Below are 71,833 nucleotides of genomic sequence, written 5' to 3'. Positions count from 1 at the left end.
GAAAGGCACATCTACTGGTATGAGGGGAATCCCTAACTTATAACAGAAATTACGATCAATAAAATTCCCAGCTGCGCCTGAATCGACTAGCGCCTTATGCTGGGAATGAGATGAAACCTGAGGAAACTCAACTTGGATACACAAGTGGACAACAGAGAGCTCTGGGTGAGTTGGGCGCTTACTCACCTGGAATGACTCATCAGTGCGTGACCTGCTGCCTCGATCCCTAGGAGACCCTCCCCAGCACCGAACCGCAGTGTGTCCTCTACGGCCACAGTTGGTGCAGGGGACGGCCTCTCTCTGGGTCTCTCTCCTCCTCTCTCTAGCACCAGCACCCCCGAGCTCCATAGGGCTCGGCTCGGAGGTGCTGGGGGATGGAATGGACGGCCCCAGCTCCGGACGTCCGCGGGTAGCCAGCAGGGTATCCAGACGGATCGACATGTCCACCAACTGATCGAAGCTCAAGTTGGTGTCCCTGCAGGCCAACTCTCGGCGAACGTCCTCCCGTAGGAGGTGTGGGCAAACCTCCTCTTTCCCATCGGCTCAAAGTGTCCATTACATCCTGCATGGCGGTGCCGAGTCTTCGGATCATGGCGTCTTGGCTGCTGACGCGCTCCTCCAATGACTCCGTCGGTACCGCTGATCCTGCTGACTCCATGGTGGTGTGTTATTCTGTCAGGAGGTGATGTGTACGCGGCGAGTGAAGTCAGACGCAGGACACAGAGAATCAGGTTGACTACTTTACTGAATGTTACGCACAAAACAAACGTCTCCAACACTGGAGGGAAAAACACCATATGCGTAATCTGGAGAAGTAGCTAGGCCGGACATCAACTAGACATACAACAATAACACACAAAACCCAAACGTGAAACAAGGGAAATTATAGGCTAAACAATCAAAACTAATAGGCAACAGGTGTACAAATCTAGACAAAACAAGACAAACACCGAAAACATCGATTGGCAGTAGCTAGTACTCCGGGGACGACGAACGCCGAAGCCTGCCCGAGCAAGGAGGAGGAGCAGCCTCGGCAGAATCCGTGACATTCAGACTGTCCGCAATAGGCTGAGAGAGGCTGGACTGAGGGCTTGTAGGCCTGTTGTAAGGCAGGTCCTCACCAGACATCACCGGCAACAACTTCGCCTATGGGCACAAACCTACCGTAGCTGGACCAGACAGGACTGGCAAAAAGTGCTTTTCACTGACAAGTCGCGGTTTTGTCTCACCAGGGGTGATGGTCGGATTTGAGTTTATCGTCGAAGGAATGAGTGTTACACTGAGGCCTGTACTCTGGAGAGGAATCAATTTGGAGGTGGAGGGTCCGTCATGGTCTGGGGCGATGTGTCACAGCATCATCGGACTGAGCTTGTTGTCATTGCAGGCAATCTCAACGCAGTGCATTACAGGGAAGACATCCTCTTCCCTCATGCTGTACCCTTCCTGCAGGGTCATCCTGACATGACCCTCCAGCATGACAATGCCACCAGCCATACTGCTCGTTCTGTGCGTGATTTCCTGCAAGACAGGAATGTCAGTGTTCTGCCATGGCCAGCGAAGAGCCCGGATCTCAATCCCATTGAGCACGTCTGGGACCTGTTGCATCGGAGGGTGAGGGTGAGGGCTAGGGCCATTCCCCCCAGAAATGTCCGGGAACTTGCAGGTGCCTTGGTGGAAGAGTGGGGTAACATCTCACAGCAAGAACTGGCAAATCTGGTGCAGTCCATGAGGAGGAGATGCACTGCAGTACTTAATGCAGCTGGTGGCCACACCAGATACTGACTGTTACTTTTGATTTTGACCGCCCCTTTGTTCAGGGACACATGATTCAATTTCTGTTAGTCACATGTCTGTGGAACTTGTTCAGTTTATTTCTCAGTTGTTGAATCTTGTTATGTTCATACAAATATGTACACATGTTAAGTTTGCTGAAAATAAACACAGTTGACAGTGAGAGGATGTTTCTTTTTTTGCTGAGTTAATGTATATATTCTTAAATTCCATTCCTTACTTAGATTTGTATGTATTGGGTATATGTTGTGAAATTGTTAGATATTACTTGTTAGATATTACTGCACTGTCGGAGCTAGAAGCACAAGCATTTCGCTACACCCGCAATAACATCTGCTAAACACGTGTATGTGACAAATAGAATTTGACTTCATTTGATTTGATTTAATTTTTACCACAAATAGACAGGTATTTTACTTTCCATGGTGGCAAGATCTTATCTATTTTTGCTAACTTTCTATTAAAATGTATTGTAGTGAGATTATTTATTTATTTCTGGATTTGAATACAGAGTATGTCCACTTCACCATCAGACCATTTTATTGGTAAACTAAATGGTAATGTAAAAGTTGTATTTTTGTAGTGATCCAACATGTAATATAGTACACTTATCATAATTTGGTTGTAATCCAAAGGTTAGTAAAATTATCTAAATCCTCTATGAGGCTGTGCAGGGATCCAAATTGCAGATTTAAAAGGCAGGGGAGGACCATCCTCCTCAGTGAATTTAATAAAAAAATAAAAAATGTAATACATTTAAAAAAGTTATCATTTTTCAGATAAAACTATACTAAATATAATTACGTCACCAAATAATTGATTGAAACACACTATTTTGCAAAAAGGTCTACAGTAGCCTCCACAGCACTCTGTAGGGTAGCACCATGGTCAATCAATCAATCAATTTTATTTTATATAGCCCTTCTTACATCAGCTAATATCTCGAAGTGCTGTACAGAAACCCAGCCTAAAACCCCAAACAGCTAGTAATGCAGGTGTAGAAGCACGGTGGCTAGGAAAAACTCCCTAGAAAGGCGAAAACCTAGGAAGAAACCTAGAGAGGAACCAGGCTATGAGGGGTGGCCAGTCCTCTTCTGGCTGTGCCGGGTGGAGATTATAACAGAACCATGCCAAGATGTTCAAAAATGTTCATAAGTGACAAGCATGGTCAAATAATAATCAGGAATAAATCTCAGTTGGCTTTTCATAGCCGATCATTAAGAGTTTGAAAACAGCAGGTCTGGGACAGGTAGGGGTTCCATAACCGCAGGCAGAACAGTTTAAACTGGAATAGCAGCAAGGCCAGGCGGACTGGGGACAGCAAGGAGTCACCACGGCCGGTAGTCCCGACGTATGGTCCTAGGGCTCAGGTCTCTCAGTTGGCTTTTCATAGCCGATCATTAAGAGTTGAAAACAGCAGGTCTGGGACAGGTAGGGGTTTCGTAGCCGCAGGCAGAACAGTTGAAACTGGAATAGCAGCAAGGCCAGGCGGACTGGGGACAGCAAGGTGTCATCATGCCCGGTAGTCCTGACGTATGGTCCTAGGGCTCAGGTTCTCAGAGAGAAAGAGAGAACGAGAGAATTAGAGAGAGCATACTTAAATTCACACAGGACACTGGATAAGACAGGAGAAGTACTCCAGGTATAACCAACTAACCCCAGCCCCCCGACACATAAACTACTGCAGCATAAATACTGGAGGCTGAGACAGGAGCGGTCCGGAGACACTGTGGCCCCATCCGAAGAAACCCCCGGACAGGGCCAAACAGGAAGGATATAACCCCACCCACTCCGCCAAAGCACAGCCCCCGCACCACTAGAGGGATATCCCCAACCACCAACTTACAATCCTGAGACAAGGCCGAGTATAGCCCACAGAGGTCTCCACCACAGCACAAACCAAGGGGGGGGCGCCAACCCAGACAGGAAGATCACGTCAGTAACTCAACCCACTCAAGTGACGCACCCCTCCCAGGGACGGCATGAAAGAGCACCAGCAAGCCAGTGACTCAGCCCCTGCAACAGGGTTAGAGGCAGAGAACCCCAGTGGAGAGGGGAACCGGCCTGGCAGAGACAGCAAGGGCTGTTCGTTGCTCCAGCCTTTCCGTTCACCTTCACACTCCTGGGCCAGACTACACTCAATCATATGACCTACTGAAGAGATAAGTCTTCAGTAAAGACTTAAAGGTTGAGACTGAGTCTGCGTCTCTCACATGGGTAGGCAGACTGTTCCATAAAAATGGAGATCTATAGGAGAAAGCCCTGCCTCCCGCTGTTTGCTTAGAAATTCTAGGGACAATTAGGAGGCCTGCGTCTTGTGACCGTAGCGTACGTATTGGTATGTACGGCAGGACCAACTCGGAAAGATAGGTAGGAGCAAGCCCATGTAACGCTTTATAGGTTAACAGTAAAACCTTGAAATCAGCCCTTGCCTTAACAGGAAGCCAGTGTAGGGAAGCTAGCACTGGAGTAATATGATCAAATTTCTTGGTTCTAGTCAGGATTCTAGCAGCCGTATTTAGCACTAACTGAAGTTTATTTAGTGCTTTATCCGGGTAGCCGGAAAATAGAGCATTGCAGTAGTCTAACCTAGAAGTAACAAATGCATGGATTAATTTTTCTGCATCATTTTTGGACAGAAAATTTCTGATTTTTGCAATGTTACGTAGATGGAAAAAAGCTGTCCTTGAAACAGTCTTGATATGTTCGTCAAAAGAGAGATCAGGGTCAAGAGTAACGCCTAGGTCCTTCACAGTTTTATTTGAGACGACTTTACAACCATCAAGATGAATTGTCAGATTTAACAGAAGATCTCTTTGTTTCTTGGGACCTAGAACAAGCATCTCTGTTTTGTCCGAGTTTAAAAGTAAAAAGTTTTCAGCCATCCACTTCCTTATGTCTGAAACACAGGCTTCTAGCGAGGGCAATTTTGGGGCTTCACCATGCTTCATTGAAATGTACAGCTGTGTGTCATCCGCATAGCAGTGAAAGTTAACATTATGTTTTCGAATAACATCCCCAAGAGGTAAAATATATAGTGAAAACAATAGTGGTCCTAAAACGGAACCTTGAGGAACACCGAAATGTACAGTTGATTTGTCGGAGGACAGACCATTCACAGAGACAAACTGATATCTTTCCGACAGGTAGGATCTAAACCAGGCCAGAACTTGTCCGTGTAGACCAATTTGGGTTTCCAGTCTCTCCAAAAGAATGTGGTGATCGATGGTGTCAAAGGCAGCACTAAGGTCTAGTAGCACGAGGACAGATGCAGAGCCTCGGTCTGACGCCATTAAAAGGTCATTTACCACCTTCACAAGTGCAGTCTCAGTGCTATGATGGGGTCTAAAACCAGACTGAAGCATTTCGTATACATTGTTTGTCTTCAGAAAGGCAGTGAGTTGCTGCGCAACAGCTTTTTCTAAAATTTTTGAGAGGAATGGAAGATTCGATATAGGCCGATAGCTTTTTATATTTTCCGGGTCAAGGTTTGGCTTTTTCAAGAGAGGCTTTATCACTGCCACTTTTAGTGAGTTTGGTACACATCCGGTGGATAGAGAGCTGTTTATTATGTTCAACATAGGAGGGCCAAGCACAGGAAGCAGCTCCTTCAGCAGTTTAGTAGGAATAGGATCCAGTATGCAGCTTGAAGGTTTAGAGGCCATGATTATTTTCATCATTGTGTCAAGAGATATAGTACTAAAACACTTAAGTGTCTCTCCCGATCCCAGGCCCTCGCAGAGCTGTGCAGATCCAGGACAGCTAAGCCCTGGAGGAATACGCAGATTCAAAGAGGAGTCCGTAATTTGCTTTCTAATGGTCATGATCTTTTCCTCAAAGAAGTTCATGAATTTATCACTGCTGAAGTGAAAGCCATCCTCTCTTGGGGAATGCTGCTTTTTAGTTAGCTTTGCAACAGTATCAAAAATAAATTTTGGATTGTTCTTATTTTCCTCGATTAAGTTGGAAAAGTAGGATGATCGAGCAGCAGTGAGGGCTCTTCGGTACTGCACGGTACTGTCTTTCCAAGCTAGTCGGAAGACTTCCAGTTTGGTGTGGCGCCATTTCCGTTCCAATTTCCTGGAAGCTTGCTTCAAAGCTCGGGTATTTTCTGTATACCAGGGAGCTAGTTTCTTATGACAAATGTTTTTCGTTTTTAGGGGTGCAACTGCATCTAGGGTATTGCGCAAGGTTAAATTGAGTTCCTCAGTTAAGTGGTTAACTGATTTTTGTCCTCTGACGTCCTTGGGTAGGCAGAAGGAGTCTGGAAGGGCATCAATGAATTTTTGTGTTGTCTGAGAATTTATAGCACGACTTTTGATGCTCCTTGGTTGGGGTCTGAGCAGATTATTTGTTGCGATTGCAAACGTAATAAAATGGTGGTCCGATAGTCCAGGATTTTGTGGAAAAACATTAAGATCTACAACATTTATTCCATGGGACAAAACTAGGTCCAGAGTATGACTGTGGCAGTGAGTAGGTCCAGAGACATGTTGGACAAAACCCACTGAGTCGATAATGGCTCCGAAAGACTTTTGGAGTGGGTCTGTGGACTTCTCCATGTGAATATTAAAATCACCAAAAATTAGAATATGATCTGCTATGACTACAAGGTCTGATAGGAATTCAGGAAACTCAGAGAGGAACGCTGTATATGGCCCAGGAGGCCTGTAAACAGTAGCTATAAAAAGTGATTGAGTAGGCTGCATAGATTTCATGACTAGAAGCTCAAAAGATGAAAACGCCATTTTTTTTTTTGTAAATTGAAATTTGCTATCGTAAATGTTAGCAACACCTCCGCCTTTGCGGGATGCACGGGGAATATGGTCACTAGTGTAACCAGGAGGTGAGGCCTCATTTAACACAGCAAATTCATCAGGCTTAAGCCATGTTTCAGTCAGGCCAATCACATCAAGATTATGATCAGTGATTAGTTCATTGACTATGACTGCCTTTGAAGTGAGGGATCTAACATTAAGTAACCCTATTTTGAGATGTGAGGTATCACAATCTCTTTCAATAATGGCAGGAATGGAGGAGGTCTTTATCCTAATAAGATTGCTAGGGTGAACACCGCCATGTTTAGTTTTGCCCAACCTAGGTCGAGGCACAGACACAGTCTCAATGGGTATGGCTGAGCTGACTACACTGACTGTGCTATTGGCAGACTCCACTAAGCTGGCAGGTTGGCTAACAGCCTGCTGCCTGGCCTGCACCCTATTTCACTGTGGGGCTAGAGGAGTTAGAGCCCTATCTATGTTGGTAGATAAGAGGAGAGCACCCCTCCAGCTAGGATGGAGTCCGTCACTCCTCAGCAGGTCAGGCTTGATCCTGTTGTAACCGGTGTAACCGGAGGACAGCTAGCTTCCGTCCTCTTCTGGGTACATTGACTTCAATACAAAACCTAGGAGGCTCATGGTTCTCACCCCCTTCCATAGACTTACACAGTAATTATGACAACTTCCGGAGGACATCCTCCAACCTATCAGAGCACTTGCAGCATGAACTGACATGTTGTCCACCCAATCAAAGGATAAGAGACTGAATCTAGTACTGAAAGCATAAGTAGTTGACTCAAAGAGAGAGAAAGACAATAGTTGAACAGTTTTGAACAAATGAATTTCTTCCATAATGAAGGAGAAGCAAGAGCCTAATAGAGAGAGAGAGAGAGAGATTGTCATTTTTATCCACTTTCAGTTTCACTTAGCTAGCAAATGCAGCTAGCTAGTTCAGCCTACTGAAACACCCTGCTCAAATAGAGGGATGTTAGCTAGCTGGCTATGACTATACAACACAACATTGGAACTCTTCCAAGTCAAGGTAAGCTTTTGGTTTTACAAATGCATTGCCACCGGGGCCCGCCAATGTAACTGCTGAACACTGTAACGTTGCTGCATGATTGTAGCGGGTTTACTAACGCGTTAGTTCTATTAGCTATGCTGACTATGATGTTACTTTAGCAAATATGGTGACAACGATGTAGGCTGTGTGTAGCGGTTTGGCTTGGAAAGGTTTTTTCGCCTGGTCACATACAGCTAATGTATTGTGCATTGAAGTCCACAAGCAAAGGGAAGAGGTGAGAGGAGGAGAGCGCATAGATGCGAGAAGGAATACAACGTGGCTGCTATGAAAGTGAACTGTGTTTACTCGTGATTAGGGGTGCATTCATTCCGCTGATTCTGTTGAAAAATGTTTCTTAAACGGAAGCAAATGGAACAAAACAGGGATAAACATACCTGAATTTGTCCACTAGAAACTTTCGTTTGCAACTGTTGGACTAATGATTACTCCCTATATTAGCAAGATGTAGGCAAGAGTGTGCAAGGCGGTATTGAATGTCACCGTCAGTCCATGTGTCACTGTCTGTCACCTAAAATCTGTCTCTCGACCTGTGTGTACCTACATTTTCAACTTTTAATCATAGGCTAGGTTGTAGCAACCTCATGATGGGTATAGGGAAAATGTTAGTATCATGTAGTAGCCTAAACCTATCACTGTTACATTGAACTGGGTGAATGGAATATGAATGACAGTCATCCAATATGCTGAAATAGAAATAAGGCCATGCTCATGAAAAGGAAAAATCGCCCTCCCTCGTCTTAAACGGCACTGAGCGCCACTGGTGTCTAGGATATAGAGTTGGCACCGTTCCATCATGATAGGACAAAAATAAACAAACTATATATTTTAATTTTAAAATCTATATCATATATCTGTGCAAAAGTGAAGACTCTCGCTCTGTCACAACTCCTGCTCGCAGACACACATGGCCTCTGGCATTTGCAACCTTTTTCCTTACTCACTCACTTAACTCATCACACTTTTCCAATCACACAAAATACACAGGCACCCCATCTTCCTACACACCCGCACTCCCCTCACATAACCACATACTTTATGTCATAGCCTTTTATGTAATCTGTTTGTCGTGTTTTTATTTGTATGTTGTTGATTCCTGCCTAATTTCGGGCTTTGATTTTTTTTTGTGTTCCAGTTCCTAGTATTTAGGGATTGATCATTTCATTCTTTTATCTATATAAATACTATACATAAAAAATGGAATACAAATAATTTTACAACATTCCCTAACTTGAATAGTATAGTGTATTTAAAGTGTATTTATTGTTTTTTTCTTTTATTACAATCCCTACCATTAATAATGTTGGATGTTCCATTCTTTTTAGAATAGCCATGGAGTGGTCTTGGTGTCTCGGAACAGTTTGTTATCAATGTATAGCTTGTCGACTACGAGAGCTACACGTCTCCCTTTTAGTCTATTGTCTTTGAAGAGTGGATACAGTATTTGTATGTATTAGGGATCCCCTTTAGCTGCTGCCAAGGAAGCAGCTACTCTTCCTGGGGTCCAACACATTAAAGCTCTTTGATTAAAAATAAAACAAAAGATAAAACAGCATATAACATTATTACACCACTACATACAGTGAGGGAAAAAGGTATTTGATCCCCTGCTGATTTTGTATGTTTGCCCACTGACAAAGACATGATCAGTCTATAATTTTAATGATAGGTTTATTTGAACAGTGAGAGACAAAATAACAACAACAAAATCCAGAAAACGCATGTCAAAAATGTTATAAATTGATTTGCATTTTAATGAGGGAAATAAGTATTTGACCCCTCTGCAAAACATGACTTAGTACTTGGTGGCAAAACCCTTGTTGGCAATCACAGAGGTCAGACGTTTCTTGTAGTTGGCCACCAGGTTTGCACACATCTCTGGAGGGATTTTGTCCCACTCCTCTTTGCAGATCTTCTCCAAGTCATTAAGATTTTGAGCCTGACGTTTGGCAACTCAAACCTTCAGCTCCCTCCACAGATGTTCTATGGGATTAAGATCTGGAGACTGGCTAGGCCACTCCAGGAACTTAATGTGCTTCTTCTTGAGCCACTCCTTTGTTGCCTTGGCCGTGTGTTTTGGGTCATTGTCATGCTGGAATACCCATCCACGACCCATTTTCAATGCCCTGGATGAGGGAAGGAGGTTCTCACCCAAAATTTGACGGTACATGGCCCCGTCCATCGTCCCTTTGATGCGATGAAGTTGTCCTGTCCCCTTAGCAGAAAAACACCCCCAAAACATAATGTTTCCACCTCCATGTTTGACGGTGGGGATGGTGTTCTTGGGGTCATAGGCAGCATTCCTCCTCCTCCAAACACGGCGAGTTGACTTGATGCCAAAGAGCTTGATTTTGGTCTCATCTGACCACAACACTTTCACCCAGTTCTCCTCTGAATCATTCAGATGTTCATTGGCAAACTTCAGACGGGCCTGTATATGTGCTTTTTGAGCAGGGGGACCTTGCGGGCGCTGCAGGATTTCAGTTCTTCACGGCGTAGTGTATTACCAATTGTTTTCTTGGTGACTATGGTCCCACCTGCCTTGAGATCATTGACAAGATCCTCCCGTGTAGTTCTGGGCTGATTCCTCACCGTTCTCATGATCATTGCAACTCCACGAGGTGAGATCTTGCATGGAGCCCCAGGCCGAGGGAGGTTGACAGTTCTTTTGTGTTTCTTCCATTTGCGAATAATCGCCCCAACTGTTGTCACCTTCTCACCAAGCTTGGCGATGGTCTTGTAGCCCATTCCAGCCTTGTGTAGGTCTACAATCTTGTCCCTGACATCCTTGGAGAGCTCTTTGGTCTTGGCCATGGTGGGAGTTTGGAATCTGATTGATTGATTGCTTCTGTGGACAGGTGTCTTTTATACAGGTAACAAGATGAGATTAGGAGCACTCCCCTTAAGAGTGTGCTCCTAATCTCAGCTCGTTACCTGTATAAAAGACACCTGGGAGCCAGAAATCTTTCTGATTGAGAGGGGGTCAAATACTTATTTCCCTCATTAAAATGCAAATCAATTTATAACATTTTTGACATGCGTTTTTCTGGATTTTTGTTGTTGTTATTCTGTCTCTCACTGTTCAAATAAACCTACCATTAAAATGATAGACTGATCATTTCTTTGTCAGTGGGCAAACGTACAAAATCAGCAGGAGATCAAATACTTTTTTCCCTCACTGTAAGCTTTACAGGAATGTGGTTCTGAATATAGACCGCAACACAAGATGTTATAACACAATATGTTATAGACATGTATTGCTACCACTGTATTATCAAAGGTATTATCTAAGTGAGTTTCAAAGATAGTCAGAATATGAATGTCATCTGTTACAAGAAAGTTATTGACTTCATTCTTAGGCTACATATGTTAATATGTGCTATTTTTAGCACTTTTCTGGGTTGCTTTATTGTTTTTAATGCTTTATTGGAAAACTTATCAGAAGTATACTTGCTCATGTTATTTATATTGGAGCTGATAGTGCACGGTGAGCTGCACACAGTGGACTTCCTACTAGGGCACACCGCCTCAGTGTTAACAGTGTAACTCTGGTTCATAGGCACATGATTACTGCATACAATAGCTGTGGGATCAACAGAGGTATTCAGGGCAGTTAGGGGGACATAAATTAAGTTATTTACATTGTGTCTGCCAACGCCCCTGGGATAATGTACATTTGATGCAGCATTATGACAACTCATTGTCACAATGGTAGGGATTAACTGAGCTGGTCTTGGGTCATTGAGAAATAATTGTCTTATGCAGCCTTGAAATGTCCAGGAGTCCAGGAGCCAAGATGATTTAGATGGACACCGTCATTCCTGTAGAGTATCTTCTGTTTCCTGAAGGTGTCAAAGTTATCTATAAATGTGATTCCAACAGAGCTACAGTAATATTTTAGCCAGATGTGTAATGCCAGTAGCCTGCTGAATCTTTCACACCCGCAGCCCAACGATGGTACCGGACCTGAAATGATTGGCCTCTTTTTGGAATCTTTCAATGCTAGAATCAGTTCTTTAACATCCATTTTCAGAAGTTCCGAGCTAGCCCTCCTGATGTCGTTTGACCCCACACGTACTACGACAGCGTGAGCTCCCGGCATCTGTCGTAGAATGGTCGGAAGCAGCCTTGTAATGTCCTGTACTCGTGCTCCTGGGTAGAACAGGGTTTTTTTTGTTTTGTTTTTCTCACCATAGAGCTACCGATGATGACAGCTGGTGAAACAGCCTGGGAGGTCAAATCAAATTAAATCAAATTTTATTGGCCACATGCACCGAATACAACAGGTGTAGAAATTACAGTGAAATGCTTACTTACAGCCCTTCACCAACAATGCTTTTATTTTTTAATAAAATAAAGTAAAATAAAAAAATAAATAAAAAAAGTGTTGAGAAAAAAAGAGCAGAAGTAAAATAAAATGTCAGTAGGGAGGCTATATATACAGGGGGGTACCGGTGCAGAGTCAATGTGCGGGGGCACCGGCTAGTTGAGCTAGTTGAGGTAATATGTACATGTGGGTAGAGTTAAAGTAACTATGCATAAATAATTAACAGAGTAGCAGCAGCTTAAAAAGATGGGGTGGGGGTGTGGGGCCATGATTAGCTGTTCAGGAGTCTTATGGCTTGGGGGTAGAAACTGTTGTCTTTTGGACCTAGACTTGGCACTCCGGTACCGCTTGCCGTGCGGTAGCAGAGAGAACAGACTATGACTAGGGTGGCTGGAGTCTTTGACAATTTTGAGTCCCTTCCTCTGACACCGCCTGGTATAGAGGTCCTGGATGGCAGGAAGCTTGGCCCCAGTGATGTACTGGGCCTTACGCACTACCCTCTGTAGTGCCTTGCGGTCGGAGGCTGAGCAGTTGCCATACCAGGCGGCGATGCAACCAGTCAGGATGCTCTCAATGGTGCAGCTGTAGAGTTTTTTGAGGATCTGAGGACCCCATGCCAAATCTTTTCAGTCTCCTGAGGGGGAATAGGCTTTGTCGTGCCCTCTTCACGACTGTCTTGGTGTGTTTGGACCATGATAGTTTGTTGGTGATGTGGAAACCAAGGAACTTGAAGCTCTCAACCTGTTCCACTACAGCCCCGTTGATGAGAACGGGGGCATGCTCAGTTCTCTTTTTTTTTCCTGTAGTCCACAATCATCTCCTTTGTCTTGATCACGTTGAGGGAGAGGTTGTTATCCTGGCACCACACGGCCAGGTCTCTGACCTCCTCCCTATAGGCTGTCTCATCGTTGTCGGTGATCAGGCCTACCACTGTGTTATTATGGTGTTGGAATCGTGCCTGGCCATGCAGTCATGGGTGAACAGGGAGTACAGGAGGGGACTGAGCACGCACCCCTGAGGGGCCCCCGTGTTGAGGATCAGTGTGGCAGATGTGTTGTTGCCTACCCTTACCACCTGGGTGCGGCCCGTCAGGAAGTCCAGGATCCAGTTGCAGAGGGAGGTGTTTAGTCCCAGGATCCTTAGCTTAGTGATGAGCTTTGAGGGCACTATGGTGTTGAATGCTGAGCTGTAGTCAATGAATAGCATTCTCATGTAGGTGTTCCTCTTGTCCAGGTGGGAAAGGGCAGTGTGGAGTGCAATAGAGATTGCATCATCTGTGGATCTGTTGGGGCGGTATGCAAATTGGAGTGGGTCTAGGGTTTCTGGGATAATGGTGTTGATGTGAGCCATGACCAGCCTTTCAAAGCACTTCATGGCTACAGACGTCAGTGCTACAGGTCGGTAGTCATTTAGGCAGGTTTTCTTAGTGTCCTTGGGCACGGGGACTATGGGGGTCTGCTTGAGTGGTTTAAAAGACCACTCTTTGTGTTGTTCTGCGATTTCCTTTGGGAACTGATCTTTCATGCCTATTTGCCCAGGCTTTTAACCATTATTTTATCTTTAAAGGATGAAAATTTGGCAACGATTGGGCGCTCGTATCGCTGTCCTCTCTTATATGCTGTAACTTTTCTTTAACAATTTCAGTTTGGAGGAACTTTAGTTTATGAACAGTGATACACACGCCCCACACGCAATGCAATCACAAGGTCATTTTACATGCCTACACCTAATTAGACGTATGATTAACTTTACACTAAAGTTTTGACCCCTGACTCTTGTCTGGAGGTCTGGATATTCCTACATTCCATACAAAATGTTGCATAAGTTTGAGGACTTTTTTGCCACTCCCCTGAAATTGACAAAGGCTAATGCACACTGCAATGCCAAATAAAATGAATTCTCAAAATGCATTAATACAACGCAACCTCCAAAGCAAATGGAGACATTTGCCATAACTGCAGGTAACAGAAATTGCCCTTTTAATTATGGAGTGTGGTGCCGTCTGTAGATTATGTTGCCGTTTTAAAACCCTCAGTGGTGTCGGAAAGAACTGGATGCATCCGGTTTTCAGGGGAAATGGAAAGCGAGACTGTGACGCGACTTCTGCTTTTTGACATTGACAAGGCGACAATCCATCTTAACTCCTCCTCCACAATTACTGGATTGGTTCAATAGTGCAGAAGAGAGCCTACCCCGACAGTTTTTTTTTCTCATCAGGACTAGAAAGAAAGAAAGAAACGCCACTCAGGCAAAACTAAGCAATGCTTATTGCTTAGTTCCCGCAAAGACGCTCTCCCTTAATGCTGAGTAAACAAAATAGTGCCTTAACTTTGTCAAACCATGTCCCCATACATTTCCCAGGGAGCTCATTGATTGTACAGTGATTACTAACCCTTCCCAGGGGACAATGGCTTCTGTGTGGTGGTGATAGTCTTGAGTGCAAGATTAATAACTTTTTCCTAAATAAAGTGTACTATATCAAAAGAGACATCAAACAAAATGGAGTGATTGTAGTTCAACATCCTTTGTCGAAATATAGCTCGAGTGGATTGGAGAGAAATGTTTGCTGCTGATAAATGACTGTTTAGAGTTGTTGTCATTCCCACACTCTTGACAGAGCTTCCATGAAATCTAACGGTGCTTTCATGAAAGCTGAAGCTCCTTAATTAACTTCTTTGTTGTTAACAAGCCTCTGCTGTATATCAGTAAGACCAAGAAGCAAATTACTTTGTTAAATTAAGACTGCAAAAACTGAAAACTGCAATTAGTTTACAGGTTAGTGTCAATGCAGTATCAAGACATTTTTGTGCTGCCTTGATACGGAATACGCAATCAAAATGCTCATGTATACCCTTTCAGTGATAAAGCATTGTTGATGTATGACCAGCACTTCAACTTTGATATGGCTGTCTCTTGCATTTGTACATTTGGCTTCTTTCCATATCCCTTCTTCAGAATGATTATATTCCTCTCCTTTCCGGAGCACATCCACATCCACCTTCTATCGGATGACTTGATGTGCCAAAATAACCTAAACCCATTGTGCATTGAGTCATGCATAACAGTGTATCCCAGAAGAGCGATAATCACCTTAGAGACGCTGCTACGTGCACTAATATGGTTACACCAAGTCCTAAAAGTAGCATCCAAAAACAAAGCGGAAATATAATAATCCCTATTTTGTCATGCTCTAAAAATGTATATTTGTGTTGCCAAACAGAGGAAGAACTAGAACACTGTTCCAATTGCAGGAAAGGATCAATGCAACATTCTTTGAACATAGTGTAAGCATGCTCCCAGTATGTAAGATGAGACCCCCTGCCAAGAAGTCTGGACCTTTGCGGCACAAGTGGTAGTGTGCTTGCCCTGTCTCCAGGGTTGAGAGTTCAAGCACTAGTCTTAGCGGTGATACATTTTTGCTATGCAGGGGGAGGGGGTTACTTAAATGAAGTTTCTGTGGTGGTTGCTCCACTATGAGTCAATAAAGATGAAATTGCATCGATGCAAAATTATTCAGATGATCCAATGACTTTACAGAGTCATCATAGAAGGTGAGTGATGCCATACAGTATTATCACTGTCTAGATATGAAGTAGAGTTCAGTGTATATGAGTCCAGTGTCTCAATGGAGTGTATCTGACCTCCTCAGGCTGTGGATTAAATGAATGGGAAGAAGCTGAATGGGAGGTGGGTCTATGTGGGCCTAGCCCAGAAGGAGAGCACCAGACGATACACAAGTTTAAGCAGACGAAGCAGGACCACATGACCAGATACCAGGGCGTCGATCTATATGTGAAAAATCTGGATGATCACTGGGAAGATGACATCTTCGCAAGGAGTTTTCCCGTTTTGGAATAATCTCGAGTGCAATACTGATGATGACAGAGGTCGGCCGCAGCAAGGGCTTAGTCTTTGTCTCAACGGATGAATGGGTATATCTGATGATGCAGCCCCACATACATAAATGATCCCGTAACATTGACCTTATACTGTAGTTGGAAAAATGCGTTAGTGATGACGGGCTATAATCACGTCTTTAATCGTGAATATCTTCTCCTCAGCCTTGCAGTACAAGTACGCAGGCAGTGTACGCAACCCGCCGCATCATATGACTGCCCTGCCATAGGCCCCCATACAGCAGCCTGCTGTCCATGGCCAAGGCCAAGAGCCTCTGATGGCCTCCATGCTGGCAACTGCTTCTCCTCAGGAACAGAAGCAGATGACTGAAGAAAAAAGTAGAAGATAACTAAATATTGAAAAACATATAGAGACTGTTTTTTTGTGTTTTTTTGTTTAAAAACTGTCCTGTCTTCACTGGCATTAGTTAGGGCTGACCCCGGTCAAACCTATGTCTGTCAAACAGTTCTGCCAAATTACAATATTGTGAAGGACAACCAATTGATTGCCCACTATAAAGACTGAGTTATTACATTATGTACTAATTACTTATTGAAAGAATGGTAATTCTAATCAAGACTAATCACTCTTTCAATCGATTATTGAAGACGTCGATTAAATGCAAACCATACAACAGATGTTCTTACCATTTTTGGTTTTCGATTTATAACTCTTAATTTAGCCTGTAATAAAAGTTGACATTGTGCTCATAATGCCCCCAATTCCATATCAGTGATACTGATACCCTCATTATAAGGTTTGTTTTATTTTTTGAACAATATCAAAACGTGAAAGTTATCGTCTTGAAAATGATCCTATTAGCAGCATTTAGTAAGGCAGGCCAAAGTTAATCATGAAAATAAAAAATTAAGTAGGACTATCCATTCATTACCATAGCCTCCACTACACCCTGCTGGCTGCTTCAAAGCATCACATCACCATAGTCAGGTGCACCATTATATAATACCTCTGAGGTCTAGCCTTATAGGGGTCATCTCAACCCTAACCTTAACCACACTGCTAACCTTATGCCTAACCCTAACCTTGAATGAAGACGAAAAAGCAACAACAACAAAAATCATCAATTTTGTACGATATATTCAATTTTGACATCACAGCTTGGCCATCTAGTGGGAACCCCTCATAGGTCATGGATACGAGTGCATTGCAAACACTGGTGTTAAACAGTAATTTATTTGGTCTTGTTGCTTAAATAACAAACTTGAATACAATGCAATCAGATGACATCACTTCAGGGGTGCTTAATGGAAGTTTAAGATGAGGTTCAGCTTGTTTCTGTGATTTTCTTTGGGCATTTGTGGTACTGCCATGAGCTGCAGTGCAGACGCCCTCTTCAGTTAGTGACCAAAGAGCAGCAGTAATAACGCCTTGGTCAAACACAATTTAGAGTGGCAGTAGTGAAAGAGCATGCTTTATGCTAGTATGTAACCTAAAACAAAACTGGGGAGCCAGGCCCAGTCAATCAGAATTAGTTTTGACCTACAAAAGGGCTTTATTACAGACAGAAATACTCCTCAGTTTCATTAGCTATCCGGGTGGCTGGTGTTAGACGATCCCGCAGGTGAAGAAGCCGGATGTGGAGGTCCTGGGCTGGCGTGGTTACCATGGTCTGCTGTTGTGAGGTCGGTTGGACGCACTGCCAAATTCTCTAAAACGACATTGGAGGCGGCGTATGGTAGAGAAATTAACATTAAATTATTTGGCAACAGCTCTGGTGGACATTCCTGCAGTCAGCATGCCATGCCAATTGCACGCTCCCTCAAAATTTGAGACATCTGTGGTATTGTGTTGTGTGACAAAACTGCACATTTTAGAGTGGCCTTTTATTGTCCCCAGCACAACGTGCACCTGTGTAATGATCATGCTATTTAATCAGCTACTTGATATGCGACACCTGTCCGGTGGATGGATTATCTTGGAAAAGGAGAAATGCTCACTAACAGGGATGTAAACAAATTTGTGCACAACTTTTAGAGAAATAAGCTTTTTGGACATATGGAACATTTCTGGGATCTTTTACTTCAGCTCATGGAACGTGGGACCAACACTTTACATGTTGTCTTTATATTTTTGATCAGTATACATGGAACTCTTTTCATCCGAGGGGGTTCTTAGAACATTCTCTATGTAAAAAAAAATTACAACAAAAAATTATGGTAATTTGTGGGTGAAAGGGATAATTATTCTACCAAATCACATAACGTGTTCTTCTGCCTGAATAACTTTTTTTTCTAAGAGCAGTGTTGTTAATATTATGGTAGCAATTTTTTATTTAAATCATATGCATGCAAGCAGTCATTTCATAGGACATGATCAGTGCTTTACTTGGACAGGAGCTCACCTGAGCTGAGTACTAGCGTCACACATTTTCTACTGCTTGAGCTCCTGTTCCTTTTATAGAATATTAGCTCAAAAGTATTTTGGAGCTCCTGCAATTTAATATAAACAGTACCGCCTGACTATCCCGTCTCAACATCTGTGGACTATGATTTACACTTTACATCTGACTGTAAGCAATCGCTTGGCGACAGTAACTATGGTGACCACTTACGTCATCCTATAGCGTTAGCATAGTCTTTATGACGTCAACGACCCTGCAAAATGCTTTGAAAACCCCGGAGTGCTGTTACCATAGATACTGGCGGGGGGAGGGGTGGAGTTTAGAGGAAGCGGAAGTGTCAGCGCAGGCGGAAGTGGTACTGCCCTGAATATCCCGAGCAGCGAACGGAGGACAGCTTGGTACTCCCATCGTTTAGAGAAAAAAAGCAGGATTCAAAATACATTCTAAATGTGAGTTCACTTGCATAAGGTCGATTATATTATTATCTCCTGAGTAAGATAGATCATTTTGGGTTCATAATAACCCAACAATGTCTCCAATCGCTATCTATGGCGGAAGGTGCCTATTGTGGTTTGGGGCTGGGTACAAGGACTTAGGCCGAGACGTGTGATTGAATAGCGAGCTAGAGCTCACAAGCTAGCTAGGATTTAGATTATTGTAAACCACGTAGGGGAGATCTCAGATCTGCCATGGGAAATATGAATAAAATCCAACATTTTACCTTAATGCTGATGTATATATCCACAGAAGACTGTAAAAAAAACATTTTGCCAGGCTAACGTTCCCTGCCTGATCGTCGTGAAATCAAGATAGCTACAGTAGCAACCTTACCAGCGCTAGCAAGCGAATGCTAACTTGACGCTATCCAGCGACTTTTACAAGTGAATGGACTGCAGTACACAGGTTTTTGCGATAAAACTGGTGCTTATTAGCTACGAATTATATCAAACTCATAGGTAACATTCAATTACTATAACTCTTGCTAGATAACGGCAGCTCTACATATTAAAATTCCGCAAGGGAATGCGACAGAGAGGGCGTAACTAGCTACCTAGCTTCATCTTCAATGCCGGACTGGAGTCTAGCAAGCGAGCGCTTTAGCGATTAGGTTGGCTACCGATTTTATAGCGCAATGCTGCAGTATTTCCGCCATGGACGTTCAATTTACCAAATCCGTGATCATAACTAGCTATCTAGGGGTTGCTAACGATCGGTAGATGGTTATGTTGGAGGAATTTGTAGCGATAGTAAAAACACAGTGACAATTAAGACATAGTCTTGGTAATTTAGGATACCACACTGCTATAGTATACCAGGCTTTTTAAATAAACTGGGCGCAAGTGGCATAGCCATTGTGAGCAAATCTGACCTTATCACAGTCGAAATTGAGATAAAATGAGATAACATGGCCATAATAATAGTACATTGGTTAAACAATAAAGCTAAGATCACCTGCTGCATTGTCACAACTTCACGTTGTTTTTTAGGGATGTATGGCCTTTGAAAACATGCCTTGCGTCTAGAGCTGGGTTTCACGTAAAATGTGATGTGGTTAATTATCTATAATGGTTGTTTAGAAGATGAAAGTCTTCTGATTATGGCTTAAACTTCCTAGCGCCCCAACGGGGCTTAATCGACAGTTCTAAGAATGTAGGCCCTCCTGTAGCTCAGTTGGTAGAGCATGGCGCTTGCAGTGCCAGGGTTGTGGGTTCGTTTCCCACTGGGGGCCAGTATGAAAAATGTATGCACTCACTAACTGTAAGCCGCTCTGGATAAGAGCGTCTGCTAAATGACAAAAAAACAAACAGATACATGATCAGCAAACCACATTTTTTTGTTTAGTTGTAGCCAATCATAATGGTCAAGTTGTCTCAAATGTAATACCTAACTTGTCCTATGTTAGCTTTACATTAAAAAATATATATTTAGTCATTTAGCAGACGCTCTTATCCAGAGCGACTTATAGGAGCAATTAGGGTTAAGTGCCTTGCTCAAGGGCACATCGACAGATTTTTCACCTAGTCAGCTCTGGGATTAGAACCAGCGACCTTTCGGTTACTGGCACAACGCTCTTAACCACTAAGCTACCTGCCGCCCTATTCAATGTTCAATATTTAGCCATTCCAGTGTGGACAAGATTTTCTTTAGAACATTGAATATGTGTTACTGTCCCAGAGAAAGGGGTTCCTTGCCTCTCACCATAGCAAAATGCTGAAAGTGTTCAAAGGTATATTTTATACTGTATGGTAGTCCTAGAATCTTAAAATTAGGGCTGGGCGATATATCAAATGAATTCAAATGTATGTTTTTGCGCGATGTTCCAAATGCCTGTATCGCAAGAATCACATTTTATTGTATTTTTTATGAGCGTTTGACCTTGTTCTCATGTTGTCTTCTTGGGTCTTGTCTCCTTCGCTCCTTGTGTGCTGTGCACCTTCCCATTTACACACATACACTAAGCCCCTCCCCCTGCCACTCACAACAACAAAGATGAGAGTTCTTCCTCTGAGGAGAAGTTAACTTTTCTAAAGATACCCTTTTTATGTCTGAAGTCATCAAATTGCACGCAGAGCAGACACTAATATAACAGGAGTATTAATAAACATTGATTCTGGAAAGCTAATGCTCAGTTTGTCATGCGCAGCGCATTGCGGTACCACGTACCGCTAGTAGCATTTTAGCCAAAGACTGTTATACTAGCTGTGTAGTCAGTGTTTTATAAATATGCAATAAGCATAAAACACAATTATATAAGGAATTGGCAACTAGTTCTCATTCTGAGAAATAAGGGAGGCCACTTGATTTCAACATCTGAACAAAGTGGACAGGCTAGCATGCTATTCAAACAGTTGGAAAGGGACAGAAGGGTGTGTTCATAACAATTCAGCTGTTCTGCCTTGTTAGCTAGCAAATAGATCCATGTTGGCTAAACTTGAAATATAAAGATTAGCTAGCTACTCACTAGCACGTGGGCTTGTGCTTGAGAGATTGTTTGAGACCTGTGTTAGTTTTCTATAATGCCTGCTACAAGACGTTATCCATTATTAGTGAATGTGCATGGTTCATAGACAGACTTGAAAGCCAGATCAGTGATTATTGCAAAAAAAGCAGGTTAAACTATTTTGATAAAATAATGAAATTATTAGTGGGTCTTATGGTTGTGGAAGGCTTATATTTAGCCTAGGTATAATTTCACAAGCCCTGAATTCATTAGATTATTGCTGACTGTTTGAAATGCAGTGTATTTGACCTTTAATTGTACAACAAAGCTTATCTAAAGAAAAATCTAGATATATATCGTGAATTGCCCTTAAGTTTAAAAATATTTGAGGTTAGTTTTTGGCTACGGTGCCCAGCCCTACTTAAAATATGGAAATTATGTAACTAGTACTGTACATAAATGTAGATATAGAGTTTCAACTGGAGAACAAAAAACTAACATGCTGACTACACCGGCCTCACTCGTGTGTATGTTGATTTTGTCCATCCACACCAGATGTGATTATGACGTGCAGATGAAAATATCAAAACCAACCGTGAATTGAATCAACTATATTAATTTGGGGGCATGTCAAACACACATTAAACATTCATGGACATTTAGCTGGCTTGCTATTGCTAGCTAATTTGTCCTGGGAAATTAACATTGGGTTGTTATTTGACCAGAAATGTCTTTTTTTTCCTTTTCTTTTTTTACTGGAAAACACCACAATTCAAGTGTTATACACCGTCACGAAGAAATTAATTATTATTTCGTTATGGCATGTTTTTAGAAATATTAAAACTAATAATTTCTATTTCAAAAGAACAGAATATCATATTTTAAGTTTTGTTATTACATTTACATTTTAGTCATTTAGCAGACGCTCTTATCCAGAGCGACTTACAGTTAGTGCATAATTATTTTTTTTTCATACCCCCTGTGGGAATCAAACCCACAACCCTGGCGTTGCAAACGCCATGCTCTATCAACTGAGCTACAGTTATGTTACTAGTCTGTGCTTTGTAGCATATGGCTATGCTGCTGAAAGTGCTCACATGTAGAAGCATGGAATAGCGGCTGTAATATATCAAATGAAATAGAGCCCATGCCTTAATTTTGAATGTTATATTGTTTTTGTACATCTCTGATGTTCCATCTGTTCCCCGGGTCATTTCATGTTTTCATGTGTGTCTGAGTTATTGGCGTTCAAGTAGGCAGAAATCCGGCCAGTATGACGTAGCACCATGATAGTCGCTCGCACTACACTGGAACTTAATAGGAATACGACTTTTAGATCGACGAAAACATTTATCATAGATGTCAGATTTCAGTACTGGCCAATGTCATAACTCGGGAGGATGTCTTCCCTCGAATGAGCCTTTGATCATATTTCTGCGACATTCTTACCTCAAGAAATGTGTAATTTAATATGTCTTTAGCAAATTTTTTGCATTTGTTTGCTTCTTTAGTCCAGGGTGCGTTGCATGGTGCCGTTGCCAGAGAGACATTATAGAAAGGAGATTGGAATCCAATGAAGGAACGTATAACACCCCACCCAGTAGACTGTCGACCAATTGCGTTCACGTTGTCATGCTGCGTCACGCAGTTGCTAAGCTAATCGTCACGCAGTCCCTTCTCAAAGTCAGTGTATATGTTGAGAAACGTGCCTATTTTTCCTCGAAAGTACGTAATTTCACGATTTCAAAGCTATACGATACTACAGATAGCAAGGTAATTATCTCGGAAAAGGTTTGTAATGTTGTACTTCTTGTTGCCAAAATTCGTGCTAATGTTAGGTTTTTGAGCTAGCGCCCAATAGAATCGCCCAGAATGCACCGCGTGGCCCATTGACGTAGCATGGGCAACGTTTCCCATCTCCTCAAAAGTATATCTGCCGTTGTGAATGTTAGACTCCACTCTGTGAGGCATGTCAATCTGCTGGTTGAACATGGTGAGATTGTAGACTCCTAAATTGATAGTGCGGTTTTAGGCGATTTTACAGCTAACTAGCTACGTTACATGCTGATATTGTCTTTGGTATTATTGTGTGTAGCCAGCCAGCCCATAGAGAGAGCATTGCATTGTGGATTTTGTCGTGGACTTGAGCTGCAACAGATTTCCACAACAATTTTCCATGTTGCTACCAACCTTATTATAACGCCAAAATGAAACATTTTTCACAAAAATATTGTTCTCACATATTAGTGTTATTTAACACTGTAAATTAAAGGAATGAGTGGTTTTGGGTGGATTTTTCCTTTAAGTTGTTTGGCAAATGCATGTGTTTTAGAAACCTTAGAACCTGCTCTTTCCGATAGGTTATAAAATTGGCTTTTTGGTCAACTGAAGCTCCGTTCCCTTCTTTGTCAATTACCCACACTGCGCTGCAGTCTCTTCATTCACAAGGCAGTTGATAATATTGTCACCCATCAGACTATTGTACATTTAATTTGGTATTTAGGCTACATCTATTATTATAGGCCTATGTGGGAAATTAGTTTTGATATAGTTTAGGTCAGGGGTCACCAACCTCAAGATCACTTTGAGTCAAAATGCAAGCTGAGCTCTACCGCTCAGATTTCCTTTTAACGTGACTTAAAACATTTAAGTCTATGCAACATTAACCTATTAAAAACAGTACGGTGCAACATTAACCTATTAAAAACAGTACTGTAGCAATGAGGCTATAGGTCCAATACATTATCACAGCATATTGGCTTTGCTTGAATTGCCCTGCCAATGCATTGTTGTTCGGACTATAAAAAAACAAACATATATATTTAAAAATGTGAGTTAGGCAATATGATCACAGCGGTATTAGATCAGTCGTTGTATTTACTTGTGAGGCACAGCTGAGTGAGCATACATTTAAATCATTTGCTTCTTATTTTTTATTTTACTGGACTGATGGTGCCTGCATCTGATGGTCAGTCTCAGCGGAGGGAGAGAGCGAGCAGCAGACTGAGGGTCCGCCTCTCAACGTCCCGCCGCTGACACTGACCAAAAAGGGACACCGTCTTCCAGCTGATGGCGAAACTCGCGTACCGCATTATTGCCTCATGCACAAATTCATGTTGTTACTCCAATGAACAGAGAAAGTGAAATATTCCTGGATATTAAAAAAGACTAATAACGCAAGCCTATCGATACACTTTCCTACTCATTCGTTACAGCTGCAGTGCTGGTTGTAGCGCGAGTGGAAGTAGGAAGAATATGCAATTTGTGGCTTAGAAAAGTGTTGAATTAAAAGAGTTGACAGTGCCGAGTAAGAACTTAAACATGAACTCACTCCTATAAACAGCAGCTCTTTGCTGTATTCGTTGACAGTCTCTCTCTAGTCATGGTTTTAACATTTTTAAATCTCACAGTATCAATTTTACTGTAGCTTTTTTTTACGCCTGCTACATTACTGCAGACACGGTAATCTGAGCCATCCGATTGGCCAGTGGTAGGCCTATAGTGCACTTGATTTGCTCTCCGGGCCCGCCTGGAAGGCAGAGTTTGTAACTTCAGACACATATTTCAAAATGCAAACTCTTCGCCTACCCGGCACTCAGGGCAGCTTAATCAGGTTCATCTAACGCCAACAATGACGAATAAATAAGAACGCAAGGCTTTATCATTGGGGTTTTTTCAGAAATGCTTAGCGATCGACTAAGAATGCCTCACCGGTTGGTGACCACTGGTTTAGGTGTGGTTTCTATGAGCCATTGTCAGATGGCAGCCAACTGGTGAAGGAAGGGCAAGGGGGAAAAATGACGTCCTCCTAAAACTGCTTATAACACAAACTTTGTTTGTGATATAAAAATTCTAACAGTGACAGTGTTTTGAATAGACTTATTTAGGAAAAGTCAAGGATGTGGGGGGACATGACTTTGAAAATGGCAGAATAATGTTAAATTCATATGACCTCAAAATGATGCTCTCTGAGTTTTTAGTTGTCTATGATCTTTCAAATACCCATGTGGTGTTGTATGCTCCTGATAACCAATGAGTAGATGGGAGAGGCGGGACTTGCAGTACATCAAGTGTCTCAAATAGAACCAAGTTCTATTTTATCATTTGGCTACGCAGATGCTCGTTCAGGCCTGTGAGCGGTGTGGGTGAAATGGTTGAATAACATGTATGTGTACATTTATTTTGCAACGCTCGCGCACGGAATGTGGCCGCTGTGGTTTGCGTGTAAGGAAATCATTTGGGAGTAACTCCTGACTGGTATCTGAAAAGTTTTATAATGTTCTGATTTTATTAATCAGTTTTATCATGTAGCCTATTGAATATTCAGTAGTTTTCCACATTTGAAGAACACTTGCAGGTTTGGGGTCAGTTCCATTTAAATTCTGTCAATTCAGGAAGTAAACTTGCTTTTCAAATGGGGAACATTTGAATTTCAGTTTACTTCCCGAATTAACTGAATTGAAATGGAATTGACCCCAACCCGGGAACATTGATCTCTGGACATGCTATCGGGTTGTCTTTATGTCCGTATATTAATGCATATTAAAAAGCCTAATCATTATCCGTCAGAAATGAGGCCCTCCCTTAGCTGAGAGAGACATCTGTGCTAATAGGCTATTGGTTTGTTCGACATTCCATTATGCCTAATTACTGAGTATTCAATAGGCTACATGATAAAACCGATTAATAAAATCTGAACATTATAACACTTTTCAGGATCCACAGAGGTGCACATTAATGTTCTAGCCCAGCACAAGAACACCAGATGCAACTAATTGGGTCTGTTAGTATACGACTAGATCAAAAATGTTCTTCCCCTTGGGTCCACAGGACTAGGATTGTAGAACGGGTAACCTCATACTTTCTAATACTACTAAAAACCGTTGCTTGGTGTGACTATGACCACAATGACTCCGTGCCCTTTCACAGCCTCGACATGGACAAGAACGACCTGGTACAGAAGGCTAAGCTGGCCGAGCAGGCCGAGCGCTACGACGACATGGCAGCGGCGATGAAGGCGGTGACGGAGCAGGGCGGCGAGCTCTCCAACGAGGAGCGCAACCTGCTGTCGGTGGCCTACAAGAATGTGGTGGGGGCGCGTCGCTCCTCCTGGCGCGTCATCTCCAGCATCGAGCAGAAGACCGAGGGCAACGAGAAGAAGCAGCAGATGGCCCGTGAATACCGGGAGAAGATTGAGGCCGAGCTGCAGGACATCTGCAAGGATGTGCTGGTGAGAGAGAGAGCGAGAGCTTGCTAGTCTATGGGCCCCCATCGCTTTTAAAGGAGTCCCTTGATGCTATGGGGACAGGTGATATAATGTGACACGGGCTGGAGTTCTATTCATTTAGAGTCCAGGCAATTAGGGAATGTTTTTGGAAGTGGAAATTGTAAATGGGAAAATGCCCTATTTACACAACAGGCATTTTTCCTTTAGCGTGAATGTGAGCTGGAATTAATTTGACCCCAAAGCAAGGTTGCAGAGCATCATCTATTTTTGGTTCATCTTTTGTTTGGTCCTGTGTGTTGAAAGGGTGGAGTTGACTGACACCCAATCTACCCCTTTTCTTGGTTTTAGGCACTCCTCGACAATTATCTCATTGCCAATGCGACTCAGGCAGAAAGCAAGGTGTTCTACCTTAAAATGAAAGGTGACTACTACAGATATCTGTCTGAGGTGGCATCTGGAGACTCAAAGAAGAGTAAGTAGATCTCTGTCCTATGAAGAAGCTTCTGAGTCACATTGTGTTGCCAAGAACCCATCATTGTTAATCAGCCACTTTTCCTCAGCCTCTGATTATCATGGAAATAAGCAAAACCTCAATTTTTATAATCTGCTGCTTGCACTGCTTTTTAAGACTTAAGTGGTATCATCAGTGGCCTGATTTGATGTCCACATAGTACATAATATCTAGACAATGTTCAATCAGTATCCATTATACAGGAGATGCGCTGTGAAATGAAACATGAATTCTCTTCAACAAAAGCATGATGAGTGAATACCGTTAATTCATTGGGCCTCTTCTCTCCCCATCACAGCCACAGTGGAGAACTCCCAGCAGGCCTACCAGGAGGCATTTGACATCAGCAAGAAGGACATGCAGCCGACACACCCCATCAGGCTGGGCCTCGCTCTCAACTTTTCCGTCTTCTATTACGAGATCCTCAACTCCCCCGAGCAAGCCTGCAGTTTGGCGAAGGCGGTGGGGCAACTTTATACACACTCTCTCACGCACGTTCCACCATCACACTGCAGTGCCTGCGTGATACAGAAGGAGCCTTTTTTGGCCTCCGAATCAATACGAAGTGCAAACATGCCCCTCCTGCTCAGCTTTTTGACACAAACCTGCTTGTTAACACCGGTGCTCGTGCTGTTGGCATTTGCCAGATATTTAAATGAAAAATAGACGTTGTGATGGATGGTGCTTTGTCATCTGGAGTACCAAGTGTCAATTGGTATTCCCTTTTAGGGGTAATGCGTTTAAAAAGTGTTGTGGCATTTTAGGTTGTGGTTTTCTGGGTCTTATAAAACATGTTTTTTTTCTCCATATACCTGTTTTCCCTCTAGGCTTTTGACGAAGCGATCGCTGAGCTTGACACCTTGAACGAGGACTCTTACAAAGACAGCACCCTGATCATGCAGCTACTAAGGGACAACCTCACTGTAAGTGCTTACCGACAATACACGCCTTGCCAACGTAATGCCATTCAAATGCATTATCGTTCGATACACTTGGAACTAAATGCCTCGAGTGTATGAATCCAATGAATTCAATGTTTGGGTTTGTTTTTTCTCCCTCCTCTGCAGCTGTGGACATCAGAAAACCAGGGTGACGAGGGGGATGCCGGTGAAGGGGAGAACTAAAGGCGTTGCACATCACTGTTAATCCACCCACACTCTTCTCTCTTCTCTTACACATATACAGCCCGTACATCCCTGCTCCATCCAGCCCCCTCCCTTTCTGTATGACAAGCAGCATGAATTGTACCTGACCTACCAGTTGTGCCCTTTCTCAGATATACTCAGAGTCAACAGGGGTTACCTGTTGTTAACAAGCAGAGTATTGTTTTGTGAGGATAAAATAAAACTAAATTTACCCGGTTGAGTGGCAAGGCCATTCCCTCCTCCCCCTCTCCCTCCCTTTTGATTCCCTTCTAACATTTCATAAAGATATGTTCTTTCACCTAGCAAGATATGCATTTATAGTGTCCCTTTTTTGCTTTGCTAGTGTACTGGCGATTGCTGGTTTTTATTCAAAAAAGGTAATTAAACTGTCTGTTTATTTTCAACAAACACTGTGATGCTTAGTTTTTCTCCACATAATCACAAATAAATTCTGGTCGCTAAAATTCAGGACTGTATGGTTTGAGTAGCAGTGCAATTCTGCTGTGGCCTCATAGAGAATGGTATGAGGTTGTATTGTGACACTGACTAACATGCATATTGCTGTGTATTGTTCATTTTATTTTGGATCTGGAACTAAATGAATAAAAGGGACCCTAGGTTTTGCCATTCAATGTCTGTCCAGCTGAAAATAAAAAAATAACATTCCATTAAAACCTAACATTAAAGGTAGACTCAGTGAAATAACGTTGCCACGTGCAGCACTGCAGATATTGCGACGAGCGAGATTCAATACTTTGGTCTTACACAGTCACACGGTATCTGCGCATGCGCACAGGTTTGCTTCACGTTGTTAGAGCGTGGTAGGTACGGGACCAAAACAGATTAAAAGTTGAGCTCCTGCTTCAACACTCTTAGTTGTTGCGGAAATAGACCCACTTTGCTGTTTACTTTCTGCATCTACGTCATTTCGCTGAGTCTACCTTTAAAATGATATACCTTTTCTTAACAAACCGGAGCATTCTCCTAATGTTATGTACTAGAACAGTTGACATAAAGGTTTGACATTAGTACAATGATACTCGTTTGTTCTTAAATGTAACTTTTTTGCTTTGCGTAATAATGACTTACACTTTGGTTCAAAACTGTAAATTTTTAGAGGTAAATATAAATCTGTCTTCAATTTTGTTAACCTGCTTGCAAAGAAACACCTTAAAGCCGTTATGTTGAACTTTTACATCTTGGTTATTAAAGCCTATCCTGAAGGCCTTATGCTGACAGTCCAAACTGACCAGTCAAAAGTTGTTTCCTTTATGAAATGATATCTACGAGAATGCATGCTCTTGCCCACGAAGAGTGTGTAAGCAAGTCCCCTAATGTAAGTTGTGTATCAAAGTCCGAGATGGCATTGATGCCTTTGTTTTGTGTATCTCCAGACTTAAGGGTCTATCAGAGGAGACCATCTTGTAGTGGAATGCAGTCAGTGGATGGGTTAGATTCTGGAGCAGTGCAAGGACCTTGTAGAAGTAGCTGAATTCACTCAGTGTCACAATACCTTGTCATCACCATAACATTCCACTTAGGTGTTGAATTCATCTGTTTCAGTATGTCTTGCTGAAGACAATGTTTCATGCACTGAAGAAAAATCTCCCCCTTAGCTGAATAAATGGCAGTTATTCTACGCTTGATAAAAAAAAAATTCAGTAGTGAATGTGAAACCGAGCCTGTCTGTATATCTGGTATCTCCAATTGCTTTATTTTTACTGACCAGTATTCTGCCTAAAGTTTGCTTCTGTGATGGTTTATATTGCTTAGCGCGCACGTGGTTGTGAAAATGTAGAATAGCATTTAAAAAAACACAAATACACAAAAAAACAACCCTGGTTATTGACGTAATACTATATTTGTGTATGTCTTTTAAAACAGTTCTAGTTTCACCCTACATGTTATCAGGAAAGTGTAAAAGACAATTTAAAGTGAAATAAAAGTTTTATCAGTTCCAAATTGTCCTGTTTTGTTTTTGTAACTACTGGTTTGTCTGACAGTTGCTACCTAAAACACCAGTTGAAAACACTCCCACATAAATTTTTACTTAAAGTCTGATATGCGTTATTTAAGGTTAAATTAAAACAGGCTACCTAGAAATTGAAATTAAGAATCTGGGTTTGGTGGATGCCAGGAGGACACTACCTAACCGAATGCATTGTGCCAACTGTAAAGTTTGGTGGAGGAGGAATAATGGTCTGGGGCAGTTTTCCATGGTTCGGGCTAGGCCCCTTAGTTTCAGTGAAGGGAAATAATGCTATAGTATACAATGACATTCTAGACGATTCTGTACTTCCAACGTTGTGAAAAGTTTGGGGAAGGCCCTTTCCTGTTTCAGTATGACAATGCCCCCGTGCACAAAGCGAGGTCCAGACAGAAATGGTTTGTCAAGATCGGTGTGGAAGAACTTGACTGGCCTGCACAGAGCCCTGACCTCAACCCCATCGAACACCTTTGGAATTAATTGGAACGTCAACAGCGAGCCAGGCCTAATCGGCCAACATCAGTGCCTGACCTCAATAATGCTTGTGTGCAAAGCTGTCATCAAGGTAAATGGTGGCTACTTTGAAGAATCTCAAATCTATTTTGATTTGTTTAACACTTTGTTGGTGACTACATTATTCCATACGTGTTATTTCAATAATAGAGCTCTTCACTATTATTCTACAATGTAGAAAATCATAAAAAAATTAAAGAAAAACCCTGGAATGAGTAGGTGTGTCCAAGCTTTTGACTGGTACTGTACTTTTGACCATGTAGGGTACGTGCATTTGGGAAATATTGCGGCCTCTTAATTGACAAATCACAATGCCATGATTACATGGTGTATAAAGACTTTATTATTTTGCACCATGAGGTAAGCATTCCAACATTTCACAGAATTGAAAAAAGTGCTGCCATCACCAATATACCCAGATGACATTGCTTAAATGTAAAACATCCAAAGACTAACTTGCGTCACCACTGCAATAGCATTGATAATCCAACAAAGATAAATTGAACAAAAACAGATGTTCAAACATTCCGTAATTGAAGCAACAACTGGACAATGGAAAACAACTAGTTTCAAAACTGGTATCACCCAATTCAGCCCCCATCAGGGAGGATGAGTCTCTGATTTGTCCCCCGTTTGTGTCCTGAATCAAAATCTGCCAAAAAATTACATCTAAAGATTATGCATTACTGATAGAATTGTCAACATGTTAGGTGATATAGGTGGTAATGATGTTTCAATATGCAGTTAAATCTGTTTCTCTGGTCTAGCGTTACTTTCCTCGACTCAATGAAAATGACAGTCCACTGTAGATATCCATACAATCTTAAAATAACTATGATCTTAAATGGATAGTTTACCTATAGAGGTATTATAAATCATATAAATAGGTGCTTATATTAGAACGTTCATGCTTCATGTCCAAATCATCCTAAAGTATCTAAATATTGATTGTGTAACTCAATTAAGTTACTTAAAATGATTTGGACATGAAGTGCGAGAATGCTAATATAGGTACCAGTGACTTGCATTAGATTAGGGCCTCAAATGCTAAAAAGTTAGCATTTCAAACAGTGGCCAGGTAAACAAAAGCAATGCATGGATTGCTGTCATACCTCGTCCATAGACAGCTTACAGAGTAAGTCTGTAAGTAAACCAATGTCATTTTGTAATTTGGATGAACTATCCCTTTAACTACAAGTCATTTTATTGATTTCTTATGCTAGTGGAAATACATACAACTGCATAGTCCTTGTGAAACAATGGTTGAATGCTATATTTTCAGTTTCATGCAGTGATTGCATGATGTATATGAAGGCTAAATATGCACTGCATTGACTGTGCTTCCTCTGTAGTCACAGCAATACTGCATCTTGAGTGGGTTTAAGTTAAACAGGCCAGGAAATAGATAGGAAAACCTGCTTCTGTGAGTGAATACAGGCACTTCAGGCATGTACCAGGTCAGCGTAGGGTCCTTTTACATCCACAGGCAACCATCCGAATCGCAAGCTCATTTCTTCTTTTGCACTTCAAGCAGTAAATTCTGTGCGGCTGTGTTCTTTGGCTCAACTTTCAGCAAGCTGTTTAGATCTTCAACGCAAGCTTTGTAGTCCTGGAGGGCAAAATGAACACGTCAAACAAAATGCAAAAACGACATACAATGTATACACACTTTCTTGTTCATCAGAAAGGCTCTCACTTTTAGCCCCTTGTGTGCCTGAGCTCGTCTGTACAGCGCCTTGATATTAGCAGAGTCGAGCCGCAGGGACTCGTCACAATCTCGCACTGCCTCCACGTACATCTTCACAGAGAGGTAGCAAAGTGCCCTATTTAGTACAAAAGGCATAAATTAGTCCCATATAGGAATTATGCACATCCCTTGTACGACAGGAGCTGGGCAATAACGTTTCACAGAACTACAGTGGGGAAAAAAAGTATTTAGTCAGCCACCAATTGTGCAAGTTCTCCCACTTAAAAAGATGAGAGAGGCCTGTAATTTTCATCATAGGTACACGTCAACTATGACAGACAAAATGAGAAAAAAAATCCAGAAAATCACATTGTAGGATTTTTAATGAATTTATTTGCAAATTATGGTGGAAAATAAGTATTTGGTCAATAACAAAAGTTTCTCAATACTTTGTTATATACACTTTGATGGCAATGACACAGGTCAAACGTTTTCTGTAAGTCTTCACAAGGTTCACACACTGTTGCTGGTATTTTGGCCCATTCCTCCATGCAGATCTCCTCTAGAGCAGTGATGTTTTGGGGCTGTCGCTGGGCAACACGGACTTTCAACTCCCTCCAAATATTTTCTATGGGGTTGAGATCTGGAGACTGGCTAGGCCACTCCAGGACCTTGAAATTCTTCTTACGAAGCCACTCCTTCGTTGCCCAGGCGGTGTGTTTGGGATCATTGTCATGCTGAAAGACCCAGCCACGTTTCATCTTCAATGCCCTTGCTGATGGAAGGAGGTTTTCACTCAAAATCTCACGATACATGGCCCCATTCATTCTTTCCTTTACACGGATCAGTCGTCCTGGTCCCTTTGCAGAAAAACAGCCCCAAAGCATGATGTTTCCACCCCCATGCTTCACAGTAGGTATGGTGTTCTTTGGATGCAACTCAACATTCTTTGTCATCCAAACACGCGACGAGTTGAGTTTTTACCAAAAAGTTCTATTTTGGTTTCATCTGACCATATGACATTCTCCCAATCCTCTTCTGGATCATCCAAATGCACTCTAGCAAACTTCAGACGGGCCTGGACATGTACTGGCTTAAGCAGGGGGACACGTCTGGCACTGCAGGATTTGAGTCCCTGGCGGCGTAGTGTGTTACTGATGGTAGGCTTTGTTACTTTGGTCCCAGCTCTCTGCAGGTCATTCACTAGGTCCCCCCGTGTGGTTCTGGGATTTTTGCTCACCGTTCTTGTGATCATTTTGACCCCACGGGGTGAGAACTTGCGTGGAGCCCCAGATCGAGGGAGATTATCAGTGGTCTTGTATGTCTTCCATTTCCTAATAATTGCTCCCACAGTTGATTTCTTCAAACCAAGCTGCTTACCTATTGCAGATTCAGTCTTCCCAGCCTGGTGCAGGTCTACAATGTTGTTTCTGGTGTCCTTTGACAGCTCTTTGGTCTTGGCCATAGTGGAGTTTGGAGTGTGACTGTTTGAGGTTGTGGACAGGTGTCTTTTATACTGATAAAAAGTTCAAACAAGTGCCATTAATACAGGTAACGAGTGGAGGACAGAGGAGCCTCTTAAAGAAGAAGTTACAGGTCTGTGAGAGCCAGAAATCTTGCTTGTTTGTATGTGACCAAATACTTATTTTCCACCATAATTTGCAAATAAATTCATTAAAAATCCTACAATGTGATTTTCTGGAGAAAAAAAATCTCAATTTGTCTGTCATAGTTGACGTGTACCTATGATGAAATTACAGGCCTCTCTCATCTTTTTAAGTGGGAGAACTTGCACAATTGGTGGCTGACTAAATACTTTTTTCCCCCACTGTATATGACAATGCAGAGTTGGGAATACCACTCCCAAGGGTTTCCTGGCATTTGTCTACACACCAGATAGACATTATCAGCCTCACCTATTTGTATAGGTTGTGATTTCTGAGGAATTGTGTTTGAGGCTCTGAGTGTATTTCTCTATGGCTTTCTTGTACTCCGTTTTTTTCACCAGCGCATTGCCTTCCTCTTTCAGGGATAGGGCTTTTTTAATGGAATCCTCTCCTGGGACTGAAATAAAAAAATGATACATCTTATTTCTGAACTACTTTGTAAACTTGTGTATTTACTGTACATCTGTTACATGTTGTACAAAGATGACAAACCAATAGTAATAGTCAAATTATTAACAGTATTTTGTGTTTCTATTCATATTTGAGAGACTGAATCATATGAAAGACCAACCAGATTTCTCTTTTTCTCTGGTGCCATTGTGTTGTGTTGCTGAAGACAATTTTTCTTTGATGGCCATTGGAACAGTGGGAATGGGTGGGAGCTTCTCTCGCCATGAGAGTCCATCCACCTCTGTCAGACACTTTGTCATTCTGGAAGAAAAGGGGGTTAACAAGGTTGTACATTCCACTATCTTGATTATGTCCCCTATACATGACAGAAGTTAAAGGACTTGAAAGGCTTTTTGTAAGTGAAAATGGATTTGTGCAACATGTTATACCTGTTGGTACCATCATGGGCTGCAGGTATGTTACAGTCTATCTGTAAGACCGTCTTGTAGTCCACATAGGCTAATCTGTATCTCTCCAATGCTTCATACGCTGCAGCCCGGCGAAGGAGAGGCTTGATACCAAACGGAACCAGGTCAAGAGATCTAGAAAATAAAACATTTTTAGGTAGGCGTGTTGCTGCAGTAGTATGGACAAAGAAAGCCGGAGAACCTCTGCAACAGACAAAGTAATGTGCTACTAGAGTACATTGGAAAAAGATCATGTTGATATGTTTTAGGTAAGAGTGTTACTGCGGCAGTATGAACCAACTGTAGGGCAAAAGAAATAGGCCTGCATTGTCTACCACAAAACATAATGTCCACAATGTAGGCTACTTACACTGTACAGTCCTTCACACACTCCCCACAATTTCCATCCTTCAGATAACTGGCTGCACGGTTAGAATACAGGATACTAAGATCCTCTGGATTTTTCTTTCCTGTAAATGAATTTACAGTGGTAACAATGTATTAGAACATGGAAAGCTTGTGCTGGTTTAGAAAACGTCAATGACGCACATTATAAAACACATGTATAGGGTGTTAGGTGACGCGACAAACAATGGACGCTATGTGAAAATTCAAAACAATTATAACTATTTTCACTAAATGTCAATGTGGTCGTCAAAATACAAAATAAATCATTTGAAAACGTTAACGTGGCAGTTGTTACCCATGTCTAAAAATCCCAATACTGTACGTTGTCATATTTACGCGATATGAGCACAAATGTAAAGTAAGTGCCATGCTAAGAACGTTAACATCTGTGGGACAGCCCTTTTTGTGAAACCCGCGAATTCTGTGTATTTATATTTGCTCTTTGCAATGGGTATTCCTCAATCTATCAGAGTAAAATCGATATGACATTGTATTGCCAAGAAGTATGGGAAGGCCCTGACGGTGTTTCGCAGTCATCAGATGTCTTTTGACTGAAATATAAAGTAAAACGTTTTTCCTTTGCTTCTGTCATTCAGATGTTTTCAGAGATACAAAACAAACATAGGTTACAAAGTACAGCTTCGTAGATATGCGTTGATGTATAGGTCATCAAGGATTGGTCCAAATTCACGTGTCGCCACCCACATTTCAATGATGAGCGCTCGCTTGCTAGATGTGGGAGTGCCTGACGCCGTTCGCTGAGGCAACGAGCTGGGTGAACGGCAGCACTGCTTGGCATTGACTATAGTGCCAGCTGCGAATTTTGTGATTGATGGTTTTATTAGTTCAAGTAAAAACTACCAGAAGTCAGTGGCTACATAGCTAAATAGCAGGATATAAAATTCACGTTGGGAAAAAATTAAATAATGTCAATAGGAAAAATACTAACTAATGCTCTACAACAATCCTTTAAGTAGACCACAAAAGATATCAAGTACTTAGGATGCTTATTAGTGACAACAAACACACACTGAGTGTACAAAACATTAGAAACACCTGCTCTTTCCATGACAGACCAGGTGAATCCGGATGAAAGCTATGATCCCTTATTGATGTCACTTGTTAAATCCACTTCAAATCAGTGTAGATGAAGGGGAGGAGACAGATTAAAGAAGGATTTTCAAGCCTTGAGACATGGATTAGGTATGTGTGCCATTCAGAGGGTGAATGGGCAAGAGAAAATATTTAAGTGTCTTTGACGGGGTATGGTAGTAGGTTCCAGGCACACCGGTTTGAGTGTGTCAAGAACTGCAACACTGCTGGGTTTTTCACGCTCAACAGTTTCCCGTGTGTATCAAGAATGGTCCACCACCCAAAGGACATCCAGCCAACTTGACACAACTGTGGGAAGCATTGGAGTGAACATGGGCCAGCATCCCTGTGTCATGCTTTTGACACCTTGTAGAGTGCATGCCCCGACGACTTGAGGCTGTTCTGGGGGGATGCAACTCAATATTAGGAAGGTGTTCCTAATGTTTTGTACACTCAGTGTGTATAGATAACTTTTTCCCATTACTCAACAATATGAAAGTAGATCTAATTAAATGGAACAATCTTCCCATAAATCTTACAGGTAGAATAAACCTCTTCAGAATGGCATGGCTCCCAAAGTTTTATATTAATTCTCGGTAATACCAAGATATTATTTTTAAAAGTATACTCTGGTCATAACAGACTTTATATGGGCAAATAAAACTCAGAATAAAAAGGAAAGTGTAACATTTTCCTAAGTCTGAGGGTGGTTTTTACCTTCCAGACTTGGAATTGTATCAACTCGCGTCAGTGACGGAGAAACAAAATGGTGCAGTTTGAGGCCATGTGGAGGAGAGTGATGCGGACAATGGAGATGGGGGTGTGAGCAGGTGGGTCTGGGTAGGTGTGAGGTCGTTGATGTTTGTGTGTGTATGTTTTGTATTGTTTGATTTTTTTTTATTTTTTTTTCAAACAATAATATACTCAATGGTGCAGCTGTATAACTTTTTGAGGATCTGAGGGCCCATGCCAAATCTTTTCAGCCTCCTGATGGGAAAGAGGCGGTCGTGTCCTCTTCATGACAGTTGTGTGTGTGGACCATGATAGATCCTTAGTGATTTGCATATTACGTACCTAATTTGCATAATAGCCAAAGTGAGTAAGACATTTAAGCATGTTAACCCCCGCAAGGCTGCCGGCCCAGACGGCATCCCTAGCCGCGTCCTCAGAGCATGCGCAGACCAGCTGGCTGGTGTGTTTACGGACATATTCAATCTCTCCCTATCCCAGTCTGCTCTCCCCACATGCTTCAAGATGGCCACCATTGTTCCTATACCCAAGAAAGCAAAGGTAACTGAACTAAATGACTATCGCCCCGTAGCACTCACCTCTGTCATCATGAAGTGCTTTGAGAGACTAGTCAAGAATCATATCGCCTCTACCTTACCTGTCACCCTAGACCCACTTCAATTTGCTTACCGCCCCAATAGGTCCACAGACGATGCAATTGCCATCACACTGCCCTATCCCATCTGGACAAGAGGAATACCTATGTAAGAATGCTGTTCATTGACTACAGCTCAGCATTCAACACCATAGTACCCTCCAAGCTCATCAATAAGCTTGAGGCCCTGGGTCTGAACCCCGCCCTGTGCAACTGGGTCCTGGACTTCCTGACGGGCCGCCCCCAGGTGGTGAAGGTAGGAAACAACATCTCCACTTCGCTGATCCTCAACACTGGGGCCCCACAAGGGTGCATGCCTCCAACTCAATCATCAAGTTTGAAGACGACACAACAGTAATAGGCTTGATTACCAACAATGACGAGACAGCCTACAGGGAGGAAGTGAGGGCTCTGGGAGTGTGGTGCCAGGAAAATAACCTCTCACTCAACGTCAACAAAACAAAGGAGATGATCGTGGACTTCAGGAAACAGCAGAGAGTGCACCCCCCATCCACATCAACAGTTCCTTGGCATACACATCACTAACAAACTTAAATGGTCCACCCACGCAGACAGTGTGGTGAAGAAGGCGCAACAGAGCCTCTTCAACCACAGGAGGCTGAAGAAATGTGGCTTGGCACCTAAAACCCTCACAAACCTTTACAGATGCACAATTGAGAGCATCCTGTCGGGCTGTATCACCGCCTGGTACGGCAATTGCACCGCCCGCAACCGCAGGGCTCTACAGAGGGTGGTGCGGTCTGCCGAACACATTACCGGGGGCAAACTACCCGCCCTTCAGGAAACCTACAGCACCCGATGTCACAGGAAGGCCAAAAAGATCATCAAGGACATCAGCCACTCGAGCCACTGCCTGTTCACCCCGCTATCATCCAGAAGGTGAGGTCAGTACAGGTGCATCAAAGCTGGGACTGAGAGAATGAAAAACAGCTTCTATCTCAAGACCATCAGACTGTTAAATAGCCATCACTAGCACACTAGAGGCTGCTGCTGCCTATTGAAATCACTGGTCACTTTAAGAAATGGAACACTAGTCACTTTAATAATGTTTACATATCTTGCATTACTCATCTCATACGTATATACTGTATTCTATACTTTTCTACTGTATCTTAGTCCATGCCGCTCTGTCATTGCTTGTCCATAAATGTATATATTCTTAAATTCCATTCCTTACTTAGATTTGTGTTTATTGGGTATATGTTGTGAAATTGTTAGATATTACTTGTTAGATATTACTGCACTGTCGGAGCTAGAAGCACAAGCATTTCGCTACACCCGCAATAACATCTGCTAAACACGTGTATGTGACAAATAAAATTTGATTTGATTTAATATAACATTTAAATGTAATACATTTGACTTTCATCTGAATCATCTGTGTTCTACATCAGCCCATAAAATGTCATAACAATATGACCAGCCTATCTTGAGATATTGGACAAAATGTGTTTTATTTAAGAATCCAGGTATTTTGGTGCCATTATTGACTAGGGATTAACTTTGACCTGTCTGCTGCCTTTTTGACCTTTTCCGGTAATTTGAAAACAAGATTTCAGCAATAGTAAATCCTATCCTCATGAAAAAAAGTTATGTGTTCCTGAGACGCTTCTCTATAGCATGGAATACAAAGTAGAACACCAGAACCAAAGTTTAATTTTGTCCCCTACCATGTAGCTCGGTCACAGAAAACACTACTAGAACATTGAGCCATTGTTTGACTGATTTGTTAACTAGCTGCCTACCTGACAACTCCACTTCTTTGATAGCCTGGCTGTAAATAAAAGCAGCCTCCCCATACTGTCCCGTTTTAAAGCATTCGTTGCCTGCTTGTTTCAACTCCGTCCAAGACTGGGAACGACGCTTCTGTGGCATCTTTGTTTTACCTGTAACACATGACAAGACACATTTGCAAGATAAATGTTAGCTAGCGAGATAGTTGGCTAACGTTAGCTTTACGTTTTATTAGCTAGCAAGTTCACTTTTACAGAAAACAAAACGTATTGTTCATAGCTACTAAATTTAGCCAGCCAACTAGCTTCTACATACTTCCCTTGAATAATCTGGCTAGCATAATTTTAGCTCATTCCTTAAAAGTACAGTAGCGCTTGCTAGCCACCGGCACTAGTGTATCCAGTTAGGTAACGTTAGTTAGCTAGCTAGTTCTCAATTTACCGTGACCGAATTAATGTTGATAGCTGGGCGAGCTGGTTGTGTAGCTATCTAGCTAGCTATAATCTACTGTACTCGTCCGCAAATCGTCTAACTAATAACGTTAGCTAGTAAACCCCAGATCTTAAACAAGCTAGCTACAGAGGTGTAAAATGTGTCTCTCTTACTAGCTAACCACGAGCAACTGTCAGTGGGTTTTCAGAATCACTTTCACTTCTGTTCTTGACCGCTGTGAAGCAGGCAAGAATAACTAAATACTTCCGGGTCACGGATTTGTGGAATCCTTCAGAGTAAAAGTTCCGTAAATGAATTATTACAGCGAAAATAAAAATGTGCACAATTATCAATATATTTTATACTAATTATCATACAAAGAATAATGAAGAGTAATATATTATGTCATTTATTTGTTTATGCATAATTTGTTCAACCCTAAATGGTCAACAATGTTTTTGTGTGTGTACTTCTATCATTTATTGACCATACAAAATTATCAGTATGTTGCGTTGCAGTAAAAGGGGGATCCATTCTACTCAGGAGCACATCTAGTGTCCAAATCCACAGAGTTTACACCCAGAGGAGTGTCGCTGCTCATTTGGCAGCCCTTATAGAGTGGCCCATCAACTTAAATCCAATAGTTATTTCATATTGGACATACATATTGTACCGTACAAAATTATCTGTACGTTGTGTCGCAGTAAATGGGGGGTCCATTCTACTCAGGAGCACTTCTAATTTCCAAATCCACAGAGTTTACACCCCCAGTAGTGTCACTGCTCATTTTGAGGCCATATTTCATATCGGGCATACATTTTGCACCATACACAATTTTCTGTACATTGTGTTGCAGTAAAAGGGGGACCTTGTACACAGAGTTTACAAGGTCGTCACATCTATTGTTGTTTGTGGCCCTTATGGAGTGGGAAATCAGCATACATCCAGATATTTGCATATTAGAAAGCTAGGTTTTATTTACACAAATACATGTGGCACAATGGAGCACTTTGGAAGTTTAAAATACAACTGAATTGCAGTGCGGCTTACATAAGATGTCTCCCGAGTGGCGCAGTGGTCTAAGGCACTGCATCGCAGTGTTAACTGTGCCACCAGAGATCCTGGTTCGAATCCAGGCTCTGTCGCAGCCGGCCGCGACCGGGAGACCCATGGGGCGGCGCACAATTGGCCCAGTGTCGTCCAGGGTAGGGGAGGGAATGGCCGGCAGGGATGTAGCTCAGTTGATAGAGCATGGCGTTTGCAACGCCAGGGTTGTGGGTTTGATTCCCACGGGGGGCCAGTATAAAAAAAAAAAAAAAAAAAAAAAAAAAAAAAAAAGATCTATTCGCTAACTGTAAGTCGCTCTGGATAAGAGCGTCTGCTAAATGACTAAAATGTAAAAATGTAAAATAAGATATATAAGAAAATGAACATGATTAAACGATAAACATAATTATTAAAACATTTCACTTTGAACAACTACCCCATCTAGTGTCCTTTTAAAAGCCTGACTAATGATGGAAAAGGTCATTTTTTGTAGCGTTCAGTTTTACAATGAACATACCAGAGGAGGCTGGTGGCAGGAGCTCATTTTAATGGCTGGAATGTAATCAGTGGAACGGGGTCAAACACGTTGTTTCGATATGTTTGGTGTGCAACTCCCCTCCAAGTCTCCGACCACTACTTTGTATCCTTTTCTCTCTCCCTCTCCTCCAACACTACTCACTCTGCCCCTACACAGATGGTAATGCGCCGTCGCAACCTTCGCTCTCTCTCTCCCGCTACTCTCTCCTCTTCCATCCTATCATCTCTTCCCTCTGCTCAATCCTTCTCCCTCCAATCTCCTGATTCTGCCTCCTCAACCCTCCTCTCCTCCCTTTCTGCATCCTTTGACTCTCTATGTCCCCTATCCTCCCGGCCGGCTCGGTCCTCCCCTCCAGCTCCGTGGCTTGATGACTCATTGCGAGCTCACAAAACAGGGCTCCGGGCAGCTGAGCGGAAATGGAAGAAAACTAGACTCCCTGCGGACCTGGCATCTTTTCACTCCCTCCTCTCTACATTTTCTTCATCTGTTTCTGCTGCTAAGGCCACTTTCTACCACTCTAAATTCCAAGCATCTGCCTCTAACCCTAGGAAGCTCTTTGCCACATTCTCCTCCCTGCTGAATCCCCCCCCCCCTCCTCCCTCTCTGTGGATGACTTCGTCAACCATTTTGAAAAGAAGGTTGACGACATCCGATCCTCGTTTGTTAAGTCAAATGACACTGCTGGTCCTGCTCACACTGCCCTACCCTATGCTTTGACTTCTTTCTCCCCTCTCTCTCCAGATAAAATCTTGCGACTTGTGACGGCAGGCCGCCCAACAACCTGCCCGCTTGACCCTATCCCCTCCTCTCTTCTCCAGACCATCTCCGGTGACCTTCTCCCTTACCTCACCTCGCTGATCAACTCATCCTTGACCGCTGGCTATGTCCCTTCCATCTTCAAGAGAGCGAGAGTTGCACCCCTTCTCAAAAAACCAACACTCGATCCCTCTGATGTCAACAACTACAGACCAGTATCCCTTCTTTCTTTTCTCTCCAAAACTATTGAGCGTGCCGTCTTTAGCCAACTCTTTTGCTATCTCTCTCAGAATGACCTTCTTGATCCAAACCAGTCAGGTTTCAAGACTGGTCATTCAACTGAGACTGCTCTTCTCTGTGTCACGGAGGCTCTCCGCACTGCTAAAGCTAACTCTCTCTCATCTGCTCTTGTCCTTCTAGACCTGTCTGCTGCCTTTAATACTGTGAACCATCAGATCCTCCTCTCCACCCTCTCCGAGCTGGGCATCTCCGGCGCGGCTCACTCTTGGATTGCGTCCTACCTGACCGGTCGCTCCTACCAAGTGGCGTGGCGAGAAGCTGTCTCCGCACCACGTGCTCTCACCACTGGTGTCCCCCAGGGCTCAGTTCTAGGCCCTCTCCTATTCTCGCTATACACCAAGTCACTTGGCTCTGTCATATCCTCACATGGCCTCTCCTATCATTGCTACGCTGACGACACACAACTAATCGTCTCCTTTCCCCCTTCTGATAACCAGGTGGCGAATCGCATCTCTGCATGTCTGGCAGATATATCAGTATGGATGACGGATCACCACCTCAAGCTGAACCTTGGCAAGACGGAGCTGCTCTTCCTCCCGGGGAAGGACTGCCTGTTCCATGATCTCGCCATCACGGTTGACAACTCCGTTGTGTCCTCCTCCCAGAGTGCGAAGAGCCTTGGCGTGACCCTGGACAACACCCTGTCGTTCTCCGCTAACATCAAGGCGGTGACCCGATCCTGTAGGTTCATGCTCTACAACATTCGGAGAGTACGACCCTGCCTTACACAGGAAGCGGCACAGGTCCTAATCCAGGCACTTGTCATCTCCCGTCTGGATTACTGCAACTCACTGTTGGCTGGGCACCCTGCCTGTGCCATTAAACCCCTACAACTCATCCAGAATGCCGCAGCCCGTCTGGTGTTCAACCTTCCCAAGTTCTCTCACGTCACCCCACTCCTCCGCACACTCCACTGGCTTCCAGTTGAAGCTCGCATCTGCTACAAGACCATGGTGCTTGCCTACGGAGCTGTGAGGGGAACGGCACCTCCGTACCTTCAGGCTCTGATCAGTCCCTACACCCAAACGAGGGCATTGCGTTCATCCACCTCTGGCCTGCTGGCTCCCCTACCTCTGCGGAAGCATAGTTCCCGCTCAGCCCAGTCAAAACTATTCGCTGCTCTGGCACCCCAATGGTGGAACAAGCTCCCTCACGACGCCAGGACAGCGGAGTCACTCACCACCTTCCGGAGACATTTGAAACCCCACCTCTTTAAGGAATACCTGGGATAGGATAAAGTAATCCTTCTACCCCCCCCCCCCCCTTACCCCAACCCCCCCCCCCCCCCCCCCCCCAAAAAAAATAATAATAATAAAATAAATACATTGTAAAGTGGTTATCCCACTGGCTATAAGGTGAATGCACCTATTTGTAAGTCGCTCTGGATAAGAGCGTCTGCTAAATGACGTAAATGTAAATGTAATGTAAATGTGTGTTTGGTACCATTCCATTGATTTCATTCCAGCCATTACAATGAGCCTGTCCTCCTATAGCTTCTCCGACCAGCCTCCTCTGGAACATATGTTGTGGAAATACTTCTCAAAGATATCTCTCAGACACTGAAGCTTGTGAGTTCAGAATAGACTTTATAACAAAGTAACAAGCCGAGCTGGTCCGCGGAGCAACTGCCAGTCCCAGGCTCGGAGCTCTCTTTTTATACAGCTTCTCATATCGTATAGGAACCCCCTCTTTATCCAAATAGCCACCCTCCCTTGACCTTGAGCCACTATGGTTTCTTTATCTAGCCTCTTTCCTGTCTATGTCTGCTTGGTTTCCCCTCCACTTGCCTAACTCTATTGGTGGCATGATAAAGACAGTTCCTTTAAAAAATAATATACATATACACTTGATGATAATTATATAGTACATTGATTACTGCAGTCACAATGTGGTTGTCCAGTCATGCATCTGGATTTCAAAATATGTTTCATAACATGTTTCATACATCATATGTTTCAAAATATGTCTCATACATCATAGAAGGGTATAGTCACTAATCCTCTTTTAAACCCATAATGATTCTGCTTATTGTTAAATGATTTTATAATATATGTAACGGAAATATAACTATATATTCCCCCCTTTGGGACTTTCTAAGTCCCAATCTTCATTACCTAATAAATAATAATTCCAAATAAAACAGATAATAGACATAATAAGGGTTTAACCATTAGTATAAGAATGGATGTACAGTTGAAGTCGGAAGTTTACATACACCTTAGCCAAATACATTTAATCTCAGTTTTTCACAATTCCTGACATTTAATCCTAGTAAACATTCCCTGTTTTAGGTCAGTTAGGATCACCACTTTATTTTAAGAATGTGAAATGTCAGAATAATAGTAGGGAGAATGATTTATTTCAGCTTTTATTTATTTCATCACATTCCCAGTGGGTCAGAAGTTTACATACACTCAAATAGCATTTGGTAGCATTGCCTTTAAATTGTTTAACTTGGGTAAAACATTTCGGGTAGCCTTCCACAAGCTTCCCACAATAAATTGGGTGAATTTTGGCCCATTCCTCCTGACAGAGCTGGTGTAACTGGTCAGGTTTGTAGGCCTCCTTGCTCACACACGCTTTTTCTGTTCTGCCTACAAGTTCCAATAGGATTGAGGTCAGCACTCGCTCCCAAACATAACACAGACTCCACCTTTTTCTGCTATGAGCCTGCCTATTCCTCCAGGTCATCCTACTTGTTGCCTGTACTTGTTCTCCCAGAGCTGTCAATGCTGAGTCAGTATAATCTATGAACCTTTGCTGATTGTAATATACAGTGGGGGGGGGAAGTATTTAGTCAGCCACCAATTGTGCAAGTTCTCCCACTTAAAAATATGAGAGAGGCCTGTAATTTTCATCATAGGTACACGTCAACTATGACAGACAAAATGAGGAAGGTAAAAATCCAGAAAAAACAGAAAATCACATTGTAGGATTTTTAATGAATTTATTTGCAAATAATGGTGGAAAATAAGTATTTGGTCACTTACAAACAAGCAAGATTTCTGGCTCTCACAGACCTGTAACTTCTTCTTTAAGAGGCTCCTCTGTCCTCCACTCGTTACCTGTATTAATGGCACCTGTTTGAACTTGTTATCAGTATAAAAGACACCTGTCCACAACCTCAAACAGTCACACTCCAAACTCCACTATGGCCAAGACCAAAGAGCTGTCAAAGGACACCAGAAACAAAATTGTAGACCTGCACCAGGCTGGGAAGACTGAATCTGCAATAGGTAAGCAGCTTGGTTTGAAGAAATCAACTGTGGGAGCAATTATTAGGAAATGGAAGACATACAAGACCACTGATAATCTCCCTCGATCTGGGGCTCCACGCAAGATCTCACCCCGTGGGGTCAAAATGATCACAAGAACGGTGAGCAAAAATCCCAGAACCACACGGGGGGACCTAGTGAATGACCTGCAGAGAGCTGGGACCAAAGTAACAAAGCCTACCATCAGTAACACACTACGCCGCCAGGGACTCAAATCCTGCAGTGCCAGACGTGTCCCCCTGCTTAAGCCAGTACATGTCCAGGCCCGTCTGAAGTTTGCATTTGGATGATCCAGAAGAGGATTGGGAGAATATCATATGGTCAGATGAAACCAAAATATAACTTTTTGGTAAAAACTCAACTCGTCGTGTTTGGAGGACAAAGAATGCTGAGTTGCATCCAAAGAACACCATACCTACTGTGAAGCATGGAGGTGGAAACATCATGCTTTTGGGCTGTTTTTCTGCAAAGGGACCAGGACGACTGATCCGTGTAAAGGAAAGAATGAATGGGGCCATGTATCGTGAGATTTTGAGTGAAAACCTCCTTCCATCAGCAAGGGCATTGAAGATGAAACGTGGCTGGGTCTTTCAGCATGACAATGATCCCAAACACACCGCCCGGGCAACGAAGGAGTGGCTTCGTAAGAAGCATTTCAAGGTCCTGGAGTGGCCTAGCCAGTCTCCAGATCTCAACCCCATAGAAAATCTTTGGAGGAGTTTAAAGTCTGTGTTGCCCAGCGACAGCCCCAAAACATCACTGCTCTAGAGGAGATCTGCATGGAGGAATGGGCCAAAATACCAGCAACAGTGTGTGAAAACCTTGTGAAGACTTACAGAAAACGTTTGACCTGTGTCATTGCCAACAAAGGGTATATAACAAAGTATTGAGAAACTTTTGTTATTGACCAAATACTTATTTTCCACCATAATTTGCAAATAAATTCATTAAAAATCCTACAATGTGATTTTCTGGATTTGCCCATAAACTATTTGATATTTCTCTGGTGCTTCCATTTTCCTGATTTCTATTCTAACATCCAGTTGCTTACACCACTCCCCCCACCCTGTTCGACTATAACATTGTTTATATTCCAGTTGTCCTAAATATGACAAACATTCTGCTGAACAATATGGTCTCTCCCAGTTTCTTAGATGACAGAAGTTGTGGTTAAAATCAGCCCAGTCCTGGTAGCTGTGGGGATTTGGTACTACTATCAGTTCCTTTAATGGGGAGGGGGTGTGTATACTAGACCATTTTCTTTCTTCAGTTTTAAAGTAGTATATTGTGCCCACTTATACCAGTCATTGCCCAGAGCCTCCATCCATACCCTTTCTTCCAGGTCTGTTGGGGCCCTAGTAGGTAAGGGGGCTGGTGTACGTGCCCAAGGAATAATTACTTCAGCATTGCCTCCTGGGAATGTCGTGCTTGTAATTATTACATCATATTGTTTATCTGGGTCTTGGGCTGTCGCTCTTATGTCTATGGTCCACCTGTCTCCTTCTTTTATTATCTTGAAATCACAGTTACTGTTGTCCCATGTGGTTTCCCCATAATCCCGGTGATGGGCCCACCCACATAATCCATCCTCTGACCCTTGCTCCTTAATAGCGAATGCTTTCTGTATTTCCGTCGTGGTTCTTGTTTGTGCAGGAATGGACATTCTAATCCTGTCTGTTTCTTGTCTTCTGTGCTTTTCACTATTGCCAGCATGCAATTTTCCTTATTCAGCTGTTTTGGTTTCCAATTTCTGTTAGGGGGACCAGTCAAAGGTAGAGAAATCAATGGTGGGGAGGACTGGTGAGTCTTGGAGGTCTGGAAGGTCTTGGTCTGGGAGGTCTTGGAGGTCTGTCCCTCTACTGAGGGAATCAGCCAGAGTACGTAGCTCATCAACAGCATTCCTACTGCCATCCTCCCCCATCCCCTGATTCTGGCCACCTCCAGCAGGGAGTGATGATTTTGCTTGAGCTTCCATCCTTTCTCCTTCTTCTTCTGTTCCTGTTTCCTCTTCTTCCCTATCGGGTGTTTCAGCATCCTCAGCTTCCTTATCTCTAGTTGTTGTTTTCCATGCAGTGGTTTTCCATGTGGTACTTTAGGTGATACCAGGTCGTGCTTCCTTCCACCTGTATGGCCGTAGGCGTAGCTCGAACCACCTTGTATGGACCTTCTCGCCTGGGCTGGTTCCACTTCCTTTGGAAGACCCTGATGTATACTTGGTCCCCTGACATCACCGGACCGGACACCTCTGGTCCTGGCTCTGGTTCTCATCTTTTGTCCTGGAGTAAATAGCCTTATGTATAGCAGTTAGTTGTCTCACACATGCTTTGAGTTAAATTTCAAATCAAGTGAGGGACCTTTATAGGATCCTCTCAGAACTGGCACTGGCATGGGTCGACCCGTAAGCATTTCATGCGGGTTAGATGCGTGTTTCTGTTATTTTGCATGCGATAGCTCATTAAAGCAAGCGGTAGTGCATCCACCCAGTTAAGCTTTGCGTTAGCACAGATTTTATTCAGTTTAGCCTTGAGGGTTCCATTTATTTTTCAACCATCCCTTGCGACTGTGGGTGATACACACATCCCAGTCATTGCTTTATCCTTAGCTGTTGTAATACTTGTTTTACTTTTTTCTGAATAAATGCCGATCCATTGTCTGAACTGATTTCTGTCGGTATTCCAAACCTGGGTATCACTTATTTGGTTAGGAATTTGATTACTGTTCCTGATCCTAGGTCTACTGATGGTACTGCTTCTACCCATCTACTGAACCTACACTACCATTCAAAAGTTTGGGGTCACTTAGAAATGTCCTTGTTTTCGAAAGAAAAGCAATTTTGTTGTCCATTAAAAGAACATCAAATTGATCAGAAATACAGTGTAGACATTGTTAATGTTGCAAATGGCTATTGTAGCTGGAAACAGCTGATTTTTAATGGAATATCTACATAGGCGTACAGAGGCCCATTATCAGCAACCATCAGTCCTGTGTTCCAATGGCACATTGTGTTTGCTAAACCAAGTTTATCATTTTAAAAGGCCAATTGGTCATTAGAAAACCCTTTTGCAATTATGTTAGCACAGCTGAAAACTGCTGTGCTGATTAAAGAAGCAATAAAACTGGCGTTCTTGAGACTAGTTGAGCATCTGGAGCATCAGCAATTGTAAGTTCGATTACAGGCTCAAAATGGCCAGAAACAATTAACTTTCTTCTGAAACTCGTCAGTCTATTCTTGTTCTAAGAAATGAAGGCTATTCTATGTGAGAAATTGCCAAGAAACTGAAGATCTCGTATAACGCTGTGTACTACTCCCTTCACAGGATGCTGACCTTCTAGGCAGAGTTGCAAAAAAAAAGCCATATCTCAGACTGCCCATCTTAATCTTTTATTTTTATTGGCCAGTCTGAGATATGGCTTTTTCTTTGCAACTCTGCCTAGAAGGTCAGCATCCCAGAATCGCCTCATCACTGTTGACGTTGAGACTGGTGTTTTGCGGGTACTATTTAATGAAGCTGCCAGTTGAGGACCTGTGAGGCATCTGTTTCTCAAACTAGACACCCTAATGTATTTGTCCTCTTGCTCAGTTGTGCACAGGGGACTCCCACTCCTCTTTCTATTCTGGTTAGAGACAGTTTGCGCTGTTCTGTGAAGGGAGTAGTACACAGCGTTGTACGAGATCTTCAGTTTCTTGGCAATTACCTTGCTGTTTGATCTTCCTTATCACTTCCCCCCGTGCGCAATGGTCAAAACCATGTGCATCTGTTATTAACAGTTTAAGTAATATGGTGGGTGCTACAATAGTACCATAATGGGATCTCCATAACCCTGTCACATCTTGCGTAGCCCCTCTTTGGTGCCACTTTGTCTGTTCGTAGGGTCCTGCCCTTTCCTGCATTCTAATGATGTCATCTAACTGAGGTGCAGATTCTACAATGACCATTGGTACTAGCACCGGGATGATGCATTTGGAGGCCTGTTTAGCAGCTTCATCTGCTGCATTATTGCCCCTGATAACAAAGTCATTGCCTTTCTTGTGAGCCTGACACTTAACTATAGCCAGCCGTGTCGGGTACATTAGTGCTGTCATAAGTTTCACAATTTGCTTGTGATGTTGTATAGGCGTGCCATCACTTTTCCTGAACCCCCGTTGTTTCCAGACTGCCCCAAACAGGTGACACACACCATGTGCATAAACTGTCTTCCCTTTCCCCAGCATACAGGCCACAGTAAGTGCTTTAAGTTCAGCCAGTTGGGCTGAACATGGCTGTGGGTAATGTTCTGTCATTACTTCTCTAAATTCTCTTCCTTGTTTCTTCACTACTGCAAATCCAGCCTGATTTCCAGTGTGGTCTTTGTAACAAGATCCGTCTACAAAATAGTCCTCCCAGATCGGGCAATGGTGTTGACTCTAAGTCTGGTCTAAGCCGGGTGAATGTCAATGATTCTGCCACACAGTTGTGTGCTAAACAGCATTTAATGGAGACATCTGAGTATGTTAATAGGGTCATGTATTCCAAAGTTCTTGCATATAGGAACTCCCTCTTTATCCAAATAGCCAACCCTCCCTTGACCTTGAGACACTATGGTTTCTTTGTCTAGCCCCTTTCCTGTCTATGTCTGCTTGGTTTCCCCTCCACTTGCCTAACTCTATTGGTGGCGTGATAAAGACAGTTCCTTTAAAAATAATATACATACACACCTGATGATAATTATATAGTACATTGTTTACTGCAGTCACAATGTGGTTGTCCAGTCATGCATCTGGATTACAAAATATGTTTCATAATATGTTTCATACATCATATGTTTCTAAATATGTTTCATACATCATAGACGGGTGTAGTCACTAATCCTCTTTTAACCCATAAAGATTCTGCTTATTGTTAAATTATTTTATAATATATGTAATGGAAAAATACCTACAATGCCTTGCAAAAGTATTCATCCTCCTTGGCGTTTTTCCTAGTTTGTTGCATTACAACCTCTAATTTAAATGGATTTGTATTTGTATTTCATGTAATGGACATACACATAATAGTCCAAATTGGTGAAGTGAAAAAAATGACTTATTTCAAAAAATTATAAAAAATAAATAACGTAAAAGTGTTGCGTGCATATGTATTCACCCCCTTTGCTATGAAGCCCCTACATTTATTTTATTTATTTTTATTTCACCTTTATTTAACCAGGTAAGCCAGTTGAGAACAAGTTCTCATTTACAACTGCGACCTGGCCAAGATAAAGCAAAGCAGTGCGATAAAAACAACACAGAGTTACATATGGAATAAACAAAACGTACAGTCAATAACACAACAGAAAATCTATATACAGTGTGTGCAAATGTAGTAAGTTACTGGAGTGATAGATGTGCAGAAGATAATGTGCAAATAGAGATACTGAGGTGCAAATGAGCAAAATAAATAACAATGTAAATAACAATATGGGGATGAGGTAGTTGGGTGGGCTAATTACAGATGGCATGTGTACAGGTGCAGTGATTGGTAAGGTGCTCTGACAACTGATGCTTAAAGTTAGTGAGGGAGATAAGTGTCTCCAGCTTCAGAGATTTTTGCAGTTCATTCCAGTCATTTGCAGCAGAGAACTGGAAGGAATGGCGGCCAAAGGAGGTGTTGGCTTTGGGGATGACCAGTGAGATATACCTGCTGGAACGCATACTACGGGTGGGTGTTGCTATGGTGACCAATGAGTTAAGATAAGGCGGGGATTTGCCTAGAAGTGATTTATAGATGACCTGGAGCCAGTGGATTTGGCCACAAATATGTAGTGAGGGCCAGCCAACGAGAGCGTACAGGTCACAATGGTGGGTAGTTGTCACGTACGTTAAGGAACGGGACGGACCAAGGTGCAGCGTGAAAGGCGTACATGTTTATTAAAGAATAAACACACGACACAGTAACCAAAATAACAAAACTTAACTGTGACAGTCCAAAGGCTAACACACAAGCCTAACACAGGAACACAACAAAAACCCACAACACAGGCAGGAAAACTGGCTGCCTAAGTATGATCCCCAATCAGAGACAACGAGCGACCGCTGCCTCTGATTGGAAACCACACCCGAAATGAAATACAAACCTAGAAATTCACACCCTGACCAAACTAGCTAGAGTTCTATAGGCCAGGGCGTGACAGTAGTATATGGGGCACTGTGATAGACGACATCCAATTTGCTGAGTAGAGTGTTGGAAGTTATTTTGTAAATGACATCGCCGAAGTCAAGGATCGGTGGGATAGTCAGTTTTACGAGGGCATGTTTAGCAGCATGAGTGAAGGAGGCTTTGTTGCGAAATAGGAAGCCGATTCTAGATTTAACTTTGGATTGGAGAGGCTTAATGTGAGTCTGGAAGGATAATTTACGGTCTAAACAGACACCTAGGTATTTGTAGTCCACATATTCTAAGTCAGACCCACCGAGAGTAGTGATTCTAGTCGGGCGGACGGGTGCAAGCAGCGTTCGATTGAAGAGCATGCATTTAGTTTTACTAGCGTTTAAGAGCAGTTGGAGGCCACGGAAGGAGTGTTGTATTGCATTGAAGCTCCTTTGGAGGTTTGTTAACAGTGTCCAATGAAGGGCCAGATGTATACAAAATGGTGTCGTCTGCGTAGAGGTGGATCTGAGAGTCACCAGCAGCAAGAGCGACATCATTGATATACACAGAAAATAGAGTCGGCCCAAGAATTGAACCCTGTGGCACCCCCATAGAGACTGCCAGAGGTCCAGACAACAGGCCCTCCGATTTGACACATTGAACTCTATCTGAAAAGTAGTTGGTGAACCAGGCGAGGCAGTCATTTGAGAAACCAAGGCTATTTAGTCTGCCAATAAGAATGCGGTGAAGCCTTGGCCAGGTCGATGAAGACAGCTGCACAGTACTGTCTTTATTGATCGTGGTTATTATATTGTTTAGGACCTTGAGCGTGGCTGAGGTGCACCCATGACCAGCTTGGAAGCCAGATTGCATAGAGGAGAAGGTACGGTGGGATTTGAAATGGTCGGTGATCTGTTTGTTAACTTGGCTTTCAAATACTTTCGAAAGGCAGGGCAGAATGGATATAGGTCTGTAACAGTTTGGATCTAGAGTGTCACCCCCTTTGAAGAGGGGGATGACCGCGGCAGCTTTCCAATCTCTGGGGATCTCAGACGATACGAAAAAAAGGTTGAACAGGCTAGTAATAGGGGTTGCGACAAAGAAGCGGGGGGTGGGCATGGGAAAGTTGCAGTGGAGGGTGCAGAGCTGGTGGCCGGGGTAGGGGTAGCCAGGTGGAAAGCATGGCCAGCCATAGCAAAATGCTTATTGAAATTCTCGATTATTGTAGATTTATCGGGGGTGACAGTGTTTCCTAGCCTCAGTGTAGTGGGCAGCTGGGAGGAAGTGCTCTTATTCTCCATGGACTTTACAGTGTCCCAAAACCTTTTGGAGTTAGTGCTACAGGATGCACATTTCTGTTTTAAAAAGCTAGCCTTTGCTTTCCTAACTGATTGTGTATATTGGTTCCTGACTTCCCTGAAAAGTTGCATATCGCGGGGGCTGTTCGATGCTAATGCAGTACACAACAGGATGTTTTTGTGCTGGTCAAGGGCAGTCAAGTCTGGGGTGAACCAGGGGCTATATCTGTTCTTAGTTCTGAATTTTTTGAATGGGGCATGCTTATTTAAGATGGAGAGGAAAGCACTTTTGAAGAACATCCAGGCATCCTCTACTGTTGGAATGAGGTCAATATCCATCCAGGATACCTAGGCCAGGTCAATTAGAAAGGCCTGCTCGCTGAAGTGTTTTAGGGAGCGTTTGACAGTGATGAGGGGTGGTCGTTTGACCGCGGACCCATTACGGATGCAGGCAATGAGGCAGTGATTGCTGAGATCCTGGTTGAAGACAGCGGAGGTGTATTTAGAGGGTAAAGTAGTCAGGATGATATCTATGAGGGTGCCCATGTTTACGGATTTAGGGTTGTACCTGGTAGGTTCCTTGATCATTTGAGGGCATCTAGTTTAGATTGTAGGATGGCCAGGGTGTTAAGCATATCCTAGTTTAGGTCACCAAGCAGTACGAACTCTGAGGATAAATGGGGGCAAGCAATTCACATATGGTGTCCAGGACACAACTGGGGGCTGAGTGGGGTCTGTAGCAAGCGGCAACAGTGAGAGACTTATTTCTGGAAAGGTGGATTTTTAGAAGTAGCTCAAACTGTTTGGGCACAGACCTGGATAGTATGATAGAGCTCTGCAGGCTATCTCTAAGGTAGATTGCAACTCCGCACCCTTTGGCAGTTCTATCTAGACGGAAAATGTTGTATTTCGGGATGGACATTTCTGAATTTTTAGTGACCTTCCTAAGCCAAGATTCAGACACTGCTAGAACATCAGGGTTGGCAGAGTGTGCTAACGCAGTGAATAACTCAAACTTGGGGAGGAGGCTTCTGATGTTAACATGCAAGAAACCAAGGCTTTTACGGTTACAGAAGTCAACAAATGATAGCGCCTGGGGGGTAGGAGTGATACTGGGGGCTACAGGGCCTGGGTTAACCTCTACATCACCAGAGGAAAGGAGGAGGAATAGAATAAGGATACGGCTAAAGGCTTTAAGAACTGGTATTTTAGTGCGTTGGGTACAGAGAATATAATGGGCAGATTTCCGGGTGTTGTAGAATAGATTCAGGGCATTATGTACAGACAAGGATATGGAAGGATATGAGTACAGTGGAGGTACACCTAAGCATTGGGTAACTATGAAAGAGATAGCATCACTGGAGGTACCGATTGATCCGGTCTCCGCGTGTATGGGAAGTGGGACAAAAGAGCTCTCTGAGGCTGGTTGAGCGGAACCTGGGGCTCTACAGTGAAATTGTATAATAAGAACTAACCCAAACAGCAATAGGCTAGGCATATTGACATGGGAGAGAGGCATAATGCAATCACAGGTGTTACTCGAGAGGGCTAAGACAACAACTGGTCATGGCAACGAAAGTTTGGGCTGAGGCTAAACAGATAAACAGGATGGGGTACCGTGTAAAGGAACAGTCCACCAGGCATTAGCTGTGTAGCTGAGTGATCATAAGGTCCAGTGAACAGGAATAAGTAAGTCCGGGAGCAGTTCGTAGGCTGCTACAGCACATGCGAGCAGGAGGCACGGCTGTTGATTGTGCGTGCTAGCGGGCCGGGGCTAGCAGATGGATCTTTGTGGTCGTCGCAACGGGAAGCCTGTTGAAACCACATCAGACGATTACGTCAGCAGACCAGTCGTGATGGATCGGCGGGGCTCCGTGTCGACACTAGGAGGTCCCGTCCGGTTGACAGAGAGGTAGATAGCCAGCATATGGGCCTGGCTCGAGGCTAGCTCAAGGCTAACTGGTACGTCGGGACAGTGGTGATTAGCCAACAACAGCCATTCGGTTGCAGCTAGCTAGTTGCGATAGTCCAGTGTTAAGATCCAGTGATTCAGTGATTCCGGCAGAAAATCCGATGTGCTCTGGGTCGATAGCACGCTGTGCAGACTGGCCGATCATTGTCCAGGCTAGAGCTGGCTGGTAGGTAGTGCAGGCCACGGACAGTGGTGAAGACCACTAACGGTGGCTAAAAGCAAGTAGTTAGCTGGCTAGCTGGCTAGTTTCAGCTGTAGGTTCTTGATTAAAATAAAGAAATAATAAAATCCGTTCCACATTGGGTGAGGCGGGTTGCAGGAAAGTATATTTAGTTAAATGATGGAAAGTGAGATAGAGAAATATATACGAAAAAAGACAACAAAATAAAATAAAACTGGCTATTTACATGAGGACACAACAGAATACACGACCGCACTACTACGCCATCTGGTGCAACCAATTACCTTCAGATCTCTGTATATATACACCTGTTCTGAAAGGCCCCAGAGTCTGCAACACCACTAAGCAAGGGGCACCACCAAGAAAGCGGCACCATGAAAACCAAGTAGATCTCCAAACAGGTCAGGGACAAAGTTGTGGAGAAGTACAGATCAGGGTTGGGTTACAAAAAAATATCAAAAACTTTGATCATCCCACTGAGCACCATTATATCCATTATTAAAAATGGAAAGAATATGGCACCACAACAAACCAAGAGAGGGCCGCCCACCAAAACTCACAGACCAGGCAAGGAGGGCATTAATCAGAGAGGCAATAAATAGACCAAAGATAAACCCTGCAAAGCTCCACAGCGGAGATTGGAGTATTTGTCCATAGGACCACTTTAAGCCATACACTCCACAGAGCTGGGCTTTAAGGGAGAGTGGCCAGAAAAAAGCCATTGCTTAAAGAAAAAAATAAGGAAACACGTTTGGTGTTCGCCAAAAGGAATGTGGGAGACTCCCCAAACATATGGAAGAAGGTACTCTGGTCAGATGAGACTAAATTGAGCTTTTTGCCCATCAAGGAAAACGTTATGTCTGGCGCAAACCCAACACCTCTCATCACCCCGAGAACACCATCCCCACAGTGAAGCATGGTGGTGGCAGCATCATGCTGTGGGGATGTTTTTCATTGGCAGGGACTGGGAAACTGGTCAGAATTGAAGGAATGATGGATGGCGCTAAATACAGAGAAATTCTTGAGGGAAACCTGTTTCAGTCTTCCAGAGATTTGAGACTGGGACGGAGGTTCACCTTCCAGCAGGGCAAGGACCCTAAGCATACTGCTAAAGCAACACTCAAGTGGTTTAAGGGGAAACATTTAAATGTCTTGGAATGGCCTAGTCAAAGTCCAGACCTCAATGAATAGTTATGCACGCTCAAGTTTTCTGTTTTTTTGTCTTATTTCTTGTTTGTTTCACAATAAAAAATATTTTGCATCTTCAAAGTGGTAGGCATGTTGTGTAAATCAAATGATACAAACCCTCCCAAAAATCAATTTTAATTCCAGGTTGTAAGGCAACAAAATAGGGAAAATGCCAAGGGGGTTGAATACTTTCGCAAGCCACTGTATACATACATATTGCACTGTACACAATTTATGTTATTATAGTGGCTCTTAATCTGTGGAAAAGTTACAGAAAACTGATATTCAATGCATAGAGATGGTTATGCTCCTTAAGTGAGTTGCTGATGAACGTGAATGCAAAATAATGACAAATGGAAACAGAAATAATATAAATGCTAGTTTTTATTTGATGCTACTTTGAAATACCTATTTTCCAGAGGGAAGTGAAAAAACAGAAACCCATTTAAGCCCATGTTGAAGACTGAAAAATCACTTTTAAGACAATTGAGCAAGCTCCTGGAAATACACAAATCATTAACAATAACTAAACTATTTATACAATAATCAGACTTAGGAACTAGTACTTATTGATCAGGGCTGGTGCCTGCTCTTAAGGACCTACAGGGTGTGCAAGACTTTGTTCAAGCCCAATTCTACCATACATGTCTCTACTAATAAGCTAATTAGTAGAATCAGCTGTGGTAGAACGGGGCTTGAACATGAAGCCATCACTGATATGAAATACTAACAAATCATAAACTGCTGGGAAACACCCATAAAAGGATGAGTCATTAGACAAGTACAAAAGCACAAAAAAATAAAAATAAAATAAACACAAAATAACATTTAGAATTACAAGTCGTACATTGATAACTGGCCTAAAATCTATGCTTTAAAACTTTTGGCTAATATAAATGTCATAAGTAATGCTTATGAATTCAAACAATATATTTACAAGAAGATCAACACAACTTCCACTTGGTTCTCTTTGTGATTTCAGCAAATGTCCTTGGCGAGGAACATTACGTCTCAAAGGTCCCAGGCTTTAAGTTCCTGAAAGACAAAATTACATTTCTGAGAATCATGCACCATATAGCATTCAACAGATGATTATTCTTTCAAATCCAGTCTTGGAAAAGTACATAAAATAATTATTTTCCAGTATCATCACGTGATGATGTCCAATATGAAAGAAATTGGATTTAAGTTGATGGACAACTCTATAAGGGCTGCCAAATGAGCAGCTACGCTCCTCTGGGTGTAAACTCTGTGGATTTGGAAACTATAAGTGCTCCTGAGTAGAATGGACCCCATTTTTACTGCAACACAATGTACAGGAAATGTTGTACTACAGTACAGTATGTCCAATATGGAAAACGTGCTGAACATTGCAATACAAATGGGTTAATTAACAATAGGATTTAAAAGTGTTTTCTAAAGTTTATTATTAAAATTATAATATAATAAAATTATTAATATTGTTATTACTATTATTATTAATAATGGCTTTTTAAATAATGTTTTGTAATTTATATTACTGTTGTTACCATGATAACTATCTGGTAATCATTACTTTTAATGCTGTTAACATTAATGTCAATGCTATAATAACATTTGTGCTATAAAGGCGATTAACTTTATTCATTTTTTCATATTGTTAAACAAAGTCTGTTAACATTTCCTCATAAAATGTTACGAATTACGACCATTTGTATTATTTTTCACCATCTTCATTGTGGAACTTTTATTTTGAAGGAAAATCGCCGAGGTCACGGCCTTATTCTTGCAAGGTCTTGCTTATTCTTGCTGGCGGAATGGAGATCTTGACAAGGTGGGACACGCTATCTTGCTCTTGTATGGTGTTAGATTTCATTTTCGTTTCTTCCTTTCTTTGGACAGGGCAGGTATAGGTTGCTGCAGCCCAATATGGCGACCGGAGTATGGGCGAGTGGGTGTGTTGAAAAGAGTGGGTGTACGGAAAGTGAATCAGCTAATTTGGCAGATTTGTTGCCACTCAGACCGTTTTGCGTTGCCGATACAGAACCAATCAGTCGATATAATCGAGAACAATCATCAGAAATCACGCGATATGAATCAGACAGTGGTGGCGCCGCCTGACCCACTAGTTGGTCAGAAGGTTCAAATCAACGTTTCATATCGTAATTTCCGAGTAAGCAAAAAGCATCAACCACGGCTGTTATTACACCCCGTATACGTTGGTGGCGGTAATGACCATTTTTATTGTGCTGTAACTAAAACTAGAAGAAGATCTTCTGACGTCCTTTCCCTTCGTCAAAAGGTACTTCATCGTATTACTTTTTAAACTGTGATTTAAAAAGCTAATGTAATGGATTTAAAAAAGTGTTTTTACCCCGGGATAGGCCGCTAATATGACCCATAGTCTTGAATGCTATTCGATTTGAATATATAATCCATTTAAAAGGATTTGCAATTTTGCATTAGCAGTCTTTTCGGCTCAGATTTCCCGGGAACCATGGCATGGTGTCATTTCCTGTTTTCGGTGCTAGGCAGCGTGTCCTGCCTCTGTCATAATATCAATATTATTCCCGAATTGTGCAATAGTACACTTTCTCGCATGGATTTAAACTCTCTCAAGCCAATGCTTACACCATTCATATAACCAGGAACCAATATCCAAAGTGGGTACTTAGAAAGACTCATTTCATATGACCAAAAAAGGTTGAGAACCACTGGACTAGGCAAGTATTAGATTGTACATTAGAACAATTCCAACAATAATCATCCATTAGCCAAGATGCCGAAAATATTCCTGTCCCATGCTTGTTGAAGGCCAAAGATGTGTCATCACCTGTCTGGAGGCATTTCAGACTACTTAATGTCCATGCGAAGCACAGCTTCCTACCCATAACTGTCTTTAGATTCCCTATAAGAAAACAATTTAGTGAAAGCAAACTCCACTAGTCATGGATTATGATAGATAATTATGTATCAGATCATTTAAATGTAATGAATATAACATCAAACTTAGTTGTCATTGTCTTGTTTTTCTTTACAGATGCCATCATTTAGAAGAAAAAGAGCCACGCTGGTTTATAGAGACCTGACTAGAGGCGTGATAGCACGTACACCCCTGCCATCAACTTGGATTGGTGAGAAAGTTTCTCTGTTCAGTTCTGTTGTACTTAATTTAACCAGGATAGTCCACTCAGTAACAATTGTCACTACTCTGTAGGGAGTACTGGGAGAACAGAGCCGGTTCCCTCTGCAGCAGAAGTTGTGCCCAGCTGCAGTGATGCACCTCCTCCACCAGCTTACAAAAAAAGGAAGGCAGCTGATGTTGAGGCCTGGAAGGAGTTGAGGGAGCTACTCCACATGCCTGCAGTGTCTGTCTTAGTCAGCGCAATTCATCCCATGTGTCCCGGTGGGCCTACGATGGGAGTGGACGAGACAAGATGACCATGACTGTCACAGCCAGTACAACCGTCTTCTGACAGTTGTTGACGTTAGAGGTAGGCCTTATATCAAAATTGGAAACTAAGACATCTGGCTCTTTTACCATCTTGCAAACTGTATCAGAGCATCAAGTGTAGCAGCACCATGCTCAGAGACAGTTTCTCCCTCCAAGCCATAAGACTGTTGATGAAAACTGAACTGACTCTTTGCTGCTATGGCAACTACTGTACTGTACTGTACTTAATATACTTATTTCATTGTATTGTGCACACTACGCTGTGTTCCTGCGCAAATGACAACTTTGACTTTGATTTAATTGTATCTAGTTTAACATAACCCTGTTCACTCTGTTGTTATTATGAAAATATGGAGTCATTTAGAAAGTTCTTAAGAGATGCATCTCACCAACATCGGATGTAATGCAATCTAAGAAACTAAATGTCCTCATTTAAGGAAGAGCTCATGACGCCTTTGCTGCAGTTTTGCAGCTGTGAGCTGGAACCTGTCACCCTGATCCGCCACAGACTCTGGCCTGCCACCCCCCCCCCCCATCTGCCGCAAACAGCAATTTCAGTGGACCTCCTGCGCCAGTTTGCAGCCCTGCAACTGGAGTGTGGGGTGTCTTTGAGGGGGATTACCTTGACTTTCCATAAATCCAATGCATGCTGGAAGGTAGTTATTGTATTTTAAATTAGAAATCAAACCATACATGTAAGTGTTATTTACTATGAGGATTAGTTTTTATTTTATTTTCTATCTCCAGACAGTTGAGCTCTACCGGAAGCTCACAAATGAGTCATTTGAGGAGTTCAAACACTGGCAGTTTGAACGAGAGACTGTCAGGAAGTTGGCGCCACTGACCTCGGACGGAACAAAATGTCCTCTCTGTCCACAGGTATGTCAATGACAACAATCAAGGAACAACTATAAAGTCTCAGTAAGCTAGGATTCTTATATGCATTCAGTGTTGTTCATAATTTATAAGGGGAAATATATCCAACCTCCGTTGTCTTTCTTATATATATTCTATCATTGCCTTGCCAAACAGTAGTGATGTTATGCGCAATACCATTGCAAGCCTCTCAAAATCCCAACCCTTCATCCAAGTCGTGGGAGGCGGAAACAGGTAAAGTACGAGATTGCCAGACAGGGCAAAGTTTTGTGGGTGGCTTTGCCACCGAGGCCGCTACGGTTGCCATGGAGGCCTGTCTGGATCCACAACCCGCTGGATAACGGGGCTCTGATAAAGCTAGGTGGACCAATCATCTGCTTAATGGATATCACCGATTACAGATACATTCACAAAGAAACTACAGCGTAAATGACCTATGTTTCCCAAGGAGCACAAGGGTTTTAGTAATACCCTTGCAAATGTCCATTCCCTGTATCCCTAATAATTTTGTATAATTAATTATTTGCATCATTGTTTTAAAGGAAATCAGTCATCAAACAATTGCAGAAAAATATTGTCTGGGACCAGCATTTAGGGTCCAAAACATGCTGGGAGGTTATTTTGTGACCAAGACAAAGTCGACTGCTTTGTAGGAGGAGCATCAGACACACCAACTGAGGTATGCTGGATTTTGAAGAATGGGATGTATCTCACAATCAGTTAGTTTTACTAGCCCTCTTCTTTGTGACTTGTGAGACGTGTGTTTGTGTGTATAACCAACAGCTGGGCTAATGTTGGAGAAGTTAAAAGGTTTTATTGAAATCAGGAGAAGCCATTTATCCTTGGTGATGTGACTCTACCATTGGACTATTCTGTCCATATTTATTTTTTTGAAGTTGAACAGATTGGATGAAACATGAACTGCTTAGTGAATGTGACTTTTTTCACTTCGTTTTTCAAGCCGGGATGCGCTGCGATCCAAACCCCAAACTCAGAAACTGGACATAACTGCTGTTTTTGGGATGGCGTGCAGGCACGAGCATCCGCTGAAGTTCCTGAACCTGAAGAGAGGAGAGAAGTATGTCGATGGATGCATGTGGATGGATGGATGGATGGAAGGATGCTTCAGATGTGTAGTTGATGTATAGCTGATGTATTTTAGTTATATATAACATTGGCTACGATGACTGATGTTGAACTGTCATTTCAGGCTTGCAAATGCTGTGTTCCTGCTGGGGGACCTGAAAGCAATGCAGGGACCAAACATCACAACGTTTCTACACTATGACATTGCATGCCAGCTGAAGCCTCATTTACAGGTAAAATTGATAGATGTTAGCTATTATAATACATTAGATAATGTATTTAATATTTAACCATATTTAACTTGATACGGTTTTATGAATAGCTTGAAACAATTTGCTCCATACCTGCTTTGTAATCCTAAGTAATCTTTTACACAAAAATGCACAAAATAACTGTTCCTACACTAAATTATTTTGACATTTAGAAAAACAGTCCTGATCTAATGGTGGACACCACATTTGCAGTGCCAGCCTTTCATGCCTATGCTCATGATGCTGACTGTCAGGTAATGAATACAATTTTTTCTTTATCATTTATTCTGTTAAACACCAATTCTTTGTAGTTGCACAGTTGCCCTAACAATATTAAGAAACAGCTAGTTGTAATTTGTCCTAGTCCCTTAATGAATCATCATCACCCATTGTAATGCTCATTATGGTTTCTGATTGTACTTTACATTTCAGGTCACTGACGGTACCAGGTATGTGACTGGTAGTGGGCTTGCTGAAGGAGAACAGATGGAGAGGTTGTGGTCCTACCTTAGAAAATTTGGGAAGATCACAAAAGAGATGACACCATCTCATTGTGTTGCCCTCCTCACACCCTCACCGATCCCCTCCTCTACTGCGCAGCCAGGGTCAGGGAGAAGCAAGGTATGAATGTAGAACTGGAAATCAGTTAAGTATTGAGATGTTCAGATTGTGTTGATATAATTTTGCCAAAAAAAAAAACGCTGATGTATTTTAAACAATCTATGAAATGTATGTTCACCTTTATATGTTATAGCTCCAGCAATACAACTCCGTCGGCAGAAGGTCCTGAAGGAGGAAACTGATGCAAAGGACGAGTTGATGGTGCTACTAAACAGCATTCCAGGTTAGATTCCATGTGTTTTGCTCATAATTGTTGTTAATATGTAATGATCCTTTTCTGCAAATTCAATCAGATGAATTGGAAGCAGGACTTCAGTAGCTGGAGTCGAGGCTTTCTCCTACAGAGCTCCTCTTTATGGAATTATTTGCCGATGTGAGAGAATCAACTTCAAGTCTGGACTGAAGACTTCTCTCTTCTGTCAGTCTTATGATTGAATGTAGTCTGGCCCATGGGTGGGAAGGTGAACAGAAAGGTACTAGCCCCCACAACACACCCCACCCATAAACCTTGACTTCCTAAAACATGAAAGCCATCTGACCCTAGAGTCCTGAAGTGTTTGCACCCTCTGTATCCATTATGGTCTTTACCTGACCCTGATGGTCATCTATGAATGTTTGAAAGTTTCTTTGTGTGCCCTATCCTGTTCTGATTATCCATCAGTCTGACAAGCATGCACACCATGTACCGCTTGTATTGTGCTTCTGTCTCTGCATTGCTTGCTCTTTGGGGTTTTAGGCAGGGTATCTGTAAAGCATTTTGTGATGCTGTTTTACAACTGCTGATGTAAAAAGGGCTTTATGAAATACATTTGATTGATTTGATGATGAATTCCTTGCTGTGGTTTCACTGACAATTTGATATTTTAGTAAAATTCCTAACAAGATATTGTTCACTAACTTGTGAGCATTGCACATGTAGAACTCAGCACAACTGCCAGTGTGGTTTATTTTGTTCTGCAATATTCTGCAAGTTTGGACCCGTCAGATAAAGGAGACCCTCACAGACAAGAGGACGTTGTTCCTTACGTGGCAGGAGAGATGCGTGGAAACTCTCGCAGAGCAACAGCGAGTCACGTAAGTAGTTGCTACATCTCTGACCTGTTTTATCCCATCTCTAAACACCCCTTTCTGCCTGGCTTAGCCCTACCAGTCATGACTGCCACGTTCCTATACCCTGCTGTGTCCTGGTCCCACAATCTCTTGGATCTGCATAGCTACTCCCTGTTACTTTATACTCTTATCACCACCTCCTGCTGTCACCTACCCCATTCCACTACATATCTCAGAAACATGAGTTCCCCCATCCCCTGCATAATCCACTCTACACTCAAATCTACACTCAAATGGGTTTTGCCTTTGTAACTGGTTAGTTTTATGTTGAGATGCTTTCATACTGTTATAATTTCACTTATAAATTTGTATAATATTTTCTTGGTGTGACCTGATGTCCCCGTTAATCACCGATGATAGGAACGCTCAGTTGACTACTCAGCTTGAAAAGTAAATCGCTTTTAGGATGTTGTCGCCATCATATTTGTCCCGCTGTATTGGGGCTAGTCAATAAAGGTTTTAAACCCTTTAACATACATTTTCACATTTCAGCCTGGAGAAAAGGTTGAAGGCCATGGAGAAGAGATACCGGATTGTACGCTGGTCTCTTCAACACTGTGCAGCAACTTTGGAAAGTATGCAGACTAAGAAGACTCACTGTCTGCTGGCCACAATCCATAGCCTTGTCCTGGAGTGGTCTTTCTATTGTGGGTGCCTCTGTGCTGCCGGAGGACAGTGATTCAGAAGATGAAAGTGGTTGAGGAATGAATGTCTGTCTGTGTGTGTGTGTGAGTTCTATAGGGACAAACTATACACTGAGTATTCCAAACATTAGGAACACTTTCCTAATATTGAGTTGCACCCCCTCCCCCCTTTTGCCCTCAGAACAGCCTCATTTTTTCAGGGCATGGACTCTACAATGTGTCAAGCATTCCACAGGGATGCTGACCCATGTTGACTCCAATGCTTCCCACAGTTGTATCAAGTTGGCTGGATGTCCTTTGGGTGGTGGACCATTCTTGATACACGTGAAACTGTTGGGTGTGAAAAACCCAGTTCAAAGGCACTTAAATCTTTTGTCTTGCCCATTCACCCTCTGAATGGCAACATATACACAATCCAAGTATCAATTGTCTCAAGGCTTAAAAATCCTTCTTTAACCAGTCTCCTCCCCTTCATCTACACTGATGTTAAGTGGATTTAACAAGTTACCGTATTGGTCCGAATATAAGACGACCCTGATTATAAGACGACCCCCCGTTTTTCAACACAAACATTTAGAAAAACAGATTTGCAGACTAGATTTGCCGAACAAAGAACTTCATTTTATTTTAAAATAACAATATTAAAAACACAGTGAATTAAACACAAAGGCAAACTATGTACAGTATGATTCAAAATTAATATCAAGCAATAATAAAGCAACATTTTTAAATAACAGAGAAAATACAGGCCACACATTTAACTAAACTTAACAAAAATTCGCCAAACTTCTCCTCCGATGTCTCTCTATCCCTCACACACGTCCTCTGCCCCGCTGTGTTCGCTCTCGCTGTCATCGCTCCCCAGCTGCTCCGCTTCCACCGGCTCCTCCCAAAGCACGTCGTCCTCGCTGCCGTCCAATGCATTTGAGATGCAACATTTTTTAAAGCCATCGATGATGCTCTGTGAGGGAATAGCATCCCATGCATGCAGGATCCATTCACACAGTAGACTTCTCTCCGAAGTCTGACGGCAGGCGTTGGGCCAAACTCGTTCTCCGTCTAAGTGACAGTCCATTACGCCGCATCATCCTACGACACCAGCCGAGGCTGGCTTTAAATCCAGTGATGTTGAGCTCTCTGGCGATTTCCAGGGCCTTAACCTGGATGACAGCTCTGGTAATGGGCATTCCCTCACTTCTTTTTTCCCTGACATATTCAAAAACCCTCCGGTCAACCTCAATGAAACGACCACTTTGAGGACCACGGAAGGATTTTCGCTGACTGTTAGCATCTTTTAGACGTTGTTTTTCTGCTCGCCATCTTCTTACATTACACTCAGTGACCCCGAATGTCTTGGCAGCTTGGCAGTTGTTAGATGACTCTGCCTTATTGACAACCATTATTTTGAAATTGGCATCATAGCTCCTCCGCTGTTGTTTATTGACCTGGCCCACTTTTGAGCCACTTGTCTCTAAATGGTCAGCCTGTCTTTCCATCTTTAAACACCGGTAACGGGCTGGTTGTTAAGGACGCCTCTTCCCTCCGTCCGGAACGAATTTTTGGCGCCATCTGTGCCCGCGAATGTGTATTGACATTTAAAGGGAGCGCCGAAGAAGAGAAACTGCGCTCTGAATACTAGACCCCGAATATAAGACGACCCGACTTTTTTGGACCTATTTCGAGGGGAAAAAAGGCCGTCTTATATTCGGACCAATACGGTACATCAATAAGGGATCATAGCTTTCACCTGGTCAGTCTACTGTATGGGCAGTTAAGAAAAAATGGTTTTGTGAATTTTTTCTTAACTGCCCATTTTCCCTTAACTATAGACTTATGAAGAAAGTTAAGCGAAGTTCCTATTCCTCTAAAAGGTTATTGGAAATGTTATTGCGCTATTTCTTATGTTTCTCCTTAAGTAAAAAGTTAAGAAGTTAGGTTCTTGAAAATACAGTTATTGGATTTGTTCTTAATTCCAAGATAGCTAAACCCTTGTCTTAAACTCTGGGCAGTGAGAGAATAAGATCATGAAAGCAATTGAACATGTTTAATTTACTAACAAACTTAATCTCAAAGTTTCAGTATTGATTATTTTAAACCATTAAAATCATGAAATCTTAAGATATTGTTGAGGAATTGCACGTAACTTTTTTTTTCCGTAAGAAGTGTTTTGTGAATCTGGGCCCATGTGTTCATAATGTTTTGTACACTGTGTATATGTAAACTAGACACTTTACTTTTGGTATACACTATACAATTTGTTTTACGAGTTATCAGTTTTGAGCTAATTGATTAAGTCATATTTAGTATGGATTTTAACAAATGACAAGAAAATCATATCAACAGTTATATAAATAATGTATTGTGAAAAGCAGATACTTAGATGTAATATGTATGCCAATTGTAGGATTGATTTGGTGCAGTGAACAAGTGACTTTGTGAATATGTTTGTTGTACTCAGTCAATTGAAAATGTACTTGAAAATGTACTTGTTTTGAAACATGTCCCATTTTGATGATCTGTTGATTTATGTGCTAATAGTTGTGAAAATGTACCACATACTTAAAAAATTGCACCAGTGATTGAAAAAAAACCAGTAATAAAACATCCTTTGCTTTATCTTGGCCAGGTCGCAGTTGTAAATGAGAACTTGTTCTCAACTGGCTTACCTGGTTAAATAAAGGTTAAATAAAAAATATAAATAAATCCTACTACAGTATAACTTGTCTCTCTGTTTGACAAAATGAATAAGTTTACAGTGTATGGTAACATTTTATTTTGATTGTCCATCTGTAGATGCTCTACAGACTATCATTAACATTTCAACTAATTATCTACTAACCCTAACCCTTATTCTAAACCTAGCTCTAACTATAGCAAGCAGTTGCTTGTCAACACATACAGTGAGGGAAAAAAGTATTTGATCCCCTGCTGATTTTGTACGTTTGCCCACTGACAAAGAAATGATCGGTCTAAAATTTTAATGGTAGGTATATTTGAACAGTGAGAGACAGAATAACAACAACAAAATCCAGAAAAACGCATGTCAAAAATGTTATCAACTGATTTGCATTTTAATGAGGGAAATAAGTTTTTGACCCGCTCTCAATCAGAAAGATTTCTGGCTCCCAGTTGTCTTTTATACAGGTAACGAGCTGAGATTAGGAGCGCACTCTTAAAGGTTAAAGGCTCTTGAAGCAATCAATCAATCAGATTCCAAACTCTCCACCTTGGCCAAAACCAAAGAGCTCTCCAAGGATAGAGATAACTGTCAATCTCCCTCGGCCTGGGGCTCCATGCAAGATCTCACCTCGTGGAGTTGCAATGATCATGAGAACGGTGAGGAATCAGCCCAGAACTACATAGGAGGATCTTGTCAATGATCTCAAGGCAGCTGGGACCATAGTCACCAAGAAAACAATTGGTAACACACTACGCCGTGAAGGACTGAAATCCTGCAGCGCCCGCAAGGTCCCCCTGCTCAAGAAAGCACATATACATGCCCGTCTGAAGTTTGCCAATGAACATCTGAATGATTCAGAGGAGAACTGGGTGAAAGTGTTGTGGTCAGATGAGACCAAAATGGAGCTCTTTGGCATCAACTCAACTTGCTGTGTTTGGAGGAGGAGGAATGCTGCCTATGACCCCAAGAACACCATCCCCACCGTCAAACATGGAGGTGGAAACATTATTCTTTGGGGGTGTTTTTCTGCTAAGGGGACAGGACAACTTCACCGCATCAAAGGGACGATGGACGGGGCCATGTACCATCAAATCTTTGGTGAGAACCTCCTTCCCTCAGCCAGGGCATTGAAATGGGTCGTGGATGGGTATTCCAGCATGACAATGACCCAAAACACATGGCCAAGGCAACAAAGGAGTGGCTCAAGAAGTAGCACATTAAGGTCCTGGAGTGGCCTAGCCAGTCTCCAGACCTTAATCCCATAGAAAATCTGTGGAGGGAGCTGAAGGTTCGAGTTGCCAAACGTCAGCCTCGAAACCTTAATGACTTGGAGAAGATCTGCAAAGAGGAGTGGGACAAAATCCCTCCTGAGATGTGTGCAAACCTGGTGGCCAACTACAAGAAACTTCTGACCTCTGTGATTGTCAATAAGGGTTTGCCACCAAGTACTAAATCATGTTTTGCAGAGGGGTCAAATACTTATTTCCCTCATTAAAATGCAAATCAATTTATAACATTTTTGACATGCGCTTTTCTGGATTTTGTTGTTGTTATTCTGTCTCTCACTGTTCAAATAAACCTACCATTAAAATTATAGACTGATCATTTCTTTGTCAATGGGCAAACGTACAAAATCAGATACTTTTTTCCCTCACTGTAGTTTATTAATAGTATGACTATCTGTAGAGCATCTACAGATGGAAAATCCAGACTATTCATTTAATGACAATCATTTAATGAATCGAATATACACATAACCCATTCCAGCAGTGCATTGTAAACTACAACATAACTTTCAATTGTGGCTCGTTCCATTGTGCCACATGATTTCACCATATAGCTTTTAGTACCCTATCATAATAATACAAGTCATACCAACCTTTAAAGGTTTGATTTACAACCTCTGGGGTATAACGTGTTGGGCAAAGTGGTATAGGAGAGTGTGACATGAAATACACTGCTCAAAAAAATAAAGGGAACACTAAAATAACAAATCCTAGATCTGAATGAATGAAATAATCTTATTAAATACTTTTTTCTTTACATAGTTGAATGTGCTGACAACAAAATCACACAAAAATTATCAATGGAAATCAAATGTATCAACCCATGGAGGTCTGGATTTGGAGTCACCCTCAAAATTTAAGTGGAAAACCACACTACAGGCTGATCCAACTTTGATGTAATGTCCTTAACACAAGTCAAAATGAAGCTCAGTAGTGTGTGTGGCCTCCACGTGCCTGTATGACCTCCCTACAACGCCTGGGCATGCTCCTGATGAGGTGGCGGATGGTCTCCTGAGGGATCTCCTCCCAGACCTGGACTAAAGCATCTGCCAACTCCTGGACTGTCTGTGGTGCAACGTGGCGTTGGTGGATGGAGCGAGACATGATGTCCCAGATGTGCTCAAATGGATTCAGGTCTGGGGAACTGGCGGGCCAGTCCATAGCATCAATGCCTTCCTCTTGCAGGAACTGCTGACACACTCCAGCCACATGAGGTCTAGCATTGTCTTGCATTAGGAGGAACCCAGGGCCAACCGCACCAGCATATGGTATCACAAGGGGTCTGAGGATCACATCTCGGTACCTAATGGCAGTCAGGCTACCTCTGGCGAGCACATGGAGGGCTGTGCGGCCCCCCAAATAAATGCCACCCCACACCATGACTGACCCACCGCCAAACCGGTCATGCTGGAGGATGTTGCAGGCAGCAGAACGTTCTCCACGGCGTCTCCAGACTCTGTCACGTCTGTCACATGTGCTCAGTGTGAACCTGCTTTCATCTGTGAAGAACACAGGGCGCCAGTGGCGAATTTGCCAATCTTGGTGTTCTCTGGCAAATGCCAAACGTCCTGCACGGTGTTGGGCTGTAAGCACAACCCCCACCTGTGGACGTCGGGCCCTCATACCACCCTCATGGAGTCTGTTTCTGACCGTTTGAGCAGACACATGCACATTTGTGGCCTGCTGGAGGTCATTTTGCAGGGCTCTGGCAGTGCTCCTCCTGCTCCTCCTTGCACAAAGGCGGAGGTAGCAGTCCTGCTGCTGGGTTGTTGCCCTCCTACGGCCTCCTCCACGTCTCCTGATGTACTGGCCTGTCTCCTGGTAGCGCCTCCATGCTCTGGACACTACGCTGACAGACACAGCAAACCTTCTTGCCACAGCTCGCATTGATGTGCCATCCTGGATGAGCTGCACTACCTGAGCCACTTGTGTGGGTTGTAGACTCCGTCTCATGCTACCACTAGAGTGAAAGCACCGCCAGCATTCAAAAGTGACCAAAACATCAGCCAGGAAGCATAGGAACTGAGAAGTGGTCTGTGGTCACCACCTGCAAAACCAGTCCTTTATTGGGGGTGTCTTGCTAATCGCCTATAATTTCCACCTGTTGTCTATTCCATTTGCACAACAGCATGTGACATTTATTGTCAATCAGTGTTGCTTCCTAAGTGGACAGTTTGATTTCACAGAAGTGTGATTGACTTGGAGTTACATTGTGTTGTTTAAGTGTTCCCTTTATTTTTTTGAGCAGTGTATAACCCCTAACCTAACTTGAGTTCACTGTCGGTAGCCATTTCCAGTGTGAAATGCTCAGTCCGAAGCCATTCGGCTATGGGTTTCAGAGCCCTATCATAATAATATAAGCCATACCAACCTTTAAAGGTTTTATTTACACCCTCTGGGGTATAACGTGTTGGGCAAAGTGGTATAGGACCGGCTGACCCATATGATGTGGATCATTGTCATGTTATTTGATATACTGTATACGGTTCAGTAAAAATTAACACCATGGTTGCAATTAAACTTTTAAAAGGTAGTTTATAAATGCGAAGAATGTGTTTGTTTTGGGTCCACGACAGTAAGTTAACCAACCTTATGTAAATTAGACACTATTTTATTTTTGAACAACTGGTCAGGGCATAGTTCCATTCAGCTTCAGGCAACTTTTATGTAAGGCTTATATTGACAACCTCTCTCAATCATGCCCAACCAGTGCAGTTCAGTGTTGCTTATCCAATGTTCACTAGATCTATCAATGTAATTACACCCAACACAATGTTGAATAACATTTTTCATTAAAAAACAATTCATTGTGGCTACGAAATAATGGAGTTCATTGCAACTGCAAGGATGTCTGTGTATGACTGGAAGAAAATAAATACAGAGACACAATTACAAAGTGATAAATTGTAAGGTAGTAAAGTATGTTCTTCATAATCAAAGACAAAATACAGGTTGACTTGTTGGCTACATTCACAATACATTTTGAAAATGTTTTTAATATAGTGTCTGCACTGAAACACCTAATTCATTACATAGTGTGGTAAATGAGTTTCCACACATTTACCCAATTTCCAATTCTGATCCGACTCTTTCTATGCCAGCAAAGATTCTGCTCATTGACTACATTTACTGTTTTATATTCTACTCTTTCATCATGCAGTACACATTTGCTGTGCAAAGTAAGGTGCAGTGCTGTTGTTTATCTGGAATTTAGTATGAGTCAGAAACATTTATTCTACTGTCAAAATTGACTACAAAGTGTAAATAGAATAATTCTAGTCATAAAGTCAGTCTCGTCCAAAACCTTTTTGTGAGACTGCTGGTCTTCAAATCAAATCAAAT

The 71,833-nt window shown here is 42.5% G+C and overlaps 3 protein-coding genes across 4 annotated transcripts; 2 read left to right on the top strand and 1 right to left on the bottom strand.

Moving 5' to 3' along the window:
• Window positions 1-18,558: 18,558 nt before the first annotated feature.
• On the top strand, window positions 18,559-29,255 carry LOC311134325 (14-3-3 protein beta/alpha-1). Its single transcript, XM_084167969.1, has 6 exons — window positions 18,559-18,685; window positions 26,107-26,407; window positions 26,753-26,876; window positions 27,214-27,377; window positions 27,743-27,838; window positions 27,983-29,255. Exons 2-6 carry the CDS (start codon window positions 26,114-26,116, stop codon window positions 28,037-28,039), a joined length of 735 nt encoding a protein of 244 aa, XP_084024095.1. The 5' UTR covers window positions 18,559-18,685; window positions 26,107-26,113; the 3' UTR covers window positions 28,040-29,255.
• A 1,625-nt stretch (window positions 29,256-30,880) lies between these two features.
• LOC311133287 (mitochondrial import receptor subunit TOM34-like) lies at window positions 30,881-40,088 on the bottom strand. Of its 2 annotated transcripts, none has more exons than XM_084166775.1 (8): window positions 40,016-40,088; window positions 39,422-39,562; window positions 35,142-35,241; window positions 34,754-34,906; window positions 34,486-34,625; window positions 34,164-34,311; window positions 32,257-32,383; window positions 30,881-32,169 (listed from the first exon to the last, which is right to left on the bottom strand). In XM_084166775.1, exons 2-8 carry the CDS (start codon window positions 39,549-39,551, stop codon window positions 32,068-32,070), a joined length of 900 nt encoding a protein of 299 aa, XP_084022901.1. In that variant the 5' UTR covers window positions 39,552-39,562; window positions 40,016-40,088; the 3' UTR covers window positions 30,881-32,067. The 2 variants fall into 2 exon arrangements, with proteins under 2 accessions (XP_084022901.1, XP_084022900.1); XM_084166774.1 differs by having other exon boundaries at window positions 39,852-40,086.
• Window positions 40,089-58,913: 18,825 nt separating this feature from the next.
• On the top strand, window positions 58,914-65,027 carry LOC311133822 (uncharacterized protein). The gene is made up of 14 exons (XM_084167415.1): window positions 58,914-59,206; window positions 59,524-59,617; window positions 59,701-59,977; window positions 60,375-60,593; window positions 60,685-60,816; window positions 61,356-61,492; window positions 61,775-61,891; window positions 62,024-62,132; window positions 62,324-62,404; window positions 62,583-62,771; window positions 62,905-62,994; window positions 63,195-63,244; window positions 63,743-63,845; window positions 64,374-65,027. Exons 7-11 carry the CDS (start codon window positions 61,836-61,838, stop codon window positions 62,938-62,940), a joined length of 471 nt encoding a protein of 156 aa, XP_084023541.1. The 5' UTR covers window positions 58,914-59,206; window positions 59,524-59,617; window positions 59,701-59,977; window positions 60,375-60,593; window positions 60,685-60,816; window positions 61,356-61,492; window positions 61,775-61,835; the 3' UTR covers window positions 62,941-62,994; window positions 63,195-63,244; window positions 63,743-63,845; window positions 64,374-65,027.
• The last annotated feature ends 6,806 nt before the right edge of the window (window positions 65,028-71,833 follow it).

The sequence above is a fragment of the Coregonus lavaretus genome, assembly GCF_964263955.1.
Source record: "Coregonus lavaretus genome assembly, chromosome: 8".
NCBI classification, from domain to species: Eukaryota; Metazoa; Chordata; class Actinopteri; order Salmoniformes; family Salmonidae; genus Coregonus; species Coregonus lavaretus.
This window is presented reverse-complemented; position numbering and strand designations above follow the sequence as displayed.

Excerpts from the sequence above, each read along its gene's own strand:
- LOC311134325 (XM_084167969.1), top strand. The coding sequence starts at position 26,114 with ATGGACAAGAACGACCTGGTACAGAAGGCTAAGCTGGCCGAGCAGGCC. Across the intron at positions 26,877-27,213 it reads ATCTGGAGACTCAAAGAAGA|CCACAGTGGAGAACTCCCAG; the intron begins GTAAGTAGATCT and ends TCCCCATCACAG. Across the intron at positions 27,378-27,742 it reads CCTGCAGTTTGGCGAAGGCG|GCTTTTGACGAAGCGATCGC; the intron begins GTGGGGCAACTT and ends TTTTCCCTCTAG.
- LOC311133287 (XM_084166775.1), bottom strand. The coding sequence starts at position 39,551 with ATGCCACAGAAGCGTCGTTCCCAGTCTTGGACGGAGTTGAAACAAGCA. Across the intron at positions 35,242-39,421 it reads CAAAGAAGTGGAGTTGTCAG|GAAAGAAAAATCCAGAGGAT; the intron begins GTAGGCAGCTAG and ends ATTCATTTACAG. Across the intron at positions 34,312-34,485 it reads CAGAGAAAAAGAGAAATCTG|TCCCAGGAGAGGATTCCATT; the intron begins GTTGGTCTTTCA and ends TTTTTATTTCAG.
- LOC311133822 (XM_084167415.1), top strand. The coding sequence starts at position 61,836 with ATGGCGTGCAGGCACGAGCATCCGCTGAAGTTCCTGAACCTGAAGAGA. Across the intron at positions 61,892-62,023 it reads AACCTGAAGAGAGGAGAGAA|GCTTGCAAATGCTGTGTTCC; the intron begins GTATGTCGATGG and ends CTGTCATTTCAG. Across the intron at positions 62,405-62,582 it reads CTCATGATGCTGACTGTCAG|GTCACTGACGGTACCAGGTA; the intron begins GTAATGAATACA and ends TTTACATTTCAG.